The sequence below is a fragment of the Schistocerca piceifrons genome, chromosome 5, assembly GCF_021461385.2.
Source record: "Schistocerca piceifrons isolate TAMUIC-IGC-003096 chromosome 5, iqSchPice1.1, whole genome shotgun sequence".
NCBI lineage: Eukaryota > Metazoa > Arthropoda > Insecta > Orthoptera > Acrididae > Schistocerca > Schistocerca piceifrons.
Genome location: NC_060142.1, coordinates 562,343,118 through 562,415,206, shown reverse-complemented (window position 1 = coordinate 562,415,206; position 72,089 = coordinate 562,343,118).

Genomic DNA, 72,089 nt, shown 5'->3' with positions numbered 1-72,089 from the left:
TTCAGTGTTACGATCCTATCGCCATAGGAAGGGGATTCGAATGGGTAAAGGTCCGTTGACAAATGCAGCTGTGGCGAGAATGATTTCGAAGTTCGAAGCCACGGGTTGTTTAGACGATAGACCCCGTAGTGGCCAACCGAGCACAAGGCGTAATGCTGCTGAGACAGTTTAGGAAGAAATGGGAATTGTAGCGGGTTCGTCTATGCACAGGGAAGTCAGCGTTCGTGCATTCGCACGTCGCATCTGCACTCCATACACAACTGTTTGGTTGGCACTGAGGCGTACCCTCCGATGCTATCCGTACAAAATCCATCGGCATCATGAACTGTTACCTGGCGATTTAGTGAAGCGGAGGGCATTTGCGGTGTGGGCGTTTCAAAAGATCGCGGAAGACGACGATTGGTTGAGTAACGTGTTGTGGACCGACGAAGCTCATTTCACGCTCCGAAGGTGTGTCAACGCCCACAACTGCAGAATTTGGGCTACTGAAACTTCTAAAACTGTCGTGGAAACTCCATTGCACGACGAGAAAGTCACGGTATGGGTTGCATTTACCAAATCTACCGTTATCGGGCCTTTTTTCTATGAGGAAATGCGTGATTTTGATTTTGTAACTGCTACCATGACGGGTGTGAGGTACGCCGATATGTTACAGAATCGCATCATCCCCAGCCTGGCTGATATACACCTGCTGGAACGTACGATGTTTATGCAGGATGGCGCTCCACCCCATATTGCTAGACGCGTGAAAGATCTCTTGCGCGCGTCGTTTGGTGATAATCGTATGCTCAGCCACCACTTTCGTCATGCTTGGCCTCCCAGGTCGCCAGACCTCAGTCCGTGCGATTATTGACTTTGGGGTTACCTGAAGTCGCAAGTGTATCGTGATCGACCGACATCTCTAGGGATGCTGAAAGACAACATCCGACGCTTATTCCTCACCATAACTCCGGACATGTTTGCTTTTCACAACATTATTCCTAGACTACAGCTATTGTTGAATGATGGTGGACATATTGAGCATGTCTTGTAAAGAAAATCATCTTTGCTTTGTCTTACTTTGTTATGCTAATTATTGCTATTCTGATCAGATGAAGCGCCATCTGTCGGACATTTTTGAACTTTTGTATTTATTTTTTTTTGGTTCTATCAGAACCCGATGTCACTCCAAGCATGTGTCAATTTGTACCTCTCTATCTACATCATTACGTGATTTATTCAGTTTTCAAATTTATACTGACTTTTTGATCACCCTGTACAATAAAATGATTGTCTGGATTAACAACATAACCATCACTGTTACATCAATTTACCCCAAAACACTTACCTTCGAGATGAAAGCACATATTGATATTGCTTAAATTTTTGCAAGTGCTGCAGGAAAGAACGTTAGCCAGAAGACTGGTAACCAGGAGTAACCGATCACAAGTAGAATGAATTGTACAGTGTACAAACACACACAACTTTGTGTAGAGCCCCTGCTCATGTACACTATGTGACAGTAGAGCCTGTTCTATGTCCTATAACTACAAAGTAGTATCGTATAGCGCGTCGTGCACACACACACACACACACACACACACACACACACACACACACACTTGTACACACACACACACACACACACACACACTCGTACGCGCGCTCGTACGCGCGCGCGTGTACACACTCGGGCGCGCGCACAGAATGTTCTTCAGTAACAGGAAGGAACAGACTCTTCAGGACACTAACATCGGCCGGCCCCTTAGTTCTACTGAGTCCGCTGGCTCGGTTCGCCAACCGCCAACAGCCTCAGGGCTATTCAGGCACTACTTCCAATCCATGATTTTCCATTCATCCACAACAGACTGACTTAATCATCGCGGGTCTTCGCTCGTTGGTTCCGGGAGGCACTGGTGCGACTCTGCTCTACATTACAGCGCCCTCACGGGCAGGGTTAGAGAACTACCGTATTTTCGTTCCCACTTAAATGTTTTCGTACCGAGAAATCGCTGCACACTGTTCTCAGTTAACCACTGCTTTGGCCGCTGTCGAGCTTCAGGCTACTGCCCAGGACAGTGGGGCAGACGGGGTCTCCAGGGCTAAGATATAACTTCTTCTCCTAGCCTTTGGATGTGCTTGAAACTATTCATTTTCACACCCTGGGGGACTGATGGCAGTAGGGAAGGGATTCGGTTGAGGATCTCAAGATGGATAATAGTATACTCGTCCCCAAGTGCCATAAATGGAATGAGGTGTTCACCCTTAGCTGTAAGTACAGCTTAACCATTAGGAACTATGTTCCCTGTTGCAAATGCGCCTGAGCTTCCTTTAAGTTCCGGAATTAAAAGGTAATTGCTACAACGTAATTCTGAAAATAGTGCCTCCTGTTAGGTGTTAACTTAGAGTATCCGAGTCTGATACTAGTACAGTCGTAATTTTTGAATCTCGGTTTCGTTGTCTTGAGAAGGGTAGCAGGAGGGGGCTGATCGAAAAAGTCGGACATCTATGTGTGTGTAAAGGCGTCGGTGAATTCCTCATTACAGAACAAAGAATTCATCTACGCTTTATAAAGGTTTGTGGAAACGGTACTGCAGACATCGATAGTCCGTGCGTTCAATCCAGGTTGTGCTTAAAGAATTCACACAAGCCACGACCTGTTGATCCAGTTCAGTTGTCATTATTCAGTCTTGATAAAATCATCTGTGATCCACGGATTAGGACCAAGGAATTGAGCACAGCTGAATTTCGGCGATAGTGCCATAAATTTGCGAAGCAATCTTCGTTATCAAAAATCTGTAACATGGATCCCATGGTAGGCTTAAAGACGATGAAACATCTGTCGGAATCTAGTGGACCACTATGAGACTACAGGTGACATTTCTGAACACACTCACGAGATCCTTTGTCACTGCCACGAGTCGAAATCATATTCCATCATTTGCGACGCGCGAACCCTTAGTAGTCAGTAGAGATGGTCACCTGTAGGCAGAGTGGCGTGTACAATATTCTGGTACAGGCAGGATGTGCTGCTTGGTGTAAAAATAAACTGTCAGTTCAGAACGCGGCAAGGTGACTAGGCTGAAATCCGAATTTCCAGAATCAGGTCGGAAACTGTGCTCAAAACGTGGTGATAGGCCCCATAAGTTTCGCGACCAAAGCACTTATTACAAACTTTGGACTGTTATGACACACTCAACGTACTTCCCATTCACCACCTTCAGGCTTCAATCTGTCTGGCAAAGTAGACGATGAACGATGGTAATTGTGTGAAAAATGGTGTGAAGTTAAAATGTTGCTCCATTTAGTGGTGCTATTGGAATGTCGATATCTGTTGGAATTTTCACGAAAAAATCACTAGTTACGGAAATTCTCTAACGAAGGTCCCAATGTTAGGTGCATAATGGAGTCCACTGGCCAATACCCCCTGGGGGCTCACGGTTCTTTCCCGAATTCGTGCGTGGCGCACACGGGGCCCTACGCCGTTGCAGCTTATTCTTCTTGCCCTGGCTGCATTTCCTTCTCCCTCCCTCCCTCCCTTCCTCCCCATTGCCCACTCCTCCCCCTCTCGGTATTGTGATTTATATCGACCTGGCTATCCAACTCGTTCCCTGTATTGTTTCCAATTTTGTCCCTTCTGCCTGTTCTTTCATTCTTTTTGGTGTTTAGGTTCCTAACTGAGGTCTGACCTCCACTTCTAAATGTTCTGTTTTTAGAGTGAGCGCTCTGAGGAAGTATCTCTCCGTAGTGTCTATGGTTTGGATTCCTCTCCAGCCTTCCTTCAGCTGCTCTTCCCCACGGTAGCCCCCTTCCGACCTGCTAGGTCACAAGCACATGCAGCTACTCTGTGTGCTGGTACTGTTACATACCCATCTGGCTGAACCCCCTGACAACACAGGGATCATGCCACTGATACCCGAACGTTTCCCTCCCCATGTATGCCTGGAGTTTCAGAACTCCCAGAAATGGCTACTGTACCATGTGGCACTTGATGTGGCTGGTTGGCACCCATGAGGAGAGTTGATCAGAGTGGGTGGTATCAGGGCAGATACTTGGTGCATGAAGTGCATCAAGCTACAAAAATCTGGCTGTTCTCACATAGCTCTCTCTTCAAATGGTGAAGGATCATTGAATGTTACCTTGTATGACCAGTCAGCCTTCGCTTCCCTGGCAACACAATGAGAGGAGAGCCAGGCTCGCCATCTTGGGATGAAACACCTTCCCTGCTACCTCGTCTTTATGAGAATGGGTGATGACACATTTGCCATCACAAATCAGTTGTTTTTATAGAATATATCGAGGACAACACTGGTGAAGTGGACTCTCTTAGTAAGATGTGGTCTAATTGCCTGTTGATCAAAGCTTCTTCTGCTGCCGAATCTGCAGCTCTTAGTGCTCGAAATCGTCTGGCAATGTCCCAGAGTCTATTACTACTCACTAATCTCTGAATATGGACCTGGAAACGATTTTCCATACGGACCTCATCCTGTAGAATGGTACCTTCATCCTGACCTTGGAGGAGGATACCCTCCTAGAGGAGGTCAAATTAAGTGCTACAGATGTGCCTTGAAGCTGTACATCCCACCACCCATGAGCTGTTTTCGATGCTTGCGTTTTGGGTATATGTATTTCTGATGCGTGGTGGACCCTCTGCATGGTGACTGTGAACATCCCACCATGAGGGAAGTCCGTGTGTTCTGCCTCCTTTGTGTGTCAATTGTCATGACCAACATTTCTCACTCGCCAGATTGCCCAGCTTACAAGAGAGAAAAGGAGACCCAGAAGTGAAAGTCACTGGATCACTTGTCCTATACTGAGGCTCGTCAGAAGTATGAGTGACTCCATCCAGTGTCACTGTCTTCAACTTTCGCATTCGTTACATCCTTTCCCCCTCCTACCTCTTCCTTACCTCACCCCTGTCCCCCTCTCCTATCCCTGTCCCTGCAGTTCACACAGCCTGCCATATGGGAGCCACAATCTCCCTGGCCGAAGAAGTGTCCTCCTACAGCACCTGCTGACGATGGGGCTCTCCCCCCCCCCCCCCCCGCCCCTGCGACCTTTCCATGGAGTCTTTCAGGGTGGAAGCCTCCTACAACTACTTGTCCACGAGACACATCATCTGTGCATCCCAAGGTCACCTGCTCTCTTTAGTTTCTGTATCTCGCAGATGCCTGTATTCCCTCTGTGCTCTTCCCTCCTCTATCTCTGGAGGAGGAGGAAAAGAATAAGAAAAAAACGTAAGTCCCAGGACAAGCTTCACCACCCCATCCCCCATGCCCCCAGTTCCCCTGGAGGTGCCATCTCCATCCTTAGAAGCTGAGTCTGACATCTTATTTATAGATGCCACCCCATCCTTCTCGGTAACGACTACTGACAAAGTGGCATGACCTCCTCACGGCTTCTTTATATCTAACATTCTCGCCAAACGGTCACCTGATGGAATTACAATGGATCCATTGTCACCTGCCAGAAATGCAGTGTCCTGTCTCCTCCTTTTCTGTATTCCATCTTGCTCTTCCAAAAATGCATTTCTGTAATGGCCACTCCCCAATGATTTGTTATTAGTCACACTGTCAGAACCTTGCTGGACCTAGGATAGCACCTGGCGGGGTCTGCACTTTGGTTTGCTCCGATGTCGTCAGTGACTGGATCCTCCAGTGTACCAACCTGGAACCAATAGTGGTTAGAGTGCACACAGTTCCAGCAGTCACCATTTGCAACGTCTACCTCCCTCCAGGTAGGCCACTTCATTATGTTGAACTGTCTACCTTAATACAGAAACTCCTGTCCTCATTCCTCGTCCTTGAGGACTTCAAATGCCCACCACTGAGTATGAGTATGGAGTGCCACTTCAACATACGAGGGTCTCCTTATTGACCAACTTAAAATTACTGACTTAAGTGCCGCTCATGGCACCTTTACTGCTATTGATCTCACAAACCACCTCCTCTGCTCTTGTCGCTTTTCTACATTGGTCATCCCTTGGTGACCTTTGGGGCAGTGAGCACTTCTGTGATTCTATGGATCCGCTGCAGCCGCCAGGGAGACAGGCCCCCATGTTGGGCATTCCACAGGACCAGTTGTCCTTTATATACGTCTGCTGTGCATTTCGACAACCCCTTCTAGAATTGCATTGATGTGATAGTGCGAAGCGTCTCTGCCACTATTCTTCATGCTGCTGGCATTTCTGCCCACCTATCCACAGGCCCCCCTTCGTCAACTAGTACGATGGTGGACCAAGGATGCAGCAGTAGCTATCCAGGAGAGCTGACGGACGCTGCAGCATTTTAAACGACACCGTTCAAAGACCATACTCCTCACTTTTCAGCATCTCCGTGCTAAGGCTCGTTATTTTATCAAGCGGAGTAAAAAGGAATGCTGGAAGCGCTATGTTTCCTCCCTGGTGACGTATGCCTCTGCATAGCAGGTTTGGTCCAAGCTCTGGGCAGCCAGCGACAGTCAACTGTTCGGGGTATTAACTTCAATGAGCTCTGCAGTGATTCATTGGTTCTCCCAGAACACCTCGCAACACTCTTTGCGACAGCACTGGCGTCGTCTTTCTATCCTGACACCTCTCTAGCAGAAACGCCAAGTTGAAGAGACTTCCCTGTTTCAACACATCCCATACTGAGCCCTATAATGAACCCCTCACTTAATAGGAATTCCTGCAGGCTCTTACCTCTTAAGGAGACACGGCCCCAGGTCTGGATTCCATCCATAACCACATGATCTTGCACTTAAACATTCCCGAGAGGCAACATCTCCTCAGGATCTCCAACCACATTTGGCTCACAATGGCGAGACAGTACAGTTATCTCAGTACTTAAGCTCAGGAAGAACCCTACATCTCTTGACAGCTACCACCCAGTTAGCCTGATGGAAGTATTTTGTAAATTTCTTGAGAGGATGATAGCTTCAGATTGTTGGGTACTTGAATCTTGGGGCCTTTTCTCCTTGTACCAGTATGGCTTCTGGGCGGGACGATCTCCAACTGACCATTTACTCAGATTGGTAACACCAGTCCAAGAGGCTTTTACTAACTCCTGGCACCTTGTCGCAATCTTCGTTGACCTACAAATGGCCTACGACATGGCTTGGCGCCAACATATTTCAGTTACTCTCCATGACTGGCGCTTCTGTCTCCCTTCTGCTTTTTATCCGTGAGTTTTTAACTCACCGGCTCTTCTGGGTTCGAATTGGCACCTCGCTCAGCAGCTCTCAGATTCAGACAAACGGTAGTCCACAGGGTTCTGTCCTAAGTGTCGCACTCCTCCTCATAGTCATCAATGCACTTGTAACATCTGGTGAGCCTGTAGTTACCCCAGCGTTATACATAGACGATTTTTGTACCCGGTGGAGCTTCCACTCTGCAGAGCGTCGGCTCCAAGGCGCCATTTACAGGCCTCTGCGTAGGCCATCTCCAAGGGGCTTCCAGGTTTCACCCTCCAAAACGCGGGTAATGAATTTTTGTCGTCGATCCTCATTACACTCCAATCCAGAACTTTATTTAGGCGACCAGCTGGTTGATGTTGTAGCAGATTCCCGTTTCTTGGACCTTATTTTTGATATTCGCCACTTAAATACTAAAGTATGTAGCAGTTTAATGCTCTGTCTTCTGGCCCATACATCTTGGGGGTGCAGACTGTACCACTGTTTTCCATCTTTGCTGTATTCTGGTCTTGTCCAGATTATGGTGGTCAGGTTTATGGCCCAGCGGCTCCTTCCACTTCGAAACTGCTTGGCCCTGTTCACCACTGTGGGGTATGTCTGGCTATTGGTGCCTTTTACTCTGGTCTTGTTTACAGTCTCCTCACAGAAGTGAGGTTTCCCCATGAGGAAATAAGATGGAGCCAACTACTGGTTTCTTCCGCAGTCTTCAATGTACCTAGTCCTCTTTGCAAATGGGGGCTGTCTCTCTCCTGACAACTGCCCATGGGTGGGATTGCCAGTTTGCAATCGTCTCACTTCCCTATGTACGGATCTCCATCCCAACTTAATGGAATGTAACTCATGTATTTCCTCCTCCCCCCTCCCTTCTATGGTGCCTATACTAACCATTAAGACCGAACTATTTCTGGGTCCTAAGGTCTCTGTCACATCTACGGTTTTCTGCTGTCTTGTCCATGCTATCCCTGCAGAGTTCTATGTTGCCACCATCTTCTACACGGATAGATCTAAGACAGTCGATAAGGTGGGATATGCTTTCGCGTCTCCTACTGGCTTGGAAAACAATTTGTTGCGAGGATCATGTAGTGCGTTTGTAGCAGAGCTTACACCCATTCACATAGCCCTCCATCTGTTTTTCTGTGGCCTACCTGCACAGCTCAGACTCAATAAGCAGCATGCAGGCTATCGACAGCTTCTACTCTCCTTGGCCTTTGGTCTCTGCTATCATCTTCTCTCTGCCCTTGGCTGTGCTGTCTACTCAGTTGCATTACTCTGGGTCTCAAGTCAAGTGGGCATCCCAGGGAATGACCTTGCTGACTGTTTGGCTAGAGAAGTAGATACTTAAACTCCATTCACATTCGTGATTACAGTTGTGGGATATATGAATCTACGTTAAATCTCCCTTTGCCTGACAGTGGAATGACATTTGATGCACTACTGATGATGATGATGATGATGATGATGATGATGATGATGATGATGATGATGATGATGATGATGATGATGATGCAGTTTGGCGGTCTTCCTTCTGCTCCTCTCGGAAGGAGTCTACTCTTTTGTGTTGTCTATCCATTGGTTATACCAGGCTCACCCATTGTTTCCTCCTGCATAATGAAACGCCCCCGAAATATAGCTTTGGACCCAGACTGACAGCATTCCACATATTGGTGTAATGTCCCTTTCTGTTGGCCCTTCGTGCAAAATATAGTCTTCCAGAATCTTTAATTTTAATATTAACAGTTGATTCACAGATCGTTGACCTGGTCCTCAGTTTACTCTCTGAAAGTGGTTTCTATTTCTAGATACAATGTTTTGCTTTACTCCTGGAGCAGAGGCATGCTGCCTGTGGTTGGCAGATCTCTTAATGTCTTCTCAGTCTGGGACGCCACGACCACTCCCCCATGGAAAGACCACCCCCTTTTCCATGTTTTTAGATTTGGTCTTACCTTTTCCACCCTTTACTGTGTGTATTTTAACTTCATTATTTTGTAATTTGACTCCCATGACTGGCTATGTCCACCTTTAGCAGATACTCTTATTTCTGTAACTTCGGAATTGCAGGAATGACGACCTCGCTCTTTGGTCCCATAAACCCTCAGCCAGTCACACTTACAGCAGGTGTCTGGAAGCAATTGCCATGTGTATTCGGTATGGTTGCCAGAGGTTCTCTTCAGTAGTAGATTGTAGCCTCTGCCAGCATCTAATTTTGTTGCTTAAGTGGGGATAGCAAATTTCCGAATGAACTGCACCCTCAGGAGCTCAGCATTCGTATGCTCGGTATGGGTTTGGTGACCTTGAAGTTCGTAAGCTGGGGGTTGGGAGGTGAGGCCAGTCGTGTCAACGTAAGCTACAGGTATGCTTCAGCAACCACTGTGTGTCGCAGAGGCGGAACGTTGTGTGTCACAGGGATTGACGATCTTGACTTCACCGCCCCTGTTACTGGGATGGTACAAACCTCTATAAAACAGCACACTGGTAGATGTACAGTTGCTGATGTGGAACAGCTGTTAGTGGGATACATCTGGTGAAGCAACTGCACCTCAGTTGTATAACGTTTACCTAGGCATGCAAGGTTTTTCAGGTGGACTTATAACTTCCTAGCTGCTCGTGGGACCTGGATGGATTCTTTAAAGCGTTCTTTCTCCTTGCAGCGGAATGGCGGCCGCTAGTAGGTACCAACACCCAGTCAAACAAGAGGGCTTCTTCAGACTTCGGAATTACGCTCTTCAGTATTAACAGAACACATGCTGGCGCTCGGAATGTATTTTTTGTAATTAAATGGAAGGAGGGGAGCTCTGAGAATGTTTAATCTCTATACACACAAAAAGATTTAGATTGAATCAGTGGAAACGTAAAATAAGTCTAGCACTTGCGGAATGGGTCCCTGTTAGTAGAAATTCCAAATTGGCACAGGTGAAGAACATCCAGAAAGTTGTCTTGGAGAGTGTGCGATAGAAAGTGAACTCCACAACACCTTCATCTATAGCAAAGGGACCTGGGAGATTCCTTGAAGAACTGAAAGCTTAATGGCTTTAGGAAGGCATCGTTGATGTACAGAATATAATGGAATGGGTGGATGGCAATCTGGGGAAATGGGACTCTTGTACTGACTTTCAGCAGCACAAAACTTCCATAGCACATTAAGACTGGGTTCTTTCCCTTCAGTTTGGAGCTATAGTTTCCTAACTAAATGTGCTGTTTCGCATGTCAGCTGGTCGGGCACACTATTGTAGATTGTAAGGGAGCAGCCGTTATTAGCAAATATGATGACACCCATGAAGGTGTCTGTTTTTCATCTCCTCCAGAGCGTGTAACCTGCTCTGGGGATCGCACTGTCTGGAGGAAAACTGCAGTGTCTTTGAAGAAAGGGAACTACAAGAGATGAAATCAACTAAGCATATTTCGTATGGTAAGGCCAACAACACTCTCAAAGTTCGCTACCTCTATTGGATGTATTCTTAAACAGCCAGTTCAAGAGACTGAAGCTGCTACTTAAACGCAAGTTGCCAGTGCACGAGTGCTGCTGCAGTTCCTTCACAGTCTACACTTCCTTCAGAGATAACAGACAAGTCTGTGCTTCCTAACATTGCTAAGCTCGCTGCACCTGTGAAAGTTATCTGGTCCAATGTCTAGTGCTGTCAAGACTACTGCCATGGTTGCGGCTCAGAAGCCTAACAAGGGCAAACAGTTCAAGGCCAAGCATCCACAGGCCACATGGTGTCAGGAAGTAAAGTCAAATGATGTCGACGTTATCTAGTCTGAGGTCTCTTGACTCTTCAGTAGAGAAAATGGACCTTTATATTGGACTGGGGCTATCATATCGCCCCATCCCCTCCCCTGAAGGCTGCACCGCCACCCATTACAGGCTACCCTATCCCTATAATAGGTGGCTCACATCGCAATGGGTTGTTAAGGATTGCAGGTCATACCTGCAGGAACTGAAACTGCTAACAGGAACCGTCTCGCCCCCCTCCCCCCGTGCCTGTGCTTGCAAGAAATATAGTTTAATCCCACTGATGCTCCTGTGCTATAGGGCTACACCCTTCAACTGAAAGCCCCCCTGCGGGTCCGGGGATTAGAATAGGCCCGAGGTATTCCTGCCTGTCGTAAGAGGCGACTAAAAGGAGTCCCTCCCCCTCAAGGGGGTAGTTAGCGCCTGTGTCCGGAGACGGACGGTTCCACGACCTCTATTTGCGGTCATTTTGCTTTTTCACTTCTCGTTTCTTCCTTCCTTTGGTTGGTTCCTTTCTTTGCTCTTTACCACCTCACTGTCTTCCTTACTCTTTCCCTTGCCTTCTTTCCCTTGCCTTCTTTCCCTTGCCTCCTTTCCCTTGCCTCCTTTCCCTTGCCTCCTTTCCCTTGCCTCCTTTCCCTTGCCTCCTTTCCCTTGCCTCCTTTCCCTTGCCTCCTTTCCCTTGCCTCCTTTCCCTTGCCTCCTTTCCCCTGCCTCCTTTCCCCTGCCTCCTTTCCCCTGCCTCCTTTCCCCTGCCTCCTTTCCCCTGCCTCCTTTCCCCTGCCTCCTTTCCCCTGCCTCCGCGTTTGAGACAGTCTGTCCTCTCTTCTTCTCTTCTTTTTCCTCTTCTTCCTTCCTCCCTGTGCACGCCTGAAGGCCGACCCACGCGTTCGCACGCTTAGCCAGTGACAGGGTAACGCGTAATTCCCCCACCCTGGGTAGACATCTAAGGCACGCACGTACCCCTTGGTAAAGGCCAGGCCCAGGGAGGGGTGATTGCCTGAGCTGATACCTTCCGACCATGCCGATTGGTCCCTCCGTCTGTTTCTCGGGAGGTGTGACCTGAGGTATAAACATTCACCTAAGGCGGGAGTGCCCTCTGAGAGGGTCCCCACAAGGAAGGAGCGCGACATCGGAGATGCTGGCAATCATGGGGGATGCCTCCGCAATGGATTTCACTCCATCTCTCTCGACTTCTGCCCAAAAACGGAAACTTGACCAGCCACCAGTGACAAAAGTACTACCGCCTGCCCCACAGTTCCTCGTCGTATCTCGCTCTGAGGACAGAAAGGATTTTTCCTCTGTCAACCCTTTCGTTATCCAGAAGGGCGTAGATGCCATAGCCGGATCTGTCAAATCTTGTACCAGGTTGCGTAACGGTACCTTATTACTAGAAACTGAGAGCGCCTTTCAGGCACAAAAACTGCTTTGGGCCACACTCCTGTACACGTTCCCTGTCCGGGTGGAGGCTCACCGAACTTTGAATTCGTCTCGTGGTGTAGTCTATACTAGATCCCTCGACGGATTGACTGACGAGGAGATTCAATCTTTCCTCGCTGAGCAGGGCGTGACGGCTGTCCATAGGGTCATGAAAAAGGTCAACAATGACCTTGTACCGTCCCGGACACTTTTCTTGACCTTTGATAGTGTTAAGCTGCCATCGCGCATCAAGGCGGGCTATGAGGGTATTTCTGTTCGCCCCTATGTCCCGACACCTACGCGCTGCTACCAGTGTCAGCGTTTCAATCACACACGACAGTCTTGTTCCAATGCGGCTAAATGTGTCACTTGTGGCAGGGATGCCCATGAGGGTGACTGTCCATCTCCATCTCCTCGTTGTGTGAACTGTCAGGGTGACCATGCCGCATCCTCCCGCGACTGTCCTGTCTATAAGGACGAACGCTGTATCCAAGAAATTCGGGTCAAAGAGAAAGTGTCCACCTCGGCTGCTCGCAAGCTATTGGCTAGTACTAAGCCCACGCTGCTCCCAGTGGGGAAATACAGTTGCTGGTCCGGGATGATATTTACTACGATCCCATCACATTGCACACCGGCCTGCAGGCAGTTGCCATCCGCATTACTCTCCCCGCTTTTACATTTTCCATTTGTACCATCTACACCCCATCGTGATCTGCCGTTACCAGGGCAGACATGATGCAGCTTATTGCTCAGCTACCTGCCCCATTTTTGTTAACTGAAGACTTCAATGCCCACCATCCCCTTTGGGGCTCTCCGGCATCCTGCCCGAGGGGCTCCCTGTTAGCAGACATTTTCAACCAGCTCAATCTTGTCTGCCTCAATACTGGCGCCCCTACTTTTCTTTCGGACACATCTCACACCGATTCCCATTTAGACCTCTCTATATGTACTACTCAACTTGCACGCCAGTTTGAGTGGTATGCACTTCCTGATACATATTCGAGCGACCACTTCCCGTGTGTTATCCATCTCCTGCAGCATACCCCCTCCCCGTGCTCATCTAGTTGGAGCATCTCCAAAGCAGACTGGAGGCTCTTCTCTTCCAGGGCGACCTTTCAGGATCAAACCTTCACAAGCTGCGATCGTCAGGTCGCCCACCTCACGGAAGTCATTCTCACTGCTGCTGAATATTCCATCCCTCACCCTACTTCTTCTCCACGTCGAGTACCGGCCCCCTGGTGGACCGCAGCATGTAGAGACGCTTTACGTGCTCGTCGACGTGCTTTACGCACCTTTAAACGCCACCCTACAGTGGCGAATTGTATCAATTATAAACGATTACGTGCACAGTGTCGTCGTATTATTAAAGAAAGCAAGAAAGCCAGCTGGGCTGCTTTCACAAGCACCTTCAACAGTTTTACTCCATCCTTCTGTTGTCTGGGGTAGCCTGCGCCGGCTATCTGGCACTAAGGTCCACTCACCAGTTTCTGGCTTGATGGTCGCGAATGACGTCCTTGTGGCCCCGGAGGATGTCTCCAATGCCTTCGGCCGCTTTTTCGCAGAGGTTTCGAACTCCGCTCATTACCACCCTGCCTTCCTCCCCCACAAACAGGCAGAGGAGGTTAGGAAACCTAACTTCCGCTCCTCGAATCGTGAAAGTTATAATGCCCCATTCACCATGCGGGAACTCGAAAACGCACTTGCCCGGTCACGGTCCTCCGCTCCAGGGCCTGATTCTATTCATATTCAGATGCTGAAGAACCCTTCTCCTGCGGGTAAAGGTTTTCTTCTTCGTACTTACAATCGCATCTGGACTGAGGGACATGTTCCCGCATGCTGGTGCGAGTCTATTGTTGTCCCGATTCCTAAACCGGGGAAGGACAAGCACTTGCCTTCCAGTTATCGACCCATCTCGCTTACCAGCTGTGTCTGTAAAGTGATGGAGCGAATGGTTAACTCTCGTTTGGTTTGGCTGCTCGAGTCTCGACGCCTACTTACCAATGTACAATGTGGATTTCGTAGGCGCCGCTCTGCTGTTGACCATCTGGTTACCTTGTCGACCTTCATTATGAATAACTTATTGCGGAAGCGCCCGACCGCGGCTGTGTTCTTTGATTTGGAGAAGGCTTACGACACCCGTTGGAGGGCGGGCATTATCCGCACCATGCATACATGGGGTCTTCGCGGTCGCCTCCCTCTTTTTATTCGTTCCTTTTTAATGGATCGACAGTTCAGGGTACGTGTGGGTTCTGTTCTGTCAGACACCTTTCACCAGGAGAATGGGGTGCCACAGGGCTCAGTTTTGAGCGTCGCTCTCTTCGCCATCGCGATCAATCCAATAATGGATTGCCTCCCAGCTGATGTATCAGGCTCCCTTTTCGTGGACGATTTTACCATCTATTGCAGCGCTCAGTGTGCACATGTCCTGGAGCGCTGTCTTCAGCGTTCTTTTGACCGTCTTTACTCCTGGAGTGTCGCCAATGGCTTCCGTTTTTCTGCCGAGGAGACGGTCTGTATTAACTTCTGGCGCTACAAAGAGTTTCTCCCACCGTCCTTACGACTCGGTCCCGTTGCTCTCCCAATCGTGGAGACAACAAAATTTTTAGGTCTTACATTTGACAGGAAACTTAGCTGGTCTCCACATGTGTCATATTTGGCTGCCCATTGTACCCGTTCTTTAAATGTCCTCCGTGTTCTCAGTGGTATGTCGTGGGGAGCGGATCGGACCGTCCTACTTCGTCTATATCGGTCGATCGTCCGCTCCAAGCTGGATTATGGGAGCTTCGTATACTCCTCTGCACGGCCATCCATCTTACGCCGCCTCAACTCCATACATCGGGGTTTACGACTTGCGATCGGAGCGTTTTATACTAGTCCCGTAGAGAGTCTTCATGCTGACGCTGGCGAATTGCCACTCACCTACCGGCGCGATATACTGCTTTGTCGGTAGGCCTGTCGGCTACTGTCAATGCCCGACCACCCGTCTTATCGTTCCTTTTTTGACGACTCTCTCGACCGTCAATACGGGTTGTATGTCTCTGCCCTGCTACCCCCTGGAGTTCGCTTTCGTCGCCTCCTTCAACACCTTAATTTTTCACTCCCTGCAACCTTTCCAGTGGGCGAGAGCCACACGCCACACGCCACCTTGGCTCCAGGCTCAGGTCCGCGTTCACCTTGACCTCAGCTCGCTCCCAAAAGAGGTTACCCCCGGTTCGGTCTACCACTCCCGTTTTGTTGAACTTCGTTCAAAGTTCATTAATATGACCTTCATTTATACAGATGGCTCAAAGACCAATGACGGGGTCGGGTGTTCCTTCATTGTCGGGGCACAAAGTTTCAAATACCGGCTCCATGGCCATTGTTCGGTCTTCACAGCTGAGCTCTTTGCCCTCTACCAGGCTGTTCTTTACATCTGCCGCCACCGACATTCTGCTTATGTCATCTGCTCCGATTCCCTGAGCGCCATCCAAAGCCTCAGTGATCCAACGCTCTCTTCAGCAGTTGGTGGGCGTCGGCTCTCCGGTTAGCTTTGTGGGTTCCTGGCCATGTCGGTATCCCTGGGAACGAAGCTGCAGATGCCGTGGCCAAGGCTGCGGTCCTCCAGCCTCGGACAGTTTCTTGTTGTGTCCCTTCGTCGGATTGTAGCAGGGTAATTTGTCGGCGCATTTTATCGCTGTGGCACGCAGATTGGGCTGCACTTACAGACAACAAGCTTCGGGCCTTGAAACCTCTTCCCGCGGCTTGGACGTCCTCCTCCCGCCCTTCTCGGCGGGAGGAGTTCGTTTTGGCCCGGTTACGCATTGGACACTGCCGGTTCAGCCATCGCCATCTGCTGACGGCTGCGCCGGTGCCGTTCTGCCCATGTGGGCAATTGCTGACAGTCTGCCACATTTTAATGTCCTGTCCGGATTTTAACACACTGCGTCTTGATCTTGGCCTGCCATGTACTCTAGATGCCATTTTAGCGGATGACCCACGAGCAGCTGCTCGCGTTCTTCGTTTTATCAATTTGACAAACCTCTCTAAGGACATTTGATGATGCTGTTTTTTAATCCAATGCCTGTCAGTCTGTCTTTTATCGTGTTTTCCCTTTTAGTTGTTGTTTTAAACTTGTGCCTCGCGGTGCATTCTTAACGTAGTCAGGGCGCTAATGACCATTGCAGTTGTGCGCCCTAAAACCACAAAAAAACAAAAAAACCTTCAACTGAAAGGATCACCTGACTTGGAACAAAGCCTAGGGAGGGATTTTGTTTGTGTATAATCTGCATCACATCTCTGCTCTCGCACTGGCTACTGACCTGCAAACAGTTGGTGTTGAATTTCGTGTGTGGCAGAGGATTACTGTTTGCTCGCTGTATCTACCTCTGCAAGACGCAATGGACTCAGTTTCTCATAGTTTTGTGGGAGAACTCCTGTGACAATTTTTCCTGCTGGGAGACTTCAATGCCTATCATGTCTTCTGCGGCTCGACCTCTATTTGCAACGAAGATCAAGTTTTGGAAAGCCTCATGTTTGAGTAGCTGTACATCCTCAACATGGATACTCTCATTTCTGTACTGCTACTGGATCATTCTCAGCTAGACCTCTGTTTCTGCTCTTCAGCGCTGACAGATTCTGTCAAATGGGAGGTAAGTTATGATCATTCCAGTGACCGCTTCCCGCTCCATATTCACCAAGGGTATGGAGCATTCCGTGAATAGAAACCACCAAATTAGTCAGCAAAGCTAACTGGATGCTGTTCTGTTGTGTGTGTGTGTTTAACATTGTCCAGGAATGGATGGACTACATCACATGAGTGATCCATCGTGCAACTGAGTTAACTATTCCAAAGCCAGCTTAGAACTTTGCCCTGCGTACAGATCAGTGCCGTTCAGCAATCTACGACCTGCCTGCGACTCTCAAAGATTTAAATGCCGCCGTACAGCAGACAACTTCATAGGCTTCAGAGTCGCGAGAGCCAAAGCATGACAAGTATCCGTACACTCTCAACCATTCAACTTGTTCTACGGAAGTCTGAAAAGCCATGTGTAATTTTACCTATAGTAACAGTACTGAGACAGGGGTGTCTCCAAACAACGCCCAGAAAAAGCGCTCAGACAGTGGTAGGGCGATTTACAAAAACTACTGCAATTCCAGCCAGGATACGGAGTTTTGCTACGACAGTATGGAGTAAAAAATGAGCGCTAGAAACCTTTTAATTCTCCTTGAATGTTTAGTTTCATACAGCAGACAGCCAGTTTTCCACAACTCGTGGTGCGAGGCAATTTTGATGCCTTTCCTCAGACCAGGAAGGAACTGCATGAGTCACAGTAGTTACCAGAGTATTGCCTTAATGAGCTGTGTTGGAATGACCCTGGAGGGAACAGCTAGCGTCTTTGGCCTGGTTGGTGGAGACCAAGCAACTCCTTAGCCGCTGTGTGTGGATTCCAGTGTGTTCGATCCACTGTCAACCACCTGACCTTACTGGAGGTTCAACAGGTTTTTAGGGCTCGAGTTGGTGACACGTTGTCATATCATTTTGAACAGGAGTATGGTGTCTCTCAGGGCAGTGTTCCACGTGTTACCGTCTCTGCTATAGCCACAAATAGAATCATATCCATGGTAATGAGTCCTGTACAGTATTCATATTTTTGGATATTGTAGTTTTTTTGGTTCAGTCTCCAGTGCTGTAACAGTGACCCGTTACTGGCGAGTTACAGTGCAATGGTTGAAGGAATGGGCTGCAAAAACTATTCAGTTTTCTGCAGAGGTGTGGGTGTGTACGCGCTCCATTTTAATCGTTATAGTCATATTAACTTACATCACTTGCATGTGAGGGACACCATTCTACAATTAAAAGGCTCAGTGAGGTTTCTGGGGCTCATTTTTTACTCCATACTGTTGTTCTTACTGTACCTGACACCTGAAAGCAAGAACGCTGAAGGCACTAAATATCATAAAAGTGCCTAGCCACAGGTCTTTGGGAGCAAATACTGCGAGTCTGCTCCAATTTTTCTAGCGTTTGTGTACTCACGGCTAGACTATTTCTTCGCAGCATACGGGTTAGAGGTCATCTTACCTGACGATTATTGACGCTATCCACTACGAGGGGATTAGGCTAGCTACAGGTGCTTACAGGACCAGTCCCATACCCAGTCTATGTGCTGAGGCTGGTGAACTGCCACTCACCAGTTGGCAACAGCTCCTCATGATGCATCGGGCATATAAGTTACTGGCAGCTCCGAATTCACCTACGTACCATATTGTTGATAGTCCACCTTAGGAACGCCTTTCCTCCAACTGACCATGAGCAACACTGCCATTTGCGAGCCACGCGCGGGTGTGCTGGAGTCACTTGGAGTGGAGCATTTGCAGCACCAAATCCAGGGTTTTAACTGCCTGCCACCATGATTACAGCAGACGCCCAGTGTGATGTTAGATTTAGTGCAGCACAGTAGAGATTGCTCTCCTGCTTTTGTTTTTATTGCGATATTTTCTGACGTTTTATATGAACACACCTATGTAGGTGTCTTAACGAATCGATCCAAACAGGAGGCTCTGTTGGTTGCTCTGTTTCCCTGGATCGTGTCCTCAAGGTCTGACTGTCCCAGGACTTCACTGTCTAAGGCGCAGAATTATGTGATTTTGTGGGCACTGAAGCAGATGGAACTTCATTATTCCAGTGCTAAATTTCTTTCCCGGATTCTCTGAGTGCCCTTCAGTCCCTAAACGCTTGTAACCCGCAGATAAAGTAGTCCCGAATATCCAGGATGCTCTTCCCAACTACAACGTCTATGGAAGGAGAAGTCTCTCTGCTGGGTAGCAGGGCACATATGGATATTCTGGAGCGGATCTAGCAAACCAAGAAGGCCTATCGTGATCCTCAGCTGCTTCCGTGTACCATCCCCTTACATGCTACGGCGTCACTGTTGCGGTACAGTGTCTTGCGTCGGTGGGACGATGAGTGGCTGGAAGTGACAGATAAAAGCTCCGTCCAGTAAAGCCCACAACGCTGCTGTGGCCCCTCTCTTTCCAGCAATGTCGACGGGCCGACCAGCAGTCCGCGGCGGATCTGCCCTCTGTTTTAAGTAACGTTCAAATAGATGTGGTTAAAGTTTCAAAGTTGTGTGAATTGTTCAGTATTTTTCCCAAAATTTGAGAGACGGTTTTAACGTGTTAAGAGTGACTGGCTCATAAATGTTTTGTAAGCGATCAGGTAGTGCCTTTCTTGCTGAGTCGGCCTCTCAGACATGCACTGCACATTGGAATGTGCTGGTCAGGTAGCAGAACACATGAGTTGTGCTCATTGGGAATTTTAGGTTGTAAAAACTAAATGGAATGTTATAGTTCAGTAAGGTATCATCTGAGGCATTAATTCTGATGAAGACTGCCTTAGTGCAGTCGAAACCATTGTGAATTTGACAATTTTGTGCAACCGAGGTGGCTATACATACATCCTGTAATTAACGTACGGTTGCTGGATCTCGGCCTATAAAAATGTTCAACATTTCTTTGGTTAGGGGATAAAAGAAATCATTGTAAGTCAACGAAGGAAGTTCAAACATCATGCTTACTAAGCTGCAGTAAAGAGATTAGCGAAAAACTTAACAATGAAACCTTGCAATAAACTAACTGGGGTTCTGTTACCTTGGAAACAAAATAAAACATGGATGAATGACCAAATAGGATATGAGCAGACTAGCACAGGCTGGCAGTGCCTCAGGCCTCCTGGTGTCAAACAAAAGCCTTAATGTGAAGAAGTTTCTAAGTGTGCATCTGGAGCAAAGCGTTGTATGCAAGTGGACCATGGACTCGGAGAAAAGTGGGAAAGAAATGAAACGAATCGTAGCGTTTGGGGTGTTACAGAAATCGATTGGAAATCAAGCGGATGAGGTAAGAAGGGGATTATCCCACAGAATCGGTGAGAACAGTTGCAGGAAATCAAAACTTTCAGTGGCTGGGTTGGGGGGGTGGGGGTGGGGAGGGGAGAAGGGAGAGGAGAGCAAGCTGACAAAAAAATAGGCTTCCGCTTTCTTTTTAAGTGGTCATGGGTCACCGCAGTTTAACACTACACTGTAAGACCTTTTCAAGACCTTTGGTTCAGGTCAATTGGAATTCTTCCAGATGTTAGTAACTGCTTCACACTCTAAAGTGCTCTTTCCTATGAATATCTCCCCTTATGTCTTCTGTACAGTTTGAGTTCCATGTTATTAAATATATCAAATACAAATAGTAATTGAATGTTCCTTTTTCCGCCTAAGATTAACTGGCGCTTCCTTCCTTCGTTCTTTCTTATTGTATCACCTTTCTTTCCTATATTTATTTCATTCCATACTTCCCTCCTCTTCTCGCAGTACACAGTATTTCATTTAGCTACCACTGCTAGATCGCCCTCTCATTTTACAGCCCTCATTCTTTCTCATCCATTTACAATGTGCCCTGCTGCGTCTAAGGTCTTAGTTGTCCATTCTCCTCCGTATTATTTTGAATAAATTCGGCGACTATGAGCATCCTTGCTCCCACCTCTTCCAAGGCAAACAAATTCCGTCTTTTCGTCCCGTGTTGTCTGTTTCTGCATTACGTACATTTTATTAGCCTTCTTTCCAGTCTGAAATTGTTCAAAGTTCTTAGCAGTATACTCCAGTTAATTCGGTTGAAAGTCTTCCCTCAGTCGATAAAACATACACAATACCATGTTCATTGCTGTTATCTTTTCCTCTGCTATTCAGGCAGCCTGTAACAGCTGCTGGGCCTTTATTATTTCTGAACCCGGACTTGTCTTCCTCAATAATTTCTCGATTTTCTTCTCAATTCTCCTTAGAATCCTTGCTGCCTTTGCGTTATGACTGATAAAATAATAGTTCTACAGTCTTTGCAGTCTTTCGCGTGGCAAATTCTAGTTCAGGATATTGGAGTATTCGTAAGTGGAGGTTGAGACCAAATTCCTGTGTCATAAATGCTTACTACCTTCGGTCTCGCTACTAAATTTGCACACATGACTTCCAGCGCCTCGGGTGGTATTGTCACAAGCCGAATGTGTTCTTTTTCTAGATCTGAATTTTCTAAGTCCCATTTCAATGTCTTAGTCTTTTTTATTCAGTTCCCCTTTCTCTTTTACAACCAGTCTGTCTGCTGTGGATCGTATAGGTCTTTCAGATAATCCATCCAAACTCACATGGTACTCCACCACTGACTTAGTTCGGAATGAAGTGACAAGTTTTATATAGTTATTCGCGGTCGTTAGTTTTACTTAGTCGTCACGGGACGAATGCTTCCTAATAAGATATTCCTGATTGCAGGAACGAAATACTTCTTAGTAGGAAATTGAGTGAACAAACTGAACTGGTGATGCAGCCTGTAAGGTTGCACCTTTCAAGCGTAGATTATCACTGACGTTTATCATTTCTTTTGGCGCAACCGCAATATCGTGATGTTACTACCAACTAATAATATAAACAATTTGACATAATTGATTGACCATTTCTACAGTATAACAGATGTTTACAGTAAAGTATTAACTTTCAAAATATAAAACTGCGTTAAAGTCAAATAGATCGCAAATATGTTTCTACTAAGGTCGATTAGAGACTCACAACCGGTCTCGCAACTTTGAAGCTGCATGATCTGGGGTGCATCTGTACAGAAATTTTTGTGAATTAATACTTACATGATAGGGAAACGAAGGTAGCTGAGTCATTTTAAAAATGCTGAGTCCACAGATGGAGATAACGAAGAGAACATTATGCCTCTGGTTAGGAAACTAGGTGTGGATCACGTATGTCCCACAAAGAACGGGCCTATTGGTATATAATAAAGATTCGTGATTTCATACCAAAAGATGGTTACTTAAAATGCTATGTCATACCGAATAGGGAGCTATTACAGAACGCCGCAGAGTAATAGTTCGTGTGGCTAGGCAAAGTTCTCAACCTTCCACTAGTAAACACAATCATGAATGATGAATGTCCAGTTATAAAAGCGAAGGAGTGGAATTAGGAATCAGAAACTGATCATTTATTTAAAACACAGTAAAGCAGTAACTAAAAGACGGGAACAGTCCATATAACGTGGAACTGACAAAAATGGCCGTGACTCCTGTTAGAATCACGATGAATTGCCATCACTTAACCGATTGTACAGGGTGGTTCAAAAAGAATACCACAACTTTAAAAATGTGTATTTAATGAAAGAAACATAATATAACCTTCTGTTATACATCATTACAAAGAGTATTTAAAAAGGTTTTTTTCACTCAAAAACAAGTTCAGAGATGTTCAATATGGCCCCTCCAGACACTCGAGCAATATCAACCCGATACTCCAACTCGTTCCACACTCTCTGTAGCATATCAGGCGCAACAGTTTGGATAGCTGCTGTTATTTCTCGTTTCAAATCATCAATGGTGGCTGGGAGACGTGGCCGAAACACCATATCCTTAACATACCCCCATAAGAAAAAATCGCAGGGGGTAAGATCAGGGCTTCTTGGAGGCCAGTGATAAAGTGCTCTGTCACGGGCTGCCTGGCGGCCGATCCATCGCCTCGGGTAGTTGACGTTCAGGTAGTTACGGACAGATAAGTGCCAATGTGGTGGCGCTCCATCCTGCTGAAATATGAATTGTTGTGCTTCTTGTTCGAGCTGAGGGAACAGCCAATTCTCTAACATCTCCAGATACTGTAGTCCAGTTACAGTAGCACCTTCGAAGAAAAAGGGACCAAAAACTTTATTGGCTGAAATGGTGAACAAATGTACAACTAAATGAAACTTTATAGCTCCCTTAATTCGCCGACAGATAGTGCTTGGCTCTGCCTTTTGTCGTTGCAGAGTTTTAAATTCCTAAAGTTGTGGTATTTTTGAATCACTCTGTATGTTGCAGTGGGCCTACATCAAGCTACGGACAATATCCCTCGTAAATGTTACCCAGGAAAATATTGGGTCCTAGAGGGACTAACAAAAATAAATTAACGATGAGAACTAACTAAATTAATGTATGAAACTACACTAAATAAAATTATTTTAACATGTTTAAGGACCCATCAGTGATCGAAAAGATTACGCTGAAGGTCAAACATATCGCAAGCCTGTGTGTGTGTGTGTGTGTGTGTGTGTGTGTGTGTGTGTGTGTGTGTGTGTCACGAACATAATGATAATCGTAGCGGCTGGTAACATAAACACTACGAGGTGTCCAGTGTGTTGCCGAAGTGTGTGCGGTGGCTGCTGTCAGGATACTGAGACAGTCAAGGAAGCCTAACGTGGGCAACACGGAAGGTAAGTGAAGCGCGCTGCTAGGGCTCTGCTGAGGAACTGCAGTCGTCAAGCGAGCTATCAGACTCGGTTATCCGTATTGCATACGAATAGCTGCTGCGGACTATTGTACTTTGCATTCAGTTTTGTGTTGTAAAAGTTCTAACACCTGTGTGTAAAAGCTCTTACATGAATCGTCAATAAGTTACGTATGATTACTTTAAATCAGGCCGAATTAATTGTAAAATTATTTATATAATTGTTTCTCTATTTTAATTCTAAGGGGAAATGGGTTGTGAAGTACACAAATGGCTTGTGAAGTGCAGAGTGCAAAAGGAAAGATTGTCTAAAAAGATATGACATACACTACTGGCCATTAAAATTGCTGCACCAAGAAGAAATGCAGATAATAAACGGGTATTCATTAGACAATTATATTATTCTAGAACTGACATGTGATTACATTTTCACGCAATTTGGGTGCATAGATCCTGAGAAATCAGTACCCTCTGGCCATAATAACGGCCTTGATACGCCTGGGCATTGAGTCAAACAGAGCTTGCATGGCGTGTACAGGTACAGATGCCCACGCAGCTTCAACACGATACCACAGTTCATCAATAGTAGTGACTGGCGTATTGTGACGAGCCAGTTGCTCGGCCACCATTGACCAGACGTTTTCAGTTGGTGAGAGATATGGAGAATGTGCCGGCCAGGGATGCAGTCGAACGTTTTCTGTATCCAGAAAGGCCCGTACAGGACCTGCAACATGCGGTCGTGCATTATCGTGCTGAAATGTAGGGTTTCGCAGGGATCGAATGAAGGGTAGAGCCACGGGTCGTAACACATCTGAAATGTAGCGTCCACTGTTCAAAGTGCCGTCAATGCGAACAAGAGGTGGCATAGACGTGTAACCAATGGCACCCTTTACCATCACGATGGGTGATACGTCAGTATGGCAATAACGAATACACACGTCCAATGTGCGTTCACCGCGATGTCGCCAAACACGGATGCGACCGCCATGATGCTGTGAAAAGGACCTGGATTCATCCGAAAAAAAAATGACGTTTTGTCATCGTGCACCCAGGCGTTCCTGTCATGCAGCGTCAAGGGTAACCGCAGCTATGGTCTCCGAGATGATAGTCCATGCTGCTGCAAACGTCGTCGAACTGTTCGTGCAGATGGTTGTTGTCTTGCAAACGTCCCCATCTGTTGACTCAGGGATCGAGACGTGGCTGCACGATCCGTTACAGGCATGCGGGTAAGATGCCTGTCACTCGACTGCTAGTGATACGAGGCCATTGGGATCCAGCACGGCGTTCCGTATTACCCTCCTGAACACACTGATTCGAAATTCTGCTAACAGTCATTGGATCTCGACCAACAACGTCGCGATACGATAAACCGGAATCGCGATAGGCTACAATCCGACCTTTATCAAAGTCGGAAACGTGATGGTACGCATTTCTCCTCCTTACACGAGGCATCACATCGACATTTCACGAGGCAGCGCCGGTCAACTGCTGTTTGTGAATGAGAAATCGATTGGAAACTTTCCTCCTGTCAGGAAGGAATTTTAATGGCCAGTAGTGTAATATTTGGGTCTCTAAGTTTCTGAAGATATCTAAATCGTTCTACGTCCACACTTCCCCTCTCAGAAGAAACGATCAGTCAACGGTATCACACAGTGCACTGTTTCAATGCAGTGTGTTTCCTTTACTAATAAGTATCTGTGCGATCACTTTTGACAAAGTGGTTGTTGTACTTAAAATTTGATCGTTTTGAGTCGAACCATCTTAATGATGTTTTTAAGTAGACATTAACTTAGCAGAGCTTGGTGAACAGCGCTTTATGTTTCTACAGCAGCAACAACAAAACCTAATACCTGCTAAACGACTGGCACTTAACCTGCGAACAGAGGCGTAAGAGCTACTTCCAGCGCAAATGCTCCGTTTCGGTTCCCCCGCAGAGCACGCAGCAGGACTAACGGTTTGCGTGAGGCGGAACACTTTACTTTGAGAGCGGGCCGGAGCGAAGCGGCGGCCGTTTCTTCCCGGAAGTGCGTGAAGCAAACGGGTGATGCGCTGCGGCGGCGGCGGCGGCGGCGGCGGCGGCGGCGGCCTGTGTGTTGCCCGCGCGGGGCTAATGGAGCATTCCGCCGTCCCTGACAGCAAGCGGTATGAGCTGCGCGACCCGTGGAAGGTGCCCATTACCGGCCGCATCGACCCACTCGCGGCCGCACCGCAGATTCATCCCGTACCGACAAGTTCCCGCGGACACGCGGTCCGGCGACCACTCTTTCAGGTTACTGTCGACACACCGACGTACAGGAAGAATATACTAGCTTGGTGACCATTAGTAAGTGTCCGAAACGATGGGTTACGAAACAGGAATGCCCGGGAATGTCTTACTGAAAACGAACCGATCTGTATAATAGTCTCTATTTTTAGTATTTACAAAATTGCTCCACCACGAAGATGACGTGCTACAGACGCGAAATTTAACTGACTGGAAGAAGATGCTGTGATATGCAAACGATTACCTTTTCAGAGCATTCACACAAGGTTGGCGACACCTACAATGTGCTGACATGAGGCAATTCACCAACCGATTTCTCATACACAAACAGTAGTTGACCGGCGTTGCCTGGTGAAACGTTGTTGTGATGCCTCGGGTAAGGGGGAGAAATGCGTACCATCACGTTTCCGACTTTGATAAAGGTCGAATTGTAGCCTATCCCGATTGCGGTTTATCATATCGCGACATGGTTGCTCGCGTTGGTCGAGATCCAATGAGTGTTAGCAGAATATGGAATCGGTGGGTTCAGGGGGGTAATACGGAACCCCGTCCTGGATCCCAACGGCCTCGTATCACTAGCAATCGAGATGACAGGCATCTTATCCGCATGGCTGTAACGGATCGTGCAGCCACGTCTCCATCCCTGAGTCAACAGATGGGGACGTTTTCAAGACAACAACCACCTGCACGAACAGTTCGACGTTTGCAGCAGCATGGACTATCATCTCGGAGACTATGGCTGCGGTTACCCTTGACGCTGCATCACAGACAGGAGCACCTACGATGGTGTATTCAACGACGAACCTGAGTGCACGAATGGCAAAACGTAATTTTTTCGGATGAATCCAGGTTCTGTTTACAGAATCGGTATTTGGCGACATCGCGGTGAACGCACATTGGAAGCGTGTATTCGTCATCGCCATACTGGCGTATCAACTCGACGTGACGGTATGGGGGTGCCATTGGTTACACGTCTCGGTCACCTCTTGTTCGCATTGACGACACTTTGAACAATGTACGTTACATTTCAGATGTGTTGCGACCTGTGGCTCTACCCTTCATTAGATCCCTGGGAAACCCTACATTTCAGCGGGATAATGCACGACCACAGGTTGCAGGTCCTGTACGGGCCTTTCTGGATACAGAAAATGTTCGACTGCTGCCCTGGCCAACACATTCTCCAGATCTCTCACAAATTGAAAACGTCAGGTCAATGGTGGCCCAGCATCTGGCTCGTCACAATATATCAGTTACTGCTCTTGATGAACTGTGGTATCTTGTTGAAGCTGCATAGGCAGCTGTACCTGTACACGCCATCCAAGCTCTATTTGACTAAATGCCCAGGCGTATCAACGCCGTTATTACGGCAAGAGGTGGTTGTTTTGGGTACTGATTTCTCAGGATCTGTGCACCAAAATTGCGTGAAAATGTAATCACATGTCAGTTGTAGTATAATATATTCGTCGAATGAATACCGTTTATCATCTGCATTTCTTCTTGGTGTACTAATTTTAATGGCCAGTAGCGTATTAAGAAATCTTGGTCTACTTTCTTCAGAGTGTTAGCGAAATTTCTGCTGCTATCCTCATCCACCTCCAAAGAGACGAGTTACTTATTTCTACTCCTTGTTCATACCCACTGTAGGACTCGTCCCGGTACTTCAAGAAATTGTAGGAAGACGTGGAGAGAACAGCTTCTTGGTACGTGAACTGCCAGTTGCCACACCACAGAAAAGGCGGAAAAACTCACTACTGTACAAAACGATTGCCGAATTGTCACTGGAAGCATTCACATCTGTTAAATATCTGGAACGGTTTTAAGTGGATCCATCCTCAAAAATGTGTTGCAGTAAATGGATTTGCCAGAGTGCGATCAGTTAAGAGTGCTGCGCGAGTGTGATGCACCCAAGGGGAGGCAGATTACCAAAAGTTTGTTAGACCGGTTCTTCAGTATTCCTCATCAGTCTGGGACACTAAAGAGATACCATTGACGGAGATACAGGATGATTGAAATAGCAGCGCTTCTAGTCACAGGTGTGTGTACTAAGCGTGATGGAGATGCCTAACACACTCCATAGTGTCAATTCACATATCGCTTACTCCTTCGTATATCTCGCTATAAGATCATGAACGTAAAGTTGGAGAGGGAACACCGGGGCCTGAACGTTTTTCTAGTACACAATTCGCGACTGGAAGACGAAACCAGGAAGTGAGTCTTGTGTAAAAAGTGCCCTCCGCCTCACATCATTATGGCTTGCGGACTACAGACGTTGCTACAGGAGTACTGGGCATTTGAAGAGAATTTGTGTCGTGTACCAGGCTTACGTGATATACATGGTGTAAGGAAACTAAATGCATAAATTTGTACTACTTAAAGGAGATAAGGTGCAGCAAATTTGTTGAGACAAAACGTCAGGTGCGTCCGCCTGCTTACCTGAGCGGTAATATGTTTGCATATCATGCAGTGGGCCGTGCTTCGATTTCTGGCAGGGTTAGGGATTTTCCCCTCCCGAGGACTGGGTGCTGTGTTATCTTCACCACCATTCCTTCACCATCTACGCGCAAGGCGCCCAGTGTGGCGTCACCTGGATAAAGACTTCGAACCGGGCGGCAGAACTTCCCCGTAAGGGGTCTCCCGGCCATCAACGCCACACCATTTCATTTTTGTCACAGGTGCCTCGCTTCCCTGCTAAGAGTCCATGAAGGATTTGACGCTATTAATGTTCGGCAACGGAGTGAAAAGTGCTGGGAAGAATAAACTACTCGTCAATTTCAGTTCCTGTGTCGTTCTAACGTGCTTCGTAATGTCTTTGTCATACATGGATGTCTGAAGGAACAAGCACTGCAGCATTCGACGGCCGTATGATACACGGCATTCGTTAATAGGGCTAAACTTCGAATTTGTTCCGGGTTATTACAACTCAGGCACTCAAATTCAGTACTTCGCGCTTCATTGTTGGGTTTAGACTTCTTTATACATACCTTCCTGTACGGAATTCAAAGAATCTTTGAGAGTATAGGATGTAGACGAAAGCGGTGGCGTGTGGAAATTCGGGCGGGGTAGCGTGCTTAGGTGGCGGTCTGCAAAGACGACCGCTCGCGTCAAGAAGAAGATCCGGGTTTCCAGCCCCAGTCGGGTACAAACTTTGTCACCATACGTAGTACAGCCAGTTTAGCAATATTCGCAAATGCGAATACGATTTTCATAAATCTTAAATGAAGATTATAGCTAGATTTTATTGAAAATGTCATCCATTTACATTAATGCACCAGGGATATCTGCATGCTTATGTTGAACATAACAATGTTTGCGATTAATGGCGGCGGCGGCGGCGGCGGCGGCGGCAGCAGCAGCAGGCAAACGAGTTGCCAACTCTTCTGAAGTCAGTGTCTTGGGCACCAACACAAAGAAATCCATAGAAATGAGGTCTGGAGAACAATAGTGTCTACGTACTAACTCACCCCTTCCAATCCAACACTTCAGAAAAACATCAAAATTTTCCGACATCAACGGCGAAATGTGAAGTGGTCCCGTCATGTTGCAATCACAATCATTGCCTGACAGAGCGACATTCTCAAACGTTGTCAGTGGTATTTCACGGAGGTAATTTTCTCAACCGAGCATGGTAGGCGTCAAATCGTCTCCAATCAATGGTGATGAAAAATATCGGTCCACACAGTATTTTAAGGCTCTATTGATTGTGGAACAAATGAGTTGCCTCTGGGTTTTCCAGCTCCCAGATACGGCTGTTGTGGCTATTGATCATTCCTGCACTTGTGAAGAGAGCTTCGCCAGAAAGCAAAATAAACATCTGAAGGTCAGGTATGTTTCCAGTTTGGTATAGATAAAATTGGCAGAAATCCAGGTTCTTCAAACGGAACAGTTGGCACACTGCAAGGTCCACCAATCTGTCATCAGTCTGGTCTAAGGGATCTTGTCTCAGGAAGACAGCCATGCAGTTTTTGTAATTACTTGTTTTAGAAAACTGAAATCGTTCTAGACATAAAAGCCTCGCCGCTAGTTTGTGCGTCGCCGTGAGATCCATGCCATTTAACTCGGTTAGAGTGTAATCAGCAATCAAGAATCGGTTCACATCAATAGATAATTTAAAGATCAACATATCATGAACAATAGTAAGCGTTTATCGAGGAACGTCGCAATGCTAGCAGTGATAAAAACTTACCCTCCTAACAGTAACTCGAAAGTGTTGCAAAGCATATTCCGATGTCAGTATGCTGCAAGCGAAGCAGACTAACCTGGTCGTTAGTTTAAGGGAAATCCCACGGCAACGGCAATCCTTCGATCCCTAGCAGGGACACCTGTTACATTTGTCCGAAATCGTTTTCTTCTCTACTAACTCCACAAACTTAAGACGCCTACATAGTTTCTATACACCCGCTATACAGTCTTCTTTACATGAACGTAGCATGTAATTTGTAGTAGAATTTTTCAATTCTTACTCTTCCCTCTGAACTCGGTAGTTACATTAATCAGCAATGAAAAATTACTTCCGTAATATTGGCGCCTTTCGTGCCACTACTTCTATGTTACTAGTTTATTACATATATGTAATGTACTCAATACATTTACATTGTGACCATCTGTCAAAATCCTGAAGAATCATCTTTGGCAGCGCGAACGTGTAGTGTGTGTCAATGAGTTCTGGACGGTACCGACAGGGCTGTGGAGCGATGCCATCTGTACCGTGTCCAGTTACACTAGGTTCCTCGGTTGAGCGTCCGTGGCACAGACAGCCCGGTTGAGATAGCTCCGCAGAGTCGAGATTTGACTTAAATCCAGAGTGTTTAGTGGCCAAGGGAGTAAGGAAAGTTCGTCCTGGTGTTCTCCGAACCGAGCACATACACTACGAGCTGTCACACGTAGCATTTTCCTGCTGGTAGAGGATACCGTGCCGAGGAAAAACGCTGCATGTAGGGAGTGGACACGGACCTCAATGTTATACGCATACTCCTCTTGATTGATCGTGACTTCCCGAATATCACCCATGGAGTGCCATGAAAACATTCCTCAGACCATACCATATAGCTCCATGTTCTGGCTTGGACCTCTACGACGATACGATGTTGCAATGTTCCTTACGACGATTTCTGCAGAACCACACACAACGGCCATCATTTCTTCGGTGCGTTAAATGTGATTCACCTGGGAATGCCACCTGTCGTCACTGAGTGGACATACAGTTGCAGTGTTGGTGTAAAACTTAGTCTTCTTCGCCGATGAACAGCGGTCAACATTGGCACATGAACCGGAGACCCACACGTAGCGACTTTCGCTGAACGGAAGATAAGACACTGGTTTATGTGGGCGGTCAGTTGTTCAACAGTTGCACATCTATTCGCCCGTACCCATCTCCACAGCTGTCGCGTACCACTGTCAACTATGGTCCGGGGTGCATCACAGTTTCCTCCACGCTGGTTTTGGATAGCACACTTCTTGGGTAGCACGGTTTTGGGTGGCAGCGCGCACGGTTTTGCCGTAGACGCTGTTACTTAGCCACAATGGCACGACAAAATATTGCAAGCTTAGCAGTTTCGGAAATGCTGGCATCCTTGGCCCGAAAGCCAATGGTCTTGCCCTTCTAGACGTCACACAAATCGCTCCGTTTCCACAGTACGACAACCACTGCACTCTTCAACGCGTCCCCACGGCACGATAGTTTGGCCTCTACAGCTAGGGATACTGCCTGCCGACTGTGAGTGGTTATTTAGATTTGACGTCGAAAATATGCGCTGGTCACACTTACGTCACTGGGCCGTGTGAATAAACGCCCGCTGACTCATGGGGGACGCTAGTTTTACACTCCCGTTCGGTAAGCTTTTCACTTTTTCCCATGTCGCTGTAACAGGCCTAAGTCTGGGTTGGGTTGTTTGGGGGGAAGAGACCAAACAGCTAGGTCATCGGTCTTATTGGATTAGGGAAGAACTGGGAAGGAAGTCGGCCGTGCCCTTTCAAAGGAACCATCCCGGCATTTGCCTGGAGCGATTTAGGGAAATCTTGGAAAACCTAAATCAGGATGGCCGGACGTGGGATTGAACCGTCGTCCTCCAGAATGCGAGTCCAGTGTGCTAACCACTGCGCCACCCCGCTCTGTACCTAAGTCTGTGGCAGTAATGTAAGTAGGGACGTTTGATAGATTCTAGCATCCGGAAACAAAGTAAGCTGGAGGCATTAGCAGGGTTCGAAATGTTAATCACATCTGCAGCATAGCTGAATAGTTTGTTAGACAAGATTACCGTTGAACTACTGTGAGTTCCATTTTATAGGCTTGATAAGGACGCAGTTTCAGGTCAGGCTGTCCAGGTAATAGTGTGTTGAATGTTTAAGGTCCCTTTCACCTATGGTATAAGTGCCATCGGCTGAAGTTACTGACGGTGAAAACGTATTAGTTCTAGATGTTCGGCGACGTGTACAGCCACGTATCACTGTACATGTGTGGGCAACTCAGACTGGCTCCATACGTTTGTGCTCCTCATGGTGTTCGCCTGGTAATTTTCGGACGATTTGTGACTGGATAGAGATTTTAAGCACAGTGCCATTAGAAATTATTTCTTCCCTTCCTGCATGACTCCTATACGGACTTTACACAGTGTATATCTTTCTCATCTACCGTTTCAACACATGGATTTATGCGCACCATTTTCTCTGTTAGCAACAAATCAGTCCTTTGAATGAGATAGTTTCTCTGGTTTAAATCGGAGGAAATACGCTGTGGTTCCTTAATCGAAGTCATGACAGATTTTCTCCACGCCCTAATAACATTAACCTTTAAGTTTTAAACAAAACCAGCTGCCCATAGTCATATTTTACTTGAAAGTCTTGTTCTCAAATATCAGTATTGATCCTGCATTATATCTCCGTCATACACTCTCACTGTCTAATTATCTCACCTAGTAACTACCGTGACTTTACTAAATCTTGCGACTATGAAAAAGAAACTGCAATGTTAGGCGAAAGATATTTCGTATTGCAATTGACCTTAAGCTGTGATGATGCTTATGAGGTTCAAACATTTTGAAATTATGCAGCTCTACTGAAGCTAACGGATCAGTGCGACAATCCCCCCTGCGAGTTAGGGGGTTACAATATGCCCGAGGTATTCCTGCCTGTCGTAAGAGGCGACTAAAAGGAGTTTCAACCATTTCAGCCTTCAATGTGATGGTCCCCATTAGGGTTTGACCTCTATTTTTCCAAATTCTACAGAAGTATGAGCCTTTCGGGGAAGGACACCTTACGTGGTGTATCACTGGTCCTCAGTGCACTAAGACCTTGGCACTCATCATCATAACGGCGTCGTAACTGCACCTACTGTTCATAAATTTGGGCCTAAACACCTGAAGGGTTGCACAAGTTACGCCTGTAGTGCGTCCCCATCTGCACCTACGATCATGATGGACTTTCTATGGCACCCGAAATCCAGCACGGTAGCCAGCCCATTGTGGTAGGGTCATCATGTAACCTCTAGGTTGTAGCTCCCTGACAACATAGGGATCTTACTGCCGATACCTGAGCTGCACCCTCCCCACATCAGCCAAGGAGTAGATGCCCATCTACCTGGGGCATCAGGACTCCCGGCAATGGTCATCCTGCCAGGTGACCCTTGCTGAGGCTGGGTGGTGCCCGTGGGGAGAGCCCCTCGTCGGAGTGGGTGGTATCGGGGCGGGGCGGACGTTTCGTAGATGAACGTCAACATGTATCAGGTCGCTCTGCGGCCTCGTCTTCTAAGAGGAAAGGTTCTGTCTCTGTCTCTGGTACTTCTGCTTTCCACCCTTGGCCACTCCCTGGGAGGAAGGACAGGACCACCGGCATGGGGCGAAATACTTCCCCCGCTATTTAGTCTGTTCTCGGACTAATTGGGGGGACGTTCACCACCTCCAAGCCCATGTTCTTTGTACAGCATGTCGAGGATATCTTCAGAGAAATCGAGGCTCTTAGCAAAATGCGTTTGGGGTCCATTCTCATAAAGACCACCTCCGCTACACAGTCGGTGGCGCTCCAGGCATGCGACCAACTAGGGTACATTCCAGTGTCCATTGTCCCACATCTGGCGCTCAATAGGACGCAGGGGATTATTTTCCATCGAGACCTCCTGCTGCAATCTGATGAGGTCATGGCCAACCTGGAGCGCCGTGGTGTGCATTTCCTCCGGAGAGTCCAGTGCGGCCCCAAAGATCGTCGCGTCGACAGTGGGGCCTTTATCCTCGCCTTCGGGGGGGATGTTACCCTGGAGAAGGTAAAGGTGATGTGCTACCAGTGCGACGTGCGACCTTACGTCCCGCCTCCTATGCGATGCTTTCGATGTTTGCGCTTTGGGCACATGTCATGGTGTGAAGCTGAGCACCTTTGTGGCGATTGTGGACGTCCTCTTCATGAGGGACATACATGCACCCCACCACCTCGGTGCGTCAATTGTCCTGGCCCCCACTCGCCTAGATCTTACGACTGCACCGCATATCAGAAGGAGAAGACGATACAAGAATTGAAAACCTTGGACCGTCTCTCTCCTCAGGCGTGCATCAGGGAAATGTTACGCACCCCGGCTTCCGAGGTCCGGCGTTCCAAAAAGGACCCCGAGCATGAAGACTTTCTTCGGGTCCAGCCCCCACAGCCCACCATCCCTGTGACTCGTCGGTCTTCCAAGAAGGCCTCAAAGAAGTATTCTTTACCCCCTCTCCACCACGGCGCGTTTCGTCTGATGCTCCATCTGACAGTCGCTGCTCCCGGCCGTCCTTAGTTTCGCTGGGACGCTCTGCTGCCAGGCTCTCAGTTGACCTGTCGTCAGCGGACGATGCTGCCCCTCCTGCGCAACCCAGGAATGTGGCCGCAGCTGGCGACGACTTGTTGGAACAGCATCCGCCTCCTGTGGTTGTAGTGATGTTCGCTCGAAACCTGGCCCTCTGCGGCCGTCCAGGTGACCAGCTCTTCACCCCTTTCGTCCCTCCTTTCTCTGATTCGCAATGGCTCAGTTACATTGTAACATAAGAGGTATTCGATCTAATCGGGAGGAATTAAAACTGCTCCTCTGCCTGCACTGTCCACTCATCATTGGTCTCCAGGAAACGAAGTTACGCCCGCCTGACCGTATTGCTTTTACCCACTATACCTCCGAGCAATCTGACCTAACCCCTGTGGACGATATTCCAGCTCATGGTGGGGCCATGTTGCTCGTTCGGGACGATGTCTATAACCATCCCATTCACTACTCCACTCCAAGCAATAGCCATCCATATTACTCTTTCTGCTTTTACTTTTTCTGTTTGTACTGTCTACACTTCATCGTCATCCACAGTTAGTCAGGCTGACATGATGCGCCTGATTGCTCAGCTTCCTCCGCCGTTTTTATTGTTTGGCGACTTCAATGCCAATCATCCCCATTGGGGTTCTCCTGCATCCTGTCAGAGGCTCCCTCTTAGTGGATGTTTCGAACCATTTCAAACTTGTCTGCCTCAATACTGGCGCCCCGACTTTCCTCTCCGACTCTACTCATACCTACTACCACTTGGACCTCTCGATCTGTTCTACCACTCTTGCCTGTCTGTTCGAGTGGTATATCCTTTCTGACACCTATTCAAGCGACCATTTCCCCTGTGTCGTTCGTCTCCTGCACCACACCCCCATCCCCACGTCCCTCAGGCTGGAACATACCAAAAGCTGACTGGGGACTTTACTCCTCCCTGGCGACCTTTCCGGACCAAGATTTTCTCAGCTGTGATAGTCAGGTCGAATACCTCATGGCTGTTATCAATGCTGCCGAACATTCCATTCCTCGTAATACCTCTTCTTCACGTCGGGTTTCAGTCCCCTGGTGGAATGAGGCTTGCAGAGAAGCTAGCCGTGCTCGACGACGTGCTTTACGCACCTTTCGCCGCCATCCTACTCTGGCGAATTGTATTTATTATAAAAGACTCCGCGCGCAATGTCGAGTCAGCAAAGACAGCAAAAAAGCTTGTTGGGCCTCTTTCACAGGCGCCTTTAACAGTTTTACTCCCTCATTTGTCGTCTGGTGTGGCCTGCGCCGGCTGTCGGGCATTAAGGCCCACTCCTCGGTACCTGGCCTGACTTCAGGTAATGAGGTACTTGTGGACCCTGTGGATGTCTCCAATGCCTCCGGCCGCTTTCTCGCGGAGGTTTCAAGCTCCGCCCATTACCACCCTGCCTTCCTCCCAGAAAAGGCTGCCGGCCGCGGTGGTCTAGCGGTTCTAGGCGCGCAGTCCGGAACCGCGCGACTGCTACGGTCGCAGGTTCGAATCCTGCCTCGGGCATGGATGTGTGTGATGTCCTTAGGTTAGTTAGGTTTAAGTAGTTCTAAGTTCTAGGGGACTGATGACCACAGATGTTAAGTCCCATAGTGCTCAGAGCCATTTGAACCATTGTGAACCAGAAGAGGCCGAAGAAGCTCGGCGACCTTCCTTCCACTCGCTGAATCTGGAAGATTATAATGCTCCCTTTACCATGTGGGAACTCGAATGTGCACTTGCACTGTCCCAGACCTCTGCTCCGGGGCCAGATGCCATTCACGTTGAGATGCTGACACACCTTTCTCCGTCAGGCTAATGCTTTCTTCTTCATACCTATAATCGCGTCTGGACCGAAGGTCAGGTCCCCATGCGTTGCCGTGAGGCCGTCGTTGTTCCCTACCCAAACCCAGGAAGGATAGACACCTTCATTCTAGTTACCGCCCCATTTCTCCTACACGCTGTGTTTGTAAGGTGATGGAGCGCATGGTTAACGCTCGGTTGGTTTGGATTCTTGAATCTAGATGGCTACTTAACAATGTTCATTGCGGCTTTCGTCGACGCCGCTCCGCTGTTGACCACCTTGTGACCTTGTCGACGTTAATCATGAACGACTTTCTGTGAAAGCGCCAAACAGTAGCTGTGTTCTTCGATTTGGAGAAGGCTTAAGATACCTGTTGGAGAGGAGGTATCCTCCGCACTATGCACAGGTGGGGCCTACGTGGTCACCTCCCCCTTTTTATTGATTCATTTTTAACAGATCGAATGTTTAGGGTACGTGTGGATTCCATATTGTCAGACGTCTTCCTCCAGGAGAACGGAGTGCCTTGGGGCTCTGTTTTGAGCGCAGCCCTTTTTGCCATAGCAATCAAGCCAGTTATGGATTGCATTCCACATAACGTCTCAGGCTCTCTTTTCGTCGATGACTTCGCGATCTACTGCAGTGCCCAGAGAACATGCCTCCTGGAGCGCTGCCTTCATCGTTGTCTTGACAGCCTATACTCATGGAGTGTGGAAAATGGCTTCCGGATCTCTTAAGAGAAGACGGTTTGCATCAACTTTTGGCGATATAAATCATTCCTTCCACCATCCTTACTTCTTGGTCGTGTTGTTCTCCAATTCGTGGAGACAACGAAGTTTTTAGGGCTCACACTGGACAGGAAACTTTGTTGGTCTCCACATGTCTCTTATTTGGCTGCCCGTTGTACATGTTCCGTTAATGTCCTCCGTGTTCTGAGTGGTTCATCTTGGGGAGCGGATCGCACTGTCCTGCTTCGCTTATATCGGTCCATAGTCCGATCAAAGCTGGATTATGGGAGACTCGTCTACTCGTCTGCTCGGCCATCCCTCTTACGCCATCTCAACTCCATCATTGGGGGTTACTTCTTGCGACTGGAGCATTCTATACTAGTCCCATCGAGATTCTTCATACTGAAGGTGCCGAATTACCATTGTCCTACCGGCACGACGTACTGCTTTTTCGGTATGCCTGCCGGCTGTTGTCAATGCCTGACCACCCCTCCTATCAGTCCTTCTTCGACGATTCTCTGGACTGTCAGTATGGGTTGTCTGTGTCTGCCCTGCTGTCCCCTGGAGTCTGCTTTCGTCGCCTGCTTCGACAATTGGATTTTGCCCTCCCTACCACCGTCAGAGGGGGTGAGAGCCCAACACCACCTTGGCTCCAGGCTCCGGTTCACATTCATCTTGACCTCAGCTCGCTCCCGAAGGAGGGTACTCCGGATGCAGTGTATTGCTCACGGTTTGTCGAACTTCGTGCGCGACTTGCCAGTAACACCTTTATTTACACTGATGGCTCCAAAACTGACGATGGTGTCGGTTGTGCCTTTGTCGTTGGGGACATCACCTTTAACTACCGGCTCCTCGACCAGTGTTCCAGCTTTACGGCCGAGCTTCTTGCTCTCAATCAGGCCGTTCAGTATGTCAGCCGCTACCGCCATTCTCCGTATGTACTCTGCTCTGATTCACTCAGTGCTCTTCAGAGCCTTGGAGCTCCATATCTGGTCCATTCCTTGGTGCAACGGATCCAGCAAACCCTCCATTCTTTTGCTGATGATGACTCTCCTGTTAGCTTTATGTGGGTTCCAGGCCATGTAGGAGTGCCTGGGAATGAGGCTGCTGATGCTGCGGCCAAGGCTGCAGTCCTCCTGCCTCGGCCAGCCTCCCTTTGTGTCCCATCGTCTGACATTAGTGGGGTTGTTTGTAAGAGGTTTGTGTCATTATGGTGGGATACTTGGTCGTCACTTCAAGAAAATAAGCTCCGGGCCATAAAACCGTTCCCAACAGCTTGGACAACCTACTCCTGACCACCTCGGCGAGAGGTGGTCCTTTTGGCCAGGTTGCGGATTGGGCGTTGCCGGTTTAGGCACCGCTACTTGCTATCCGGTGACCCCGCCCCGCAGTGCCCTTGTGGTCATGCATTGACAGTGCGCCATGTTTTATTGTCATGTCCCCGTTTTAATCAATCTCGTGTTGTCCTGTCTCTGCCATCTACTTTACAGGAAATTTTAGCAGATTACGCTCGAGCAGCTGCTCGTGTTCCTCGTTTTATTACTTTGATGCACTTGTCCAAAGACATCTAACTCTTCTAATTATTTTATCTGCGTCTTTGTAAGAACTTTCTGGTGTTCCCTCCCCCCCTCCACCCCCCCGCCCCCCTTGAATTTTACAAGATTATGTGTGCACTTACATTTGTGACAGGGCGCTAATGACCTCGGTAGTTGAGCGCCCTAAAACCCCACAAAAAAGTGCGACAATAACTTTGCAAGAACTCAGCACCTTCGTGTCGAGCTTCCTTCCGGCGTAGAAGTACCTTTCACACGCTATTTATTGACAAAACCGTCACTTCTTTTTCTTTACTTCTGATTTCCTTCTAGCTATTTGTATGGCAATTTGTCAAAATTTAGTAGTCGGGACAGCTATCTCGCAATAAAAAATGTGGCGTGAGGTGAGGCAGAGGTTTCTCCAACTGTAAACGGATAGCACCAATTAATAGAATACGTATGGGTAGTATATACTGGCGTATACGTTTATTTAAGTTTAACTGTTTCCATCTCTGGTTATCACATTTGGTGTCGGCAACACGAACACCATCTGATTTTTCATGCACCAGTTAGCATTGTCAGTTTAATATATTCATTTGACGGAAAGAAAATACAGTAAGTTCGTTTATCAGAAACACTGATTTTCTTTCTTTAAACTATATGAAGACAGTATTGGATAGCTGTTTGTGAACAACGTGCAACGCCGATAAATACGTGATGTTCTCAGTTCCATGCTGTCTAAGAGATACGATGGCATCAATTTCAGCTGTTGCTCTAGAGGTATTCAAAACCCAACTCACAATTATTGCCAATAAGAACGATGTCCTGAATAGAGTTAGCGCCCTGAGTTTACACACTTTTATGAAAACTGTTTAGTCTGCTAATAACGCCTAAAGTCAAGCTGTAGGAAGATCAGCAATAAATCTTAGTTACTCGTTCCCGCTGAACAAGTCCCAGTATATCATTCATAAGTTTCTTGTTCCTTCCTCAATGAAACAGTAAACCGTGACTGCCATATACTTTCCTCGTTGTTTCTTTAAACACATCTTTATCATGACCTCAATGAGCTTCCATTTCACTGAACGCCAACAATCTGTTCGTATGAAATCTTTCGTAGATTTCGCTTCATAGGCGACAGCGAAGAAAGATGGTAGAGGCAACAGAAGGTAAATACTACGATAAGGAAATAAAGAACTTCACGTGATTGAAATGATTGGTCGATCGCAATAAATGTATGAAACCTTATTAAGAAACAGTTTTCCTATGGGAATTTTCGGACGACTCATCACTTCAGACCCTGCGTCATTTCTACGCAACACAGACTAAATGTCATACATTCTACACAAGTAACATGCGAGTAACAGGCACTGGGACCTGGTAACTGTTCAATATTTGGACCGAAAATGACATTAAATACAAATATTTAGCTGCAGTAACAACGATAAGCTTAAACATTTCAGCTAAAATTGCCTTTTAACTTACGCCATCGGAACGCATTTGTGTTATGAATGTATCTATCAATAACTTTGCTTTACAATATTACTTTACGCAGTTGCTAATCATTGCAAACGATATTCCGCCCAAAGTGGCCTAAATAACAAGCAATTTGCTTCGCTCAGCGTGATACTGTGCGGAAAAATGGCAGAGTTAGCAACTCTCTCTTCAAACTTTCCACATATATCGCTCACTAATGGAGCGTGCAATGGCTCCCGATTTTTACGCTGGAGATAAGTTAGAAAGAGCATATTTGACAAACAAGGTTACTGTATAATTTCTTTCCCCTAAATTAATACATGGAACTGCTAATGCTAATTGCTGCAGGAAAAATCAGATAGCGTTTAGTGCTGCAGCCACCAAATGCGATAAATACTGAGATGGAAATAGTTCAGCTTAGAGAATAGTATGCTCTATCATATGCTACCCATAGTCATTCTAAAAAAAAAGCTACACCTCACATAGTTCGTTGTTGAGAGGTAGCTGTCCATATACACCGACTTTCTATGTGTGCTTGCCATAGAGGTAGCTAAAAAGAAGTTAGTTACGAAGAAAGGAAAGAAAGAAAACATATTTGAAAACAAGCAGCGTGTGAAACGTAATTATTCATACGACGGAAAGGAAGCTCCACATAAATGTGTTAAAGTTTGGAGAAGTTTACTATCACACTAACGCGTGAACTATAGCAGCGATGCACAATTTCCAAACGTTTTAACCTCGTGACACGCAGAGCTTCATAGTATATGGTCAACTTGTTACACATTAGCTATACGAAAAGTCATTCAGGTAATACTGCATAATTGCAAGCTATAGTAAAGACACCATAATTAACACGGGGGAAATAATGTTACTATACAGTGAGGATATGACAGATTTAATTCCCGAGAAATACTGATATTTCAGAAATTTTTTCGCGGTTAACAGCATTATAGACTGCTGGTTTTCTTAAAAGGTTAGTGCAACGTCGCGCCAACGGCACACAAACTAACCTCAGGCTCGGGTTGGATTAGGATGGGGGAAAAATCTGTCATGACGTCGATTAAGCAACAACTCTTATTTCTTACAATTTAAGCTTGGCCAACAACATCAAAATTGAATCTCGATGACAGGATCACAATTTCATTTGTTCCTAAGAGAAAGATGGTTTTTCATAACGTTACAAAATAGTGTGCATAAATAGCTGTATTGAAACGGTAAACGATGAAAAACTTCCTTAAAATTTTGTCACTCTAAGCAAAATGTAAATGAAGCAGACTGATTGTCGTGAGGTGTCAAAATTAACTAGGATCAATGATTAAAGCGAACATAAACTGAATTTTGGTCGGTGTGCTGTGGAGGTCAATCACTTCCTGTGACAGTGGTAGTACGAACAGAGCAGGTGATGTGAACGTGATATTTTAAAATTACCTGGAATTACATTAAAACGACTGGAACATGCAGTGCGTATAAATCTTTATTTCTTGGTGAATTTAGCAAATACCGACTTATGGAAAGATCAGTCTCCCAGTCGGCCGGGGTGACCGAGCGGTTTTAGGCACTACAGTCTGGAAGCGCACGACCGCTATGGTCGCAGGTTCGAATCCTGCCTCGGGCATGGACGTGTGGTGTCCTTAGGCTAGTTAGGTTTAAGTAGTTCTAAGTTATAGGAGACTGATGACGTCACCAGTTAAGTCCCATAGTGCTCAGAGCCATCTGAACCATCAGTCTCCTACCTGCTAGTGTAAATAAAACGTAAATTTACAAATAAAACAAAAACTGTCGAAGCTAAAAACGTATTTAAAAGTTGAAATCTGTGATGGGTGAATGTAAACAGCGTTCACGCTGTTCGCTTTAACCCTTCGGTGGGCGCTTCTTTCATACTTCCATGTGTGGACGCGTTGCGGCTTTGCACCGCAATTAGTTTTACATTTTTAACCTAAGTAAAAATAATCGTTCCATCAGTAATAAATAGGTAAAATACATCAATTTCTTTTTCCCTAATCTCAGCACTTGCTTTTGTACCTGCCCAAACTTTCAGGGTGTTCTTGGCCGTGGTTTCAGGAGAAAAAGGAAGCGGTTAACTCATCTAAATAGTGTATCTTTCCCTACATGAAATTGGTAATCCTATGTTTGTTGCCTCCCCTCTTCAACCAGTGATCATCTGTTTCCTCTGTTCGGAGGCACTGCTGTGGTTTTCCTCTTCAGTCACTTCCTTTTCCGACTCAGATTCACATGAATCTGACAATTCTTGTAATTCTTCTTCTGACAATTCTCATAGTAATTTCTCATAGTCTTCAGGACGTACAATTAGTCAAATGCCTTCTTTCTCCATTTCCACGCTTTTGAGACCTAATGAAAAACATGTTTTTGTAAAAGTCATATATTGTAGCGAATCAACATCTAAGACTGTAAAAAGAATTGGAAATTGCATATGGGAACTTTGATTAGATTCGAATATTCATTATATACTAATATAAAAGAAAGATTGTCTTGAGGCGAAAGAAAAACACAAGTATAGAAAATACTTAAATCACAAGGCCCGTAGCGGAAAACACACCGCAAACGCAACACTCGCGTTTCAAACAACAATAGCGATGATACTGCTGAAAGCACGAATAGCGCAAATTTAGTAAGTGGTGACATCTGTTGAGAACAACAAATACGTATCCGGACGTGGATGCAACTATAACGCTATCTGTGATACTAACAGAAAACTAAACCTTGTGGCTATCTGCCGCAGGAGCGCCCACCGAATGGTTAATATGCTTAAATTTTTCTGTGTGTCTTAGCGTTTAAATGTCTGTCGGTCAGGGAATAAAATGTTCTCGCGCATTTCCGTTGTTTGCAGTTTTGTGTACAAAACGAAATAGAAAACGTTTACCTTAGAATAATATGTTGCATATTTTCAGTGGATCAGTTGCTCAAAGTTTCACCAGTTCGCCAAAATATTAGTGAATTCAGTAATGAGTTGGTAAACGAAAATCTTAGAAGGCACCTGGAATTAATCCGACAGCATGCGCACATAGACAGTTCGCAATAACGTACTGAAGTTTTCCCAATGCTCTAGTTCATGTAGTGCCAAACTGAATGTAGCCTTTGCTTCTGCAACAGTAGTATTTATTTTCAGATATCGTTCTAGAGGACCATTCGGTGAACGAATACGCACTTGTCTGGTCTGTTGAAAAACTGACATTATGAAATATTGCATATTAATTGTCAAATTACATTGACTTGTGAACTTTCCAATACACAAGATAAGTTAAATGTTGCCTGATTATTCCGTTGAAACCACAAAGCCGAAATGGTGTTTTTGACTGCCGGCACGCGCAAAGCTCGTTTCCGAAATACAACGTTCATATAGGAAACAAACTGACGTGATGGCATTGTATCCTTCACGCATTGTGATCTGCTTGGCATAGCAGTACTCTGTAGGGAATGCTACAGTTAGGCTATATTCGTGTATATGACGACCATAAAAGCAATTTATTGTGTAGTGTCGTTAGTGCATCCTGTGAATGTGAAAGTGTGTGCACAGGTGATCTCCATGATCTAGAGTAGGTTCCGCTCACTCCAGCAAATGATGTTCATAGGTATTTAATTTAAGTGAGGTAAACTGACAGTGTGTTGTAAGTGGCTACGCAGCTTCATGTGAAAATGATGACTCGTATCTCGAAATCCTATACTAACAGTCCGTTATCCCAGGAAACATAACTTCGGCATTCAATTCGGGACTCTGCTTTGGTGGGCTATATTTCAAAACTAGTATGTTTCAACACTACTATAAAAGCGATAAAATTCTTAATCGATTTCACTATCAAGCATTAAAAATCCTCGCAAAAGCTACTGTACCAGCTGCTGATAATTCTTTGCTAGTAATCCAAAATATTTTCGATCTCTCTAGCCAAATTTGTCAATTTTTCCTTAACACTAAACTTTGGTCATCTTACATTCAAATCAGCCATAATTATGGAACCTGAAATGCTCATTACTTCCTACACTGCTGCTGGAAGATGGTGTGTTACTGTACCAGCTCTTTCGTCACATTGTTTGAGGCAATAAAGAAAAATGTTTTAGGAACTGTAAAGATTCTTGCCATATCAATTACGTGTCACATTCAAAATTATTTTGAAGGTAACTCACGGAGCTTTCGTGTTCGTCAGTGTAGTTTTCCTGACATAACGTTTGGTACTGTATTGTTCGAAAGTCAACAAACAACTAAACATGGACGGCTGGTGTTTAGTAAATACTATAAATGACTCTTAACACCGCAGAAAAGGCATATAGTATTAAGAGTAAAGCAGTGCAAGAGCGTACCCGTATAGGCCGTATTATTGAGGCTTGTATTTATAACTGAAATTGAATGGAAATACAACACCAAAGATATGGGCAAAAACGTTTTGCACCTGATTAAGCTTTGCTCGTCACCAGCAACCTTCGGGTAACTGAAGCATCATCAAGTTGGGAAGAAACCTGGGATAATCAGAGGCAAAAAACTGTCCAATTTAACCTCCAATAATAGAAAATCCAACTGATTGATACTGTATGGTCGGGCTGCTTCTGTGTATTCATATCCGCCTCTTGACACCATGTTTATATTAAAATTTCTGTATTCATGTGCACTAGTATTCTAAATAATTATTTATTATCGCTAGAAATTTCTACACCTGCCACCTCCTATGGACTACATTTTCGTATAGCTACAGGAGGGTTTCATAACTGGCAGTAACATTTGCTTCAAGATTTGCAGTTTAAGCACTTCTAAGAATTTGTGAAGTTAGCTACAACGGAAATAGAAAATTAGTAAACCAACGAAAAGGAAAAACACAGGGAATCCTTAGATCGTGATACCTTTTTAATCATCCACACTACCATCACAGCTGAGGAGTTACTGACACTTCCTAACGGTAACCTCCAGGGAACATAATGGTTAAGGAAGATACATACATACATACATACATACATACATACATTCTTTAGGAAGCCCCTGTTGCAGAATTCTACATAAACGACTTGTGCTACGTTCCAGTCTCATATGTGGGTGAGACCCCTATTGCTTGGGACAACAAGCTAAACGTCTGGAACCGGAGCTCCAATAAATATGCATCATCCTCGGTCGTGAAATCACCACACGTCAGCGCTGAGATGGAGCCGTACTTCTTAGTTAATTTGGACAGTGCCATCCTCTGTACTGATGGCTCGGAGACCGACCGTAGTCTCTGATGTCACTCCCTCATTGGCAACAAACATTTTAGATGCCGTCTTCTAATCGCTGCACAATTTTTACTGCAGAGGCCCAGAGCGCTCACGCTCGCTCACGCGCTCACGCTCGCTCACGCGCTCACGCTCGCTCACGCGCTCACGCGCTCACGCTCGCTCACGCGCTCACGCTCGCTCACGCGCTCACGCTCGCTCACGCGCTCACGCTCGCTCACGCGCCCGCTGCTAGAGGCAACGTCACGTTGATGTGCGTCCCTGGTGATGGAGTGTCTGGGAATGAAGCTTCGGACGTTACTGCTAAAGCTGCAGTTAGACTACATAGGCCTTTCAGCTGTTCTGACCCTTCAGATGATACCTGTGTTGCCGCACTTGGTAACATCGTGTCACTCTGGAGTAAACATTGGTCTTCTCTATGGGGACAGACTCTCAGAAATTAAACGCCTATCAACGGCTTCGGCGACTTCCTCTGGCCCCTCTCGGCGCGATAGGCTACGTACTGGTCACTGTCGTTTCATTCATTCAAGCGGATGCAACAAACCATTGATAATTATCACTTTCTGACCTCCTTATAATTTTATAACGGTTTACGTTTTAATATATGCCTACCATCTGAATTATAAGATACTTTAGCAGATACACCACGAGCTGTGGATTGTGATTTAATTCTTATACGTCGTAGTAATATTGGAGTTCTGATTGATACTGCATCGACATACAACGTTTGGTACCGAAGTATCTGACACCTGGAGGTTTGGGTGTTAACGTCAGTTGGCACGCGCGAACGGCAGATTGGCAGGGCTAACACCAAGCCCGGGGAGGACTGAGTGCAGGCAGCAGTCGTAGTCCGGTCTCGAACCCATGGCTGCTGCGGGTGGAGCCCACTCATCTCATTGTCCAGCGTTGCTCTGGCGTCGTAGTGGAACTGCTGCCTTCCGTCCCCTGCCTCAGTCCAGATTTGCTTTTATTCCTACAGAGCACGTTTTCACTAAAACGTGGCGCCTAGTCACGTTCCCAAAAAAAGATCTGTCCTGGTGTGGTGACACCTTCCCACTTGCTGCACGGTTACAGCTGTGCAGCACCGTTCACAGCTGAGCTCGGTTACTCTCGCTGCGCATTCCACTGGCATATCCAACAAGTGCGGCTACCGTCCCGCTGCTGCTAACGCTGCGCTGTGTGGCTCTTTCATGCTACTTTTCCTTACTCTTCCTAATGAGTAATAATTTCCCGGCTAAACACTGGGTCGCGGCGCTACACGCTAAATATTTCCAAAGTTCTCACCCAAATGTCTTATTTGTGAATTATGCTTCTATATGGATTTAAATTGCTCGTAAGTATCCTCTCCTTCATATTGTAGGTATGCCATATATCCTGCGATCTGTTGTTAGGCTGCCTGCCCCTTTGCAACTGACGTGCGTAACATAATTCTCACTCTTTTTTTTTGGTTATTTCCTGGCTCGTTACTTCTTTCTTTGGGAAGATTTACCTTGCGAAGCAACTAGACACCCGCTGTATCTGACGTAATACGTATTGGGTACACGCATAGAATGACTAATAGCGTGTCCACCAGCGTCGTCCCATAGGCTTGTGCGAGTCTCAGCAGCACAGTCCTCTGTGTTAATGTTTTAGTCTAATTTTTTGCGGAATAATAAATGGAAAACTGTATATACCTTACGATATACTACTAAAACTGGTGACCAGCAACAGTATACCGTTTGTGTCGGCCGGCCGCGGTGGTCTAGCGGTTCTAGGCGCTTAGTCCGGAACCGCGGGACTGCTACGGTCGCAGGTTCGAATCCTGCCTCGGGCATGGATGTGTGTGATGTCCTTAGGTTAGTTAGGTTTAATTAGTTCTAAGTTCTAGGCGACTGATGACCTCAGGAGTTAAGTCGCATAGTGCTCAGAGCCAGCCGTTTGTGTCGAACCAGCTGACTGCAGCGCAACATCAGTTTTTGTTCGCTATTGAAGCGAATGCGGAAGTAATGATTCATGTCACATGCAGCGTCAGTGCCTATATATCGGTATTAGTATCATGCTGATGTTAACCACTTAAATTACTATGATACTGAAAGCTAATCTCTCCGCAGTCGATATACAGAATAACCCGAAACGTAACATGTGCCATGTTCATCTAGTACTTGGTATGTTGCTGCTGTAGTGTTCAGAGAGCAGTCTACATATGAACTCTAACTCTACCATTAACTTTAATGTGCGATCTGCACGAAATGAAAGTTTGATACTTATTAGGCCCAGCTACTAAATGTTTTATTTTCAGGAGTATCAAGATACACATCAGTAAAACTTAAGCGCGAGTGCATCTACAAACATAACCCCTAAGCCACTGTACGGTGCGTGGCGGAGGGTGCCCTGTACTACTAATAGCTGTTATCTTTTTTTTCCACTCGCAGATACAGCGATGGGAAAGCGACTTCCTGTATGCCTCCGTGTGAACCTAATTTTTCCCTACCGTATCTTCGTGGCCGTCAGCCTAAATGTACGTTGGTGGCAGTACGATCGTTCTGCACTCAGCTTGTAATGCCGGTTATCTAAATTTGATCAATATGTTACTCGAAAGGAACGTCGCCTTGCCGCCAGGGGTTCCCGTTTGAGTTACCGAAACGTCTCCGTAACACTTCCGTGGTGTTCGAACTTACCGGTGATAGATCTAGCAGTCCACCTCCGACCTGGTGCGGATTCCAAACACTCGAGCAGTACTCAAGAATAGTTCACACTAATGTCACAGCTGAACTTCTTCCCCAAAATTCTCGCTATAAACAGAGATCGACCATTCGCCTCCCTACCACAATCCTCGCGTGCTCGTTCAATATCATAACGCTCTGCAAAGCTACGCTCAGATATTTAAATGACTTCACTGTGTCAAGGAGGACACTTCTAATGCGGTATACAAACTTTGTTTTTCCTACTAGTCACCATTATCTTAGATTCATGCACGTTTAGAGCCAGCATCGCACCAACCAGAAATGTTGTCTAAGCTGTTTTGTATCGTCCTACAGTCACTCGTCTTAAAAGAGGAGCCCACTGAGTTGGGATCACAGATTTACTTTAAACTCTGTACACCTTTAGTATGCCATTAGAACTACATAATGTGCAAGTAGTAAAGTGCACTACTCTCGCAATTCCGAGAAAATCGCGAGAGACCTTCTACGCGTCTATTACGTAACTGATGTACCTGTGTAAAGGCGCCGGCCGTATGAAGTCGTTGTGATAAAGTCGTCAGCATTCGCGCTATGCAAGAGGGTCCTGGACGAGGAAACGGTTCGAATACCGCAAAGTTATTTTTCTATATCTTTTATTACTAGTCATATTTAATTCGATATTTGAGGTAATATGAAGAAGAAAGACCCAAGTTCATTTTCATGAAGTTGTATTGAATTTCATGTGTTGTTTATTTACCATTTGTACTTAAATTTTCAAGGATGAGGACAGGTTTGGAAAAAAAGTCAAACTTCGAGAAGTAACTATAGAGAATGATTTTATTTACAATAAGTAATATAGTAGGTCATAAAGTGCCAGACCGCCGGAGTAATGTAAAACTGCTCGTCTGATGTGCTCTCGACATCACATGTTGCAGGATGGTATTTGTCATACAGACATGGAAAACATAAATTGAAATTTCATGCAGACACACGTGTGTTTTTCAGTGTATTGCCTCCAAACATGTTAATTGAGTGCCATAAGTTATGAAAAAATAAAGTAGTTTTAGTGGGAGTCGAACCATCGCCTCACATGCTCGAACAGTAATCACTTGATCACCTTGAACTCTAACGTCCGGCATCTACGCACAGATATACAAGCCGCATAGTAGTCGCTTAAAACTTATTTTCCAATTTTCTTGGAATTGCCAGAGTAGTGCACCTTACTACTTGCACACTGTTTTGTTAATGGCCTACTAAAGGTGTACAAAATTCGAAGTAAATCTGTGATACCAGCGTCGTGGTCTCCCCTTGTTAGACACCTTTCGGGGGGATACACCATTCCGTCATCAGCAAACAACCACAGAATGCTGCCCACCCTATACAGTAAATAATAGCGGTCCTATCACACTTCCCTATGCACTCTGACGATACCCTTGTCTCCGAACACTGGTGATTCAGGACAATATACTGATTTACTTAACAGGTCTTCAATCCACTCACATATCTGGGAAACTATTCCAATGCTCCTACATCTGTTAACGATCTGCAATGAGGCACCGTGCCAAACGCTTTTCAAAAATCTAGAAATGTGGAATCTGTCTTTCTCTTCACCCATACTTTGCAGTATTACACAGCAATTAGCCTGTAATTTTGCAAGTACATTCTTTCACCTTTCTTGTATAAGGGGTCACCTACACTTTTTTTGCAGAGGCTTGGAACTTCCCGCTGGATGAGAGATTCGCGACAAATGTAAGCTAAGTGACCTTTGCCGAAGAGTACCCTTTTAAAACCGATCCGGATCCAGCGACATAATTGTTTTCAACTCTTTCAGGTGTTTCTTTCCGCCATGGATACTTACTACTATGCCACCATATGGGACTGTGTATTATGGTCAAACGACTGTGTTTGTACGATTATCCTGCGTCATTGATGTCTTAAACGGTGAATTAAAAACTTCGGATTTGGTTTTGCTATCTTTAACTGCCACACCAGACTGACCAATGAGTGACCTGACGGAGGCCTTAGACACGCTTACCAGAGTTTTCTCGGGTTCTCGGCCAGATCCTTTCCTAAGGTATGAGGATGGTAGCTGTTGCAGGCTTCGCACCCGGATCTTTTCACTGATGCACGAATCTCCACTGGCCTTACTCTGTCATTTACACGTTATTTTGAAACGAGGGTAAATACCCTCGGTTTCTTCAGCATCTCCGGATTTATTTACTAAACCATCGTGGATATTCCCCTCCTTTAATTCACTTACTAGGCACATACTTGTTCATAACACGTTTTATAATCTGTTTTAACTCTGCCCACCATTCCTCTATGGTTTTATACTGGAAGTAAATGATTGCAATTCATTGCTTAAGTGAGATGGTAACATCTGTTGACTTGCTGTCTCTCTAGCAGAAGTACTCTTCCAGCCTTTTTGACCAACTTTCGTAACCATGTTCGTTGTGATACGTTTGTCTCTCTACTGACATCAATAAGGTTCAGCCTGTTTGTACGTGCAAGGTCTAAGAGGTTTAAATTTCATGTCGGCTGCCGAAGTAGCTGCTCAAGACACGTTTCAAAAAAACGTGTTAGAGTATTTCGCGTGGTTGTATCCTCTGCAATGAATACATTGGAGTCCCACTCAACGCTAGGCATGTTAAAGCCGCCTGCAACTGATGTTGCATGATCTGGATAATTACGTGCTACGCACTGAAGACTTTCTTCGAATGACTCTCGGGTAGACGATAAAAATTATAATTTGGATTCACCTAGACCCGCTATGCGTGACCAGATAACTTCGCTGTCCGTTGTCTTTTAGCGAGGCAAAGTGACAGTTAAGTGAATCGACCTGCACCGACAAAGATCGTGCCTAACAGACTCTGGTAATCAGACCGGATATGACACTTAACATTAATCGAGACGACGAAAAAAACTGACGGGGGAGGAGGCAGATGAATTTTTTGACATGGCGCTTCCGAAAGGACAAACGTGTTAAAAGCAAATTGCTTTCTTGAGAAGCTGAGAGGCTCGTAGTCCAATGAATAAATGCCGCTACAACGGTGATTTCATCATTATGAAGAATCACAGCAAAAGGGAAAAAATATTTTCATACGTTGGTGAATGTAACTAAGGCAGACGCCTATAAGAAACGTTCACCAGTAGAAATGGATATGCATGGAAACATGTATGTTATTGTTTGGAGTATATCAAATCAGAAAATTGGTCCTGTTAGTGTTGTGCTAAAACTAGCCCTAGCCCTAAAATTGGCTCCAAACATCAGTGCTTTATTAGACATCGATACATTAGAAGTAATACCCCTCCATCCTGGAACTTTCGTACTGACTTCGCATTGTTTCAACATACAGCCCGAACCACAGAAAGATCTAAAATGATTTATCGGTTTCACATGTATGAAATTACGTATCTGGATTACATAGGTACGTGTAAACTTCGATGAAATGAAAAGCTGTTCAAACACTCCGCAATACAGGCTACTGTTCGCAGCGGCGTGATGTACTCCACGGCAGTAACTGGTAGAAAGCTGGCCCGCAGGTAACACTGGCGAAATATAGGAGGCCCACAGGAATTTAATTGAAACGGGATTAAATTTACGGAGGGCTGGCTCCGTAATCAGTGCGGGGGTTACTGGTGAGAGCGTTCAGCTCGGCCAAAGACCTGTGGCCCGCGTATGCGCTCTTGTCGAGCAGCCTGAATCAGAGGATTGTTAAGTGCCTCCGCACTGAACCTGCCTTATCATGGCTTCTGTTGCATATCGAAAACTTTGTAGCGTTATGCAAACAGATAGGAAACTGTGCATTATGTGTTAGAAGATCAATCTCTCGCATGTTCTATTTATTTACTGTGCAAGTGTATCCGTTATTGAAGAACCATAACTAGAAGTAACCAAATATATTAAAGTTAGATCCCATCGAAGATCTCGGAAACTGTAGTTAAAGATGAACTTAATTTTTCAGTGCTGTAGTGCTATGCACATCAGCGTAATAACTTCGCAGATGTTAAAAAGTGCGACTGCATGTGCAGGTAACACGTGGGTAATGAAGGCCGCCGCAAGACACAAGAGATTTCAGACGGACGACGGTGGCCAATACGAGGAGGTAATTAGTTATCCAGTTGTTTATGAAGCTGTTGAAATATTCATGATTGCACATTCAGGTCACAGATCTTTGAATTTAAAGTCCAAGTATTAAATAACCATTAACCAGAGTTTCCAAACAAGGTATGTGTGGATGGTCGAACGAAATGTGATACAGCAACTAGTCAAATATCCTTTCTTCCCGATTGTAAAATTAACTACAGAAGCGCTGCATAAAAGTGCGAGATTAGGCTTCTGCGCTCATTGTCACGTTCAGTAAAATGTTTGCAGGTATCTGACAAGATCATCGTTACATAAATCAGTTTCAGCTGCTTTCCCAAGTGTCTTTCATTCGGACGAAACATTTATTTGAACGTTCTCTAAAAGTGACCTTGAAACTAGTGACGAGACATTAGTTTAATAAGTATTAAGACGTCTGGACATACTCGGAAACTGAAACATCCTTTCTTCTGATATTTTGTCTCCTTGTGAAATGAGATTCCGAGCATAACTTACCACGGTTCCATCACAGCATGTTTCCTTATGCTTTCGTTTATCTGCAGCTCTTTTGTGCAAATAAGTCGAAACTTGACAACATACTCTGATTTTTTAAAATGCACGTGATTTGACACCTTCAAAGAAATAATATGCTGTTAGATCAAAATACAATTCGGAAAAAGTATCAGTTTTCGAAATCACGAAATTGTCTCCCATAGCGACGCGCAAGTTCGAAATTTGACCCTGACTTGCCTACTATCTACTTCCGCAATAACTCAAAAGGATGGCGCCATGCGATCTCATCCTTGGGCTCAGGGACGCTCCAGATAGCAAACTGCCGGCACATGCGGAAAAAGGTCGCAGCTCAGAAGTTCGTCAGGATGTCATATGGGCATATGGGCACCAAACTTACGCCCAACGCCATCGTGGAACTGTTACACGATGGGAAGGTAATCGCACCACTTCTTAGGCACATTTAAGCCCTTCATCTGAGCCAGTGCAATGGTCAGAGCCGCGACGCTCATCGGAGAAACCACGCAATTTCCTTACGGTTGGCCGAGGAAAACGTTTTGGACACATCGGCGCTCAGAACTGACGCGAAAAGCCCTCGGGGTTGGCATAAAATGAATCAATGAAACCACCCCTTCACTTGGGGCGTCGAGTCGCAAACATTTCGCGGTCGAAACAGTTCGTAATGCCGTAGGGAACAGGAAGACGTCCTTAACAGCGTTACACTGTTGATTACTACCACCACCCCTACCTCCCTCCTCTCACGGGAGACTCAACCCAACTCTGAGGACGTTGTGACTTCGCAGTCCCACTGAACGTAATCTGAGGCTTCTGGAGTGTAGTGCAACCACAATGCTTGATACGTTACAAAGGGTGTCCACTAGAGACCCTTAAAACCATTCGACGAAATGTGAATGTGATCCATAGTGGCATTTTGAGGTTTTCTGTTTCAAACTTTCTTACGTCGTGATAGTGGAGGGGTGTAACATTGACATGTGTGTGAATAAAGCAGCGAAGGGTCGCTTTAACTGGTCCTCTAGGGGCAACACCCTCGGTACCACAAGGGGACCGAAGTGGTACCGAAGCGGTTGCCTGCTCTCAGGCGCTACATCACCTACAAGACACTGCTCACCCGAATGGGCGTCAAAGTCGGTGACAGGTACATTTTTACTGTGCTCAACAAAGGGACGTGGGTAGCACTAAGGGTGTTGCAGAATGTGGGGTGTCTTGTATGGATTATTTGCCGTTGCATTAACATACATATCAATGTTGCGCCGTTCTGTCATCATACCATAGGAGGGAGCAAAGCAGGAATGCTGAACAAGCATTAAGGGGAGATGGAACTATCCATCTCCTCCATGTTAATTTTAGCAAATAGAAGGAACATTTTTCTAAAACCATCAAACATATTGATCTGAAATTTGGACTACATGTTCAGTGATTATTTCTCTACAAAGTTATGCCATGTTAAAATATTTTTATTGGTTTTTGTTTTACAGTGTTTTTAAACACATGCTTATTTTTCTCCAAAATTTTGCACTTTTTCTTCTATAACTCTTGAATTATATATCTTTTTCAATATGTTATAAAAATCAAAGAAAAGAAGTAAACAATATTATGTATAAATTTCATTGATTTACTGTTAGCAGTTTTTGAGAAAATGTTCATCAAAGATGAAAATTTTAAAGTTCTGGGAAGTGGCTTCCAAAGTTCAATACATTCCTTCCCCATATGATGGATTATCAGCATCCTCTTCTTTTTCCAGTGTTAGTTTCCTTTTCACTGGTCTTTTCTTCCTTTTTGCTGCATTTTGTAGGCTTTTGTCTCTTCTTCCTGCACCTCTTAGTCTATCTTCATCAATTAGGCGCATTGTGGAAATGTTGTCCTGGTAGGAAACCTAAACGTTTCCGCACATTACATTTGATAATGTTTCCCTCATTGTATGTTGCCACTATATCATACGCTCCAAAATGCAGTGTTTTCATCTGTACACTCTTTTGGGAATCCTAATCAAAATTAAATGATTTACACTTTCATTTGGTTTTTGTGTTTTTTCCATAGACTTCGCTGTGATAAATCTCTGAATATGGGCTAACTTAAATCAATTACAGCATTTGGCAAACTGTTTTTATCGGCATATTCCTTACCTGATTTGTACTTACACCCTGAGTCATCACCTGTGTGGCACTGTGCATATTGTGGGTGCTCGTTTGTTGATGCAGTATGGAAAATAATGTCCATAATGCTCTCCTCATATGCTCAATGCTTCTTGTATTTTGCCTAATTGCACACTCATATCTCTGCAATCTATCAATTGCTTCATCTGTCAACCTTCCTCTTCTCCCAAGGGCCTTACCATCACTAAGATTCTGGGATCCTGATGTCTGCTTTAGTTTGCGCAAGCGAGATCCTATGCCATGCTGCACATGTCCAATGCACTCCTGTTTTTTTAATGTGAATTTCACTGCCGAAAGGTTTGAGTTCCTCTACAGCTTTGGATCCCTTAGAATTATCATCTACTAGATAGTGCATCGTACATGATACCACTCCTGTGAATGGAAAAAATTACTTTCACTCCCTCTTCTTCCATCGCTCCACTCGTGCCATGAAAATTTGCTTCACAACTTTCACTATGTTCGTCCTTGGTATTGCCCTTACATTTACAATGTTTCGAGAGAATAACATCATCAATTAAAAAAATGGCTCCGAGCACTATGGGAGTCAACTGCTGAGGTCATTAGTCCCCTAGAACTCTGAACTAGTTTAACCTAACTAACCTAAGAACATCACAAACATCCATGCCCGAGGCAGGATTCGAACCTGCGACCGTAGCGGTCTTGCGGTCTTGCTGTTCCAGACTGCAGCGCCTTTAACCGCACGGCCACTTCGGCCGGCAACATCATCAATTACTTGGTAGCTGTCTCCACTAGTAGCTGTCACAACTCCATTTCGAGATTTATGATGTCTGTGTTGCCATGATGCATCTAAAGCAACAGTTAAATCTCTAAAACACCAATTCATTATAAAAATCCAAACTTGGTTGGTGGTTTTGGCAAGTTCATAATTCCACATAACATTGTCCCTGCAACACTGCCCTTGCAAATGCAACGCAAGCCATACACTAGCCTAACATTTATACCATACACCTTCTTTCCTCTATTACCACTACGAGGAATGCTGCTAGAATTAGAACACTAAACTTCTGCAGCACATTTGTTACACTTCAATAACATTTTACATGCCAAACCAATGTGTGAAGTTATTTTAAATTCCAGTACTCTTTCTTTGCAAACTTGGCATAATACGTTATGTTTCAAAATATTAGAGAGCAAGGAAATGTTAATTATTTCATTCACATAATTACTGCCACTTTCATAGTTCTCAAATTTTTCTTTGCTGTCACAAAGATTGTTCTGGAGTAGGCGGTGAAGCAGTCTGAGCAGCATCTCTCTTCGAAACAACAAAAAATTTCTTCCACTCATTGTGCCTTTTCTTAAACACTCGATTGCTGAAACGGGGCATATTGACTTCCACAAACCAAATACGTAAAACAGGTACGAGCAAAATTCCTCAAATACGCAAAATTGAACAGCTGAACAACAGAAAGCAAACTCCACAAGTCAACACACACGGTATAGTGTTTAGGTTTACCGATATGAACAGTCGCTTGTCACAGAGATACATACATCGATGGAAAACGAAACACTAATTCCGCAAAGATACCCTGCTTGCAGCCAGCGAGCTGCGCCATCAGAGGTGACACACCAAACCACTACAACCGTTTACGCCGCAACTCAACTTTGCAGCGATAAAAAACACACTTAGAATTCACTTAGAAGGGTGAAACTTGATTTCTTTTATTCTGAAAACTCCAAATAATTTTGAATGAAAAAACCAAAAAACGTTAATATTGTAAATTTCATCGTTCCGGCTCCCCTTGAACACACTTTCTTGCTTCGGATCACGTTCTGATTTCGTCGAATGGTTTTGAACGGTCCGCAGTGTCGCACACTGTACACCAGAGCAAAAACTGAACTTGCACTACACTCCAAAATGGTTAAATCACGTTCAATGGCACTGCAGCCTCACGATGTCCTTCGGAAAGGGTTGAATCGTCGGAAGATGCCAGCAGTTCGAACGTTATGAAAGAGGTCGTCCTGTAATTCTTCACACTGAAAAGTTGAGGGGGGAAGGGGGGAGAAGGGGAGAGGAATAGACGCCACAAGGAAAGGGGTAATTTCACTGGCGCATTTCATGCCATCCACTGGGAGCTTCTGGTGTAGATACAGAGCAGCATTGTGTCTGAAGTTTTCCTCGGCCACCCATAAGAAAAGCGTGGTTTCGAATCTGTGTGTCGCAGTTCTGACATCCATCGCAGAGGCGTCAGATGAAGCTGTTAATTGTGAGTAGTACGGAGTGTTGACCTTCCAGTCATGCGACACGTCCGCGATAGCGTTGGCCGGAAACGTCGTGAAATTTCTTGCCGATATAACATTATTTCACATGGAATTCTAAGCTGGGGCGACATCCTCGCGCGTGTTGACACACTGCTGTTCTAAGCGTCATAGTTTCCGAGAACGACGTTACTGGGTACCGCACTTTTACGCCATCAAAGGAGGTTGTAGGCACCATAGAGCCAAATTTCAAACTTAGGCATCACTATGAGAGACAATTACGGGTTTTCGAAACAAAAACAAATTGTTTTCGCAGTATTATTGGGAGCTAATTCATACTGCTATTAAGATATTCTGTGGTCATAAAAACTTTTCCGTAAAGATTTCTCTAGTTGTGTATTAGCTTCCACCGCGTTTTAGGAGCGAAAAATGTAGAGATCTTACGCTATCTAAAGTAAACCACAGTGACGATATTAGCACATTACAGCACCTTTGCACCTTTATTAATGAATTCCGTGTTTATTGTATTGAACCCAAAATATGGGCCGGCCGCGGTGGCCGTGCGATTCTAGGCGCTCCAGTCCGGAACAGCGCTGCTGCTACGGTTGCAGGTTCGAATCCTGCCTCGGGCATGGGTGTGTGTGTGTGTGTGTGTGTGTGTGTGTGTGTGTGTGTGTGTGTGTGTGTGTGTGTGTGTGTGTGATGTCCTTAGGTTAGTTAGGTTTAAGTAGTTCTAAGTTCTAGGGGACTGATGACTACAGCAGTTGAGTCCCATAGTGCTCAGAGCCATTTGAACCAGAATATGGCTCTTTCCCTTATCACATATTGTATTTTCCAGTGCGCTCTCTTGTTAGAGATGATACTCCCGATGATAATTGCTGGTCTACTTATGAGAAAATGTTGAAGCTTTAAATTATCTTAGCTTTATGTTGAGGGTAAAAGCATTCGGTTCCTGCTTCCTACATCTTCCTGTTGTTGTTAAAGTAGCTTCTGGAAAAATTAAGCTTCTGGTATCTAGGGTACCGATTTTTTACGAATATGATACTGCGTGGGCTCTCACAGCTGGTGTTAATCTAAAACTTTCGAAGTAATAGGCCATGGTCGATGCACGAGACTTTCCCCTAATAATTAATCTTCACAGGTAAAGCGGCGTACTGGAACCCGAACTAGTTGGAGCCTGTATATCCGCCGCTCCGTAGAGTTCTGGTTCTAAAATGGTTCAAATGGCTCTGAGCACTATGGGACTTAACGTCTGAGGTCATCAGTCGCCTAGAACTTAGAACTACTTAAACCTAACTAACCTAAGGACATTAACCACATCCATGCCCGAGGCAGGATTCGAACCTGAGACCGTAGCGGTCGCGCGGTTCCAGGCTGCAGCGCCTATAACCGCTCCGCAACGTCGGCCGGCTTCTGGTTGCGGTTGGCCGACTTACCTCTGTGGATGTCTCCTACAGGCGGAGATGAAACGTTTGGGGAATGTTCCATGCGTCGACCACGACCTATTAGCCCGGAGCCTTTAACTGAAGTATCTACAGTGAGTTGATCTTGAATCAGGAAAGTATAAACCAAAGAATTCTAAGGTATCCACCAGAAGGAACAGCTTACGTGCACATACAGTGTTCACTGTCACAAGCCAATGGTGTGAAAACTGCCGCTGTTAGAGTAATTTGTCAGTCGCAGGCCTGAGCTTCCGCTTCAGCTGTATCGCATAACATCCGCAATGAAACGGTATTACATCATCTATACGGTAAACATATTCCGAAAAGAACAGCATATCTTAATTTGCATAATTTGGCGTGATTCCATTTATATCCTATTAGATAATCTGCTAAGTCTGTTATCACTTACCTTGAGGAACGTCATTATTATCGAAGGGAAACGAAATGATTTGAAAGATTAATTCTTTGACGTGTTCCAAAAGCCACCTTTAACGAAGTATACAACATTTCAAGTACGACTGTCTGAACGCTGTGACCTATCGTTGCCAAACTGACAATCCGACATTTCCCTTCTGTGCGATACTTAGGTTAATATTTCACCACTATATTGCAAGACTATACTGGACTTCGGGTGTGTTCTGAAAGGCGACAGGCGACTTAGCCACCACCCTGCCGGCCTGACACCAATAACTTTAACTAGTTAAACTTATGACTACCTGCCCCATGAATCTGCTAAACTGATTTTGCCGTTTGGCACTGTCGTTTATAGCCTGCCTGAGAGGTTTACATTTATCGGTATCCAAATGAACTTGGAAGCTGAAATAATGTCAGTGAATCGTTGGTGGGTGGTTACTATTTCAACATCTTTTATAATGTTATGACACAAGTTTATTGATCATAAAATGTGACAAAAGGTACGTGTTAAGGAAGGTAAGAAAAATAAAACATGATCTGATGGCAGCACAAATATGCAATATGGGTAGCGGTTGGTTGACAAAGACTGTGGTTTGTCTGATTTAACTATTTACTTTGGCTCAGAACAGGGATAACTCAGTCTGAAATATCTAACACTGAACGGACTCTGATGTATTTATTCCACACAGCATTATATTACGTCGGTGGGGCTGAGATAAGCAGCAAAATTGTAATCCTGTTTGCCCTAACAAGCTGCAGCAAGACAAAAATACCCATTTTCTCGATGTGTGGCACTGTAGCAGGTGACGGTCGTGGTTTCAGCGTCTACAGAGAAGCGATGGGCGGCGTCTAATTCTCTATCCCAGGCACGAAATACGCATAGTCGCTGCTGGTGATTTGTTACACGCATTGCATTTACTCTCTAACGTCGCCCAAAAACCTCGGCAAATTCCGGTGTGTGGTGCTCCCGTTCGCCGATTGTACCGAGGACCAATTTGACTCGCACGGCAGTGTGTACAAAGAGAGCAAACGTCAAAGTGGCAGACCTCTTACGAATAAGATTGCATTCGGCAAACCGAATTGTCAGAGACGATAGAGGTCTAAACTGTCGGTACAGCTAAGTCCTTACCAAAGCCTCCCCAGTCAAGACCAGCGCCAGTGCGAAGTCACTCTCACGTCAGTGTCCCAAGTGCAATCCACTAATAACAAGTCAAGACCAGTATACTCCCGAAGCAGGAGACCAAATTTCTCCTCTCTTCGCTTTCCAACCTCGGTAAAACCTACAAAAGCACTCCCACAACCACCTTCAAAAGGGTTAATGCCTATCACAAGACTCTACAAGCTCCATGTCTCCCCTATAACTCGTCTTCCCTACTCGTCGTCCAATGATGATCAAAGTTAACATCTTTTTTTCAGGTGAAGTGGCCACTCCCTGACTCGCAACTTCCCATACAGAAAGGAGACGACGGTGTGCTCCCAACTTCTTTGCCACGGTCACTTCAGGCAATGTGCTACTTTGAATTTCTGTATAGCTCTGAAGTGAATAACATATTTATCCCAGATATAAATATCTGGACACCCCAATTGTGACCGCATGTGTGACCAGGGGCCCAGCTAAACTAAGAGAAGTGCTCTTGTGTCCCAACATAGATCATTTCAGAGCCGTCGTAAATGTTGTATTTCTTCTAAAATTGTTATGACGGCTTAAGACTTCGCAAAACAAACTCTGCAGACTGAGGGAGGACACCACCTGATGATGGCTTCCTCGACAGTGTCCGGTCGACGGAGAACATGGAAACTAGAAAATTTTAATGGCCGTCATTCCTGTTCACAAAGACTGTTTGCGGCAGTCACAAGGTGTTGACTGGGTGTCCTAGATTTCTCTCGCACCCTCTGCCCCTGCTGTGGCAAGAGGCGTCTAACAGGTAGTTCCAGGTACGCCGTTGTTACGCCTCTTTAACTGAACGCATTGGCTGCTCACTGGTGCAAAAAATTCTTGCACCCAGCCCTCTGTCCCTAGTAAGTGCTTCCAGATATTCCTTTCCCTAATAGGTGCACATCACGTTCAATCCCCAAATGTCCACTACAATTTTCCTGTTACATTACCAGACTCTCTGCTTGTTTTCAACCCCAGAAAATACTATTTGAGGCAGAGCCAGCATAAAGATCCTGCATACATTAATAAGATACATGCTCCCATCAATGCCTGCTCATAACTTCCTGTCGTCTCACAACACCGACGTCTTTTGTGTAAAATCAACATTAATTTGTGGTCTTGAATATGGAGAAAAGTGACTCGCCCTTCCTCAATATGGACTTTCTATCAGTACAGAAAAGGGCTGACAGATGTCGCATCCTGGATGTGCCCAACGTTACTGGAACTTTTCAGCAGGAGATAGTAACATACATTTCCAATAGGATGTAAAAGTGCGGCGTACATCATCTTCAGAACCATGGAAAAGGTCGAATCATTGCAGTGGGTGTAGTCTCAGCATCACACCAACACATTCCATAGAAGTTGGTTTTGGCGCAATGGCTGCAGAGAATTTGGTAATGGGATAAACTAAGAAAAAGAGTGAGCAAGGAGGCTAGGGAAGTCCTTTCAGGACAACACCCCAGAGATCCTCGTAGAATTGTTTGGTTGGGTCGAAAGAATCCATGAACTTCATAAAAATGAATGTAGATACATATTTGTAGATGTTGCACACCACCTCCTTACCCATTGGACCAATTGAAACCAAACATCGTACACAAAGCCTTTATTGTCTGGACAGAAGCAGTGGGCGGTAAGGACCACCCATCTATCAAAGGGCTGTGCGTGGGGTAAAAAAGCAGTGTAGCCCGCGAGAGAATACCTTACTTCATTCATCCAGTATTTCAGTTTGAGAGCACTTACAGACTTCAAACAACCTTCACACACAATTTCAAACCTTCACGAAATCTTCTCGCTGTCAACCTCCACAAAGTGATGAAAGGAAAAAAGTTTAATTCTTACTACATTGTCGCTGTTGATGCAGTAAAACTGCCACATGAAACATGACGTCCTAATTTATTCATATCTTCTTCTAACTGCATTCGCGACACATTTTTTCGGACATTATTAACATACCACTGAATGTATCAGAAAATTATATAGCTGTACATAGCACAGTTGAGGAGATACAATGGTATAAACATTAAGCTGCGTGAAAAGGGAAACTGCAAGGTTGAATTCACTGGAGATGCAGATGAAATACATATGCTAATATGTGCGAAATATGTTGCATATATACTTTTACAGCACGCAGATCCCAATAAAGTTAGCAATTATACACAGTTGGCGTGAAGAACACACAAGTTTCTAATTTTCAGTAATTCCACTCACTGGAAGAGCCCACATTGGCATACGAAAACCGAATAATAAATTGCTTTAAAATTTCCAGATGTATGTTTTACCACTCACCAGCATAATTGATCTCCAGGGGGGCTTGCCGCTATTTGGCCGGTTCATGTTTGGCTACCACGACGCCTCAGCCTTTGCAGGATCTTTCATCTTCCTCGATCTATGTCTGTCCTCTTGCTGTTCTTTTTCTCCTCCCTTGGGGAGCATATCAGGGATGTTCATTTAAAGTTGTTCTGCATTTTCAGTAGCAAATATCAGAACAGTCTCCACTGTTTCTCGTTCTTTTTTCTTTTTCTTCATTCCACTACTCCTATCTTTCCCCACTTCGGCTTTTGATAGTCCTCTTTTTCTGCTCCTTCCTCCCTGTGTGCTTCTGAAGGCCAGCCCACGTATCTGATGCATAACAGGTGACTGGGTGACAGGTAATTCCCAGCCCCAGGGAGGAGTGATTGCCTGAGCTGCTAACTTCCCAAATTGCCGATTCGTCCCTCTGTCAGGTGTTTGTGTGACCTGGGGTGTGAACAGTCACCGAAGATGGGTGCTCCTCCTTCTGAGGCGGGCCCCCGGTTGGAAGGAACACGTCATTGGAGACGCCGGCAAGCAAGGGGATTTTCTCGCAATGAGCCAATCATCTTCATTCAACGTCTAATAAACGTAAACGGAATGAGGCTAATGGTTTATAGACCCTCCCAGCTGCACCACCGTTCCCCATGGTTTCACGTAGTGAAGACGTCAGTCCTTTGCTACGGTAAGTCGGTTCATTATTCAAGAAGGCCAGCCCTGTGAAATCCTGCTCTCGTTCATGAAATGGCACTTTGCTTCTGGAGAGTACTTTTGATACACTGGCACAAGCTAGCAGCTTCGCTTCTCTACGGCTATCCTGTTTCTCTCGGTCCATCGAATACTGAATTATTTCCATGGTGGTGTTCACACGAGGTTGCTAGATGGTCTTAATGACGCCGAAACACCAACATACCTCTCTGATCACGGTATCTTTGCAGTTCTTCACATGCGGATGCGTACTTACTGTGCAATCACTCTTTTTCTCATTTTGAACAGTGGTGCTTCTGTCAAAGATCAAAGCATGTTACGAAGTTGTAGTAGTCCGATCATACATTATGAACCCGATGATCTGCTACCAGTGTCACTGCTAAAACCACAATCGAATTCCCTGTTGACAACCAGCCAAATGTGTAACCTGTGTTAGGGATGGTCACTAGGGCGACTACCTGCCTCGTCCTCCTTGCTGTATCAGCTGCAATATCGACCATGTTCCCTCTCGAGATTGTCCCGTGTGTCTCAAGCGTACTGTCCCGGAGATCCGAGTGAAGGAAAAAGTGTCTTACTCAGTCGCTCTCAAGTTGTTGGCTAGTGGCAAACCCTACCATCTGGCACTTAAAGTACTGTTCTTGCTGCATCTCGCTGCATGGAGGACATAGGCGCGCAGACATGCGACCTCAAATTCAGCAAAGCGGTCGTAAAATCGCAAAGTGTCTTGGTAGTATTCCTGTTTCCTGCAGCTGTGCGACAAGCCACCAAACTTTCGCCTCATGGGGTGAAGTCACGAGCTATACAACTGGCAGGACAGGGGGAATACTCCCGCAAAGACTTGTGTCCTTCCAGCCAAGAAATATGTCTTCCTCTGACAACTGGAGAGCCTCCAAGAAGTCAAAGACAAACGGCCATCTCCTTCGCCGACTTGAAGATCTATAGTGTCGTCAGGTGATACCCTCACCTGACAGACCTCTGTGTCACCGGTGTGCACCACTAACAGTTTTTCTGCTCTGAACTCCACAAACCAACAGAAGGAGAATGCCAATATCACTGTACGTCTCATGGAATGTGAGCCTTCTGTCTCTGTGCCTTGTAGCAGCGTGTCTTCGAAGGCTGGCCCTTGGCAGCCGCCAAGATGAACCCCCTTCATATTTTCCCTCTTTCCCTTCCCTCATTATGACTCTCCTAGAGTGGATCGTTTGTGGCCTTCGATCCAACATTGAAGACTTACAGCTGCCCTTAGATTCACAGTGTTCTCTTGTTCTCTGCCTCCAGGAAACAAAACTTCGACCGCTCGCAATTCTTCCCAGTCTGTTTTAACTTTCCTCCGATGACTGCATTCAATCTCATGGGGGTTCGTCATGTTGCTCATCTGGGATGACCTTCATAGTTATCCCATCTGCTTGACTACCTGGCTTCAAGCTGTTGCAGTCCGCATTTTCCTGCTTCACTCTATCATTTGACCTTTTCTTTTTGTACATTTACATCACACCATCATTCGATTTCACCAGGCCAGACTTCCTCCAGCTTATTGGGCAACTCCCTCACCAATGTTTTTTGCTTGGTGACTTCGATGCCCACCATTCCCCTTTGAGGCTCTCCCAGAACCTGTCAGACAGGTGACCGGTGAGCTGGCCTTCTCAACCAACTTAACCTCATGTGCCTTGAAACGAAACTCTGTAGTTCCTTTCAGAATCTGTGCACAGTCATTCCCATTTGGATCTCTCCTCCTGCACTGACCAGCTTTCCCATCGTCGGGAGTGGTCAGTTTTCTGACACTTTCTCGAGCGACCATTTCCTGTATTGTATCGGTTCACTGAGTCATACCCCACCTGCAGTATGTGCACACCCAAATGGCAGCTTTCCAAGACAGTCTGAAACTTTATTCCCCTCTGGCAACGTTCGACGAAAAAAATTTCCTCAGTTCTGATGACCAGGTGGATTACCTTAAAAATGTTACCCTTACAGCCGCAGAACGTTAGATTAAAAAAAAATGGTTTAAATGGCTCTGAGCACTATGGGACTTCACATCTATGGTCATCAGTCCCCTAGAACTTAGAACTACTTAAACCTAACTAACCTAAGGACATCACACAACACCCAGTCATCACGAGTCAGAGAAAACGTTAGATTCCTCGCACTTCCTCTTTACCTCTCTGTGTCCCTGTCCACTGGTGGACTGAGGTGTGCTGCGACGCAATTCGCGCTCGTAGACGTGCGCTCCGCATTTTTAACCTCATCCGACAATGGAAAACTGCATTTGTTATAAACAGTTGCGTGCAGAGTGTCATGTTGTTTGGGATAGCAAAAATGCTAGCTGGATTTCATTCTCTAGTTCTTTTAACAGTTTCCTTCAGGAATTTTAAAAAGCCAGTTTTCAAGGTATATTTGTATTATGCCTTGTCGGACACCTTTATCCAGGAAAACAGTGTGCCTCAGGGTTCCATCATGAGCGCCGTCCGCTTTCCTATCCTCATTAACACTATGATGATGAGCTGTCTCCCGCAGGGCATCTCAGGCTCTTTTCGTTGACGATTTTGCGGTCTATTGCAGTTCTCCACGGACTTGTCTCCTTGAGCGGCACCTTCAGCCATGTCTTGATTGTCTTTAATCATGGAGCACCGACAATGACTTCAGTTTTTCCACTGACAAAACAGTTTGTATTAATTTCCGGCAGTGCAGTTGGCTTTTTCCATTGTCTTTACCTCTTGGGCCTGCTGCTCTTCGGTCGTTAAAACTGCGATATTCCTCAGGCTCATACTCGATACGAAATTTATTTGGTCCTCCCACGTGTCTTACCTGGCCGCCTACTGTATGCTGACTCTCAATGTTGTGTGAGTCTTCAGTGGCAATTCCTGCGGAGCAGATAAGATTATACTCCTCCATCTGTAAAGGACCCTTGCCCGTTCGAAACCTAACCATACGTGTTTCGTTTATGCATCTGCACGTCCGTCGATCTTACGCAGTCTCAATACGATCCACCATCGTTGCATACGTTTGGCCACTGACGCCTTTTCACTAGCCTGGTTGAGACCCTGCATGCAGAGGCTGCTGAACTACCACTGTCCTGCCCCCGTGACATTTTCCTGAGCTGGTATGCATGCCGTTGGTCTGCCATTCCTGGCCACCCATCCTATGCCTCCTTTGATCACCAGTATGGGGCACCAGTCTCTTCTGTTACCTCCTGAATTTCGCTTTCGGCTCTTGGTCCAGCAGCTTGACTTCATGCTACATGTCACTTTCCTGATGGGTGTGAAGCATTCACCGCCTTGGCTTCGAGCGGCGGCCCGTGTTCACCATGGCCTTCATTCGCTCCGTAAAGACATTATTCCAGCTTCACTCTATCGCGGCAAGTTTCACGGCCATCATTCGGAATAGTACATTTGTGTATACTGATGGCTCTCAAAATTACTGTGGTGCGGTTGTGCCTTCGTCATTGGCACCGACGCTTTTTGGTATTGGCTTCCGGAACATTGCTCAATATTTACAGAACGACTCTTCACCTTGTATCAGGCCACTTAGTACATATGGTGACACAGTTATCTGCTCCAACTCTGTGTCCTTCAAAGCATCTCGGTGCTGTATATTTTCCATCCCTTAGTGCAGTGGGTGCAGGAAAGCCGTCTCTTGGTCTCTCTTGATGGAGCCACTGTGATGTTTATGTGGGTACCTGGTCAAGTCTGACAGAAAACGAAGCTGCTGACGCTGCTGCCAAAGCTGCAGTCCTCGTATCTCGACTCGCTAGTTCTTCCATTCCCTCAGACGATATCTGTGTTGGTGTCTGTCTGCGGGTGGTATCACTTTGGAATCACCACTGGTTCTCCCTCCATGGGAACCAGCTCCAGGGAATTAAGCCTCTCCCAGCGGCTTGGCTGACCACCTCTCGCTGTGAGATTGTTTCAGCTAGGTTGCGTATTGGACACTATCTCTTTAGTCACTAAATTGGTGCTCACCCACCACTTACTGCTCATTACCCTCAACATTTGACGGTTCGCCATTTCCTGACGGAATGACCTTTCATTAACCACTTACGTTCCAATTTGTTTGTTTTGTCTCAGTTACAGGCCGTTCTAGCGAACGACGCGTGGGCTGTTGAGCACGTTTTACTGTTTATTCGTAGTAACAATTCGGCGAAATGACACTTAATCTTTAGTTCAGGATCTCCATTTCTCTGTGGTGTATTTTAGAGACCTTTCTCAAAGTCCATGTTTTTAGATGTCTTTCCTTCCGTCCGTTGGGCTTAACGTGTCATTTTTAACATCTTTGTCCTAGTGTTCTACGGTTCAGACAAGAGCACGTACGACCATAATTCCTCGTTCAATGGACGAATGAAGTTAAACGGATGCAGAAACTATGGTAGCAAAAGTTGCTGCAGAAGTGATACTGGCTGACAGAGCAGTTAAAGCTAGCTGATTGACCTGTTATAAATAGCCTGAAAGGTAAACATTTACTTCAAGCATGTGTTAACCTGCGCAGTGCCTAGTAAAGTTCGTGAAAACAGAATTTACGAAGTTGTTGAACGTTCTACCTTATTCATCATCAAGGTGCAAATGTAGGCTTCCAATAAAGTGACAGTGGAGTGGAACAAACTGGCCAAACCCTTTAATGACACAGCGATCGCCGGTCACAGAAAAAATTTGTACCGCCGTCTTACATACCTCTTCGGACATTCGTTAGCTTTCTTTTCACGAGTCTATGATTTCTCTGGCGACCGATTGCTTGTTAAAGTTACTAGAAAATGCTTCTTGGGACTTCAGTCCAATTTTAAGCCTTAGACAATGATATGTCGTGAAGACTGCAGCTGTACTCTCGGACAGAAAAATTACATCGCAGTGTCGCTACTTGAAGGTACTAACACATCCATATGCGCCAACGACCATACAGTAGCTGTCAAAAGCTCTACTACAAAAAAATCCTTGACAGCCTTGTGGCCAGCGTGACATATCTTCGCAGAGCATGCTTTGCCGTCCGTGGGGATCATATGTCCTATGAAGAACCATCCTGTCTTCTGTAAATGTCCAAGGGACCATCGTGAATCGCGGCGACCTCAGCGTAATTTCGAATTCGTGCTGAAGAGTAATGCCTCCGAATTTATGTGAAAACAGTAAGTTTTGAATAAAACTAAAGTCATTAACGTACATCTTCAGTCTTCATGTCTACATACATGCTCATCCTGGCGACGAACACAATTCGCCCAACAACAGAACAGTATGATACCGTCACCGTAGAATGTTTGAATGTTTTGTTGGAGACACAACCTCACATCTGCCTGCACCGCTTCATAGCTATCGAAGTGGGGTTCTCGAAGGTGTTTTTTAAGTTTTGGAAACAGGTGAAGATCTGATGCGACCAAGTCGGGGCTGTATGGAGGATGATCGATGAGTCTACTGAAGGTTTCGGACTGTTGCAGATGTCGCAGCGCTCGTATGTGGACTGGCATTGTCGTGCTGGAGGAGAGGTTTCTCCGCGTGTGGACTAACGCGGCGAACTCTGAATTCGATTACAGCACGCTGTTTCATCCTGGCTAACATTCTACACCGTCGGGTTATACTCTACAATTCTGAGTTCTATAGTGCCAGAGCACTGCAAATATGTACACATGAGGAACGAAAATGAATATTAGTAAGGTGTTTCATCTAAAAAACTTAGATTAAATGAAAAAATGGGGCATTATTTCTCAGCACGTCCTCGTATTGTCTTCCCATAAGTCTTTCCTGTTCTTCGCTTTGCGTGTTTCTTTGTTACGTAGTGTATGTTGCTTTGAAGTGATTAGTCATGCGCAAGTTAAGAGGGTGGCTGGAAAAGTTTGCGGGATCACCACCAGATGTCAACGCTAGAGTAATCCGATTTCCACGTAATAATAGTTCATTCCTTATGAGTAAAGACGTGCAGAGTCAGTGCACTAGGTAGAGATCTGTGGTGAGGCCGTCTGTTGCTGTTACTAATAATTTGTGAAGATCTAAAATATCGAAATTCCAAAATGATAAATATCTACATAAACATCCGAATCAAGGGAAATTTCCGCTGATTTTCTGAACGCAATGGGGGCTCAGAGCCTTTCATATTCAACTGATGTCACGTGGATAAATAAGTTAAAGTGTGGTCGGGACAGCTTATATGATCCGTGTAGTGGTCGGTCAGGCGTGCCACTACCCCATAAATTGCAAAACTGCATAAAATAATGGAGTATCGCCGACTCAGAGTGCGAGAAACAGTTGATGCTATAGGGATATCACCCTTACGGGCTTACCACCGTGGAATTAGGAATTCGAAAATTAGGTTCTTAGACAGATACCGCGACTTGTAATGCATCAACAAAAATGCATCTGAAAGGAAACGTCTGATAACGTTTGATCCATTTTCGGAGCCATGAACAACACTTCTTGCAACAGTTTGTGACCAAATGTAACGTGGGTCTACTACTATACCCCAGAGGTCAGTCAAAGGACTGGTAACATGTTGATTCACCACCACCAAAGAAATCTAAGGCAATACGGTCGGCTCGAAACGTCGTAATGTCAGTTTTTCCGGGATGCGGAGGGGATTCTGTTCGTATTTTATCTTCTCACTGGTCCAATAATTAAGGGACAGTATTACACAAACGTTCTGGACGCACTGCAGCGAAAATACGTGAAAACGGCAAAGTTGGGAAAGGAAGAAAGGATACTTCAGACAGTTCGCGTCCACATAAGTCATCATGGCAAAAACATAAAATACATGAGCTAAGATACGAAACTGTGGTCACAACCAACGTATGCATCTGATTTAGCACCACCAGACTTCCATCTCCTCCTTAAGCTGAAAACTTTCCTCCGTGGACCTAGATAACCTTCATATGAATAACTGGCAGCTGAAGTTGAGGTATGTTGAAAGCCTGGATTAATCTAATTATTGAGACGGGATAAAGCCATTGGAAAATCGCTGGACCAAGTGTATTAGTGTACAGCAAAATTAAGTTGAAAAATAAAAATGATTCATTGAGGTACATCGTTTCTTTCTATTACATTCCCAGAAATTTTCAAGATACCCTCGTATTTTCGACATTAAGTTTTGTACACCAACGGGTATGGTATATGGAAGACTAGCAGTATAAAATGACAGATTTGTGTGACTTCTCCGAATTAATATACTAGTCCTATAGCTAACGGTTCACTTGTAATTTTTTTTCATGTCTTTTGACTGGTTTGATGGGGCCCATCACGAAGTTCACTCCTGTGCTAACCTCTTCATCTGAGAGTAATACTTGCAACCTATGTCCTCAGTCATTTTCTGGATCTATTCCAGTCTGTTTTCCTGTAGTTTCTACCCTCTACAGCTCCCTCTAATACCATGTAAGTTATTACTAGATACAATAAAACAGAAACCTACAGCTGTCCTCAAGATGTTTATTATATGGCTATCAGTTTCGGCGCTCCAGTAAACCATCTTCACGTATTAACTGACGCTTAGGGGGTTAATTCCAGTCGTATACAACATTCCATTAGTCACCAATATCTACGACCAGGTTTTCGAAGAATCATAAGATGCCCTATTATCCTGTCTCTTCCTTATGTGTCTTCCATACATTCGTCTCCTCTTCCATCTCCAAAGTCTCTTCTCATTCCTCACCTTATCAGTCTATCTAATTATCAACATCCCTCCGTAGCACCATATTTCACTACCGTACAGTGCTGTGCTCATGACGTACATTCTCACAAATTTCTTCCTCAGAATAAGGTCGTTGTTTGATACTAGTACATTTCCCTTGGTCAGGAATGCCCTTTTTGCCGGTACTAGTCTGCCTTTGATGTTTTCCTTGCTTCGTCCATCATTAGTTACCTTGCTGCCCAGATAACAGAGTTCCTCAACTTCATCTACTTCGCGATCAGCAAACTCGATGTTAGGTTTCTAGCTGTCCGCATTTCTTCTACTCAATATTCCTTTAGTCCTTCTTCGATTTTCTCTCAATACTCATCCAGTACTCATTAAAATGTTGAGTCCATTCAGCAAATCGTGTAATTCTTCTTTATGTAATTCTTCTTTATGTAATTCTTCTTTATGTAATTCTTCTTTATGTAATTCTTCGTCGCGTAATTCTTCGTCGCGTAATTCTTCGTCGCGTAATTCTTCGTCGCGTAATTCTTCGTCGCGTAATTCTTCGTCGCGTAATTCTTCGTCGCGTAATTCTTCGTCGCGTAATTCTTCGTCGCGTAATTCTTCGTCGCGTAATTCTTCGTCGCGTAATTCTTCGTCGCGCCGGTCGTCTTCGTCGCGCCGGTCGTCTTCGTCGCGCCGGTCGTCTTCGTCGCGCCGGTCGTCTTCGTCGCGCCGGTCGTCTTCGTCGCGCCGGTCGTCTTCGTCGCGCCGGTCGTCTTCGTCGCGCCGGTCGTCTTCGTCGCGCCGGTCGTCTTCGTCGCGCCGGTCGTCTTCGTCGCGCCGGTCGTCTTCGTCGCTTTCACTGGGCATTGCAGTGTCATCAGCGAATCCTGTTATTGATATTTCTCACCGTGAATTTTAATACCAGTCTCGAACCTTCCTTTTATTTTCATCATTTGATTCTTCGATTTCTAGATTGAGAAATACTGGCGAAAGACTACGTCTCTTACAGCCTTTTTAATCAGAGTACTTCGTACTTGGGCTAGCAAATCCCGTTGTTCTGTCTTCGTTCTGTGCATGCTGTATAATACTCGTCTTTCCCTATAACTTACCCCATTTTTCTCAGAAGTTCGAACATCGCGCCCCATTGTACACTATCGAACTCATTTTCCAGGTCGACAAATCCTATGAACGTATCTTGATTTTTCTGCAGTCTTGTTTCCATTATCAACTGCAACGTCAGAACTGCCTCTGTAGGCCTTTACTGTTCCTGAAGCCAAACACAGTCATCTAGTACATCCTGAGTTTCCTTTATTATTCTTCTATATATTATTCTTGACAGCAACTTGGATGCATGAGGTATTAAGCTGATTGTGCAGTAATTCCTACACTTGTCAGCTCTTGCAGTCTTCGGAAATGTGTGGATGACATTTTTCTGAAAGTCAGATGGTGTGTGCGCCAGATTCACACATTCAGTCGTTCTGTTGTCATTTCCCCCAATGATTTTAGAAATTCTGGTGAAACGTTATTTATCCCT